Below are 72,089 nucleotides of genomic sequence, written 5' to 3'. Positions count from 1 at the left end.
AATAAATCCAATCCAGTGATACTGCTGTATATGTCCAGTGATACTTCCATATATGTCCAGTGGTACTGCCGTATAAATCAAGCGATACTGACGTATATGTCAGGGACTGCCATATATGTCCAGTGATACTGCCGTATATGTACACTGGTACTGCCGTATAAATCCAGTGGTACTGCCATATATGTCCAGTGGTACTTCCGTATAAATCCAGTGGTGCTGCCATATAATTCCAGTGATACTGCCGTATATGTCCAGTGGTACTGCCGTATATGTCCAGTGATACTGCCGTGTAATTCCAGTGGTACTGGCGTATAGGTCCAGTGATACTGCCGTATAAATCCAGTCCAGTGATACTGCCGTATATGTCCAGTGATACTGCCGTATATGTACACTGGTACTGCCGTATAAATCCAGTGGTACTGCCATATATGTCCAGTGGTACTTCCGAATAAATCCAGTGGTACTGGCATATAAATCCAGTCCAGTGATACTGCCGTATATGCCAGTGGTACTGCTGTATAATTCCAGTGATACTGCCATATAATTCCAGTGGTATTGGCATATAAATCCAGTGATACTGCCATATAAATCCAGTCCAGTGGTACTGCCGAATAAGTCCAGTGGTACTGCCGTGTAATTCCAGTGATACTGACGTTTAATTCCAGTGGTACTGGTTTATAAATCCAGTCCAGTGATACTGCCGTATATTTCCATTGATACTGCCGTATATGTTCAGTGGTACTGCCGTATAAATCCACTGAACCTGCCGTATAATTCCAAACAAGTCCATATAATTTTGTATGCAGTAAGTCCAGTCCAGTGATGCTGCCATATAAATTCAGTGGTGCTGTCCTGTGCTGTATATTATTTACTCCAAATAAAGGGGTTATTGATATTTAATCCAAATAATTTTCACAGGGTTTGCTCTGTGTGGTTTAGAGGTACGCTCTCTTGTACCGCATATTGGATAAAATAGGGAAAGATCAAGAACCACTTCCTCCTAGTGCTAAAGCTACAGCCACTAGTCATGACATACAGTAGATTATGAAATGCCATCAACATCGTCTGCCAAGGCCGATGCCCAATGTGATAGTAGAGGGCATGTAAAATCCAAAAAGACATAGTTCAGTAAAAAGACCCCAAAAAAGAAATTGAAATGGTCTGAGGAGAAACGTAAACTTGCCAATATGCCATTTACGACACGGAGTGGCAAGGAACGGCTAAGGCCCTGGCTTATGTTCATGACTAGTGGTTCAGCTTCACATGATGATGGAAGCTCTCATCCTCCCGCTAGAAAAATTATAAGAGTTAAGCTGTCAAAAGCACAGCAAAGAATTGTGCATTCTAAGATGATATTAGAAATCCCCAAGGAGAGTCCAAGTGTGTCAGCGGTTGCGATGACTGACCTTCTTAACACTGGATGTGAAGAGGTGGCTCCTTCCACCATTTGCATGCCCTCTGCAAGTGCTGGAAGTAGCACCCACAGTCCAGTTTCTGATATTCAAATTGAAGATGTCACTGTTGAAGTACACCAGGATATGGGTTTTGCTGGTGCTGAGGAGGATGTTGACGATGAGGATTCTGATGGTGATGTGGTTTGTATAAATAAGGCACCGGGGAAGATACCTGTTGTACATGGGATGAATAAGCCCATTTTGATGACTGGGCAAAATACCAAAAAAGCCACCTCTTCAGTGTGGAATTATTTCTCCACAAATCTGGACAACAGGTGTCAAGCTGTGTGTTGCCTCTGTCAATCTGTTATAAGTAGGGGTAAGGATGTTAACCACCTAGGAACATCCTCCCTTATACGTCACCTGCAGCGCATTCATCAGAAGTCAGTGTCAAGTTGTGAAACTTTGGGTAAGAGCGTAAGCAATCCCCTGACACCTAAATCCCTTCTTCTTGTACCCAAGCTCCTGCAAGCCACACCACCAACTCCCTCAACATCAACTTCCTCCTCAGTCAGGAACGTCAGTAGACTAAGGACTATATGACTGTGACAGCCCACTGGGTAGATGTATTGCGTCCCGCAGCAACAACAACAGCAGCGGTACCAGTAGCAGCATCACAAATGCCAGCTCATTCCTGGGCAGGCTTCGCTGTGTATCACTGGTTTCCGTAAGAGGCACACCGCTGACAACCTCTTATGGAAACTGAGGGACATCATCGCACAATCGCTTACCCCAATTAGACTATCCTGGGGATTTGGGATATCAGACAACGCCGCCAATATTGTGCATGCAAATTCCAAATTCCAACATGTCCCATGTTTTTCACATACAATTCATTTGGTGGTGCAGAATTTTTTTTAAAAATTACAGGGGTGTACAGGAGATGCTGTCGGTGGCCTGAAACATTGCAGGGCAATTTCGACAGCCACCGCGTGGCAAAGACTGGAGTGCCAGAAAACACTCCTGAACCTGCCCTGCCATCACCTTAAGCTAGAGGTAGTAAAGAGGTGGAATTCAACACTCTACAGTATACGCTTCAGAGGATGGAGGTGCAGCAAAAGGCCATTCAAGCTGATACATCCACCTACGATATAGGCAAAGAAGGGGGAATGCACCTGACTCAAGCACAGTGGAAAATGATTTCCATTGATAATGCCGTTTTATATGCAGGAATTAAAAGATATACCTTATGCACACTTCAAATACACTTTACCATGAAGCCGCTGCGGCCGCTAAACTTAATACACACCCTACGTACATTGTACACTGTTTGCGTACAGAGTCCCGTACAGTGTACGGACTTTTCGTACACACGCCGCGCTGACTGTACAAAGTACACACAGCGCGTATGCACCCAACGAATACACTATAAACCTTATGCAGCAATGCAGTGCGATGCTATTACACTTTAAACCTTAGCAGCGAAAGAAAGACACAACACCAGTCTGTAGTTAAACCACTGGGTTCCGACACCACAGCGTATTATTGCTGAAAGGGGTTTACAATGTAAACAATACAATACAACGGAATAATGGCTACAATCAATGGTACATATGTGAGTGGATTCGCCGCGCTACTCAGTCTGGTCCTCCGTCATCTGATAGATAACGTTGTGAGTCTTGTGTCTGACCAGGCCTGCTGCAGGCTCTCTTTATACAATTCATCCAAAACATAACACAATGGATACTGTAATCTCTTTGTCCATTGGACACAGGGATGGTCATTTACAGTACAGGAGAGGTCATAGGTCGGTTTGAATAGGTGGGCGATGTCTGTTTCAACTGCTCTTGTAGGTGGTCTCTTCTGGATTCCCGCCGCATACATAATGTACAGTAAATACAGTTTATATCTATATTCTGCTCCTGCACATAACTATCCGCAGGAACATGCGATCTTTCTCAAACCAACACCGGATTGTTACCCTTAAAATACCCTTCAGCTGGATACCAAACACCACCTTATAACCTTGTTCTGTCCCCTCCTATCCTGTAAAGGTGAATCCCTTTGTTCTGTTACCATTTAAACTGCTGTTACTTTCTGATGTGGTGCAGGGAGACTATGTGTACACTGTGCACTATTTGGATTAAATATGTTATGTGTTTTGATAGCCTTCCATGCATTCACAAACTCTACCAAAAATACTCATACCACGCGCTAATGCGCAGGACCGCGGGAGCGACCATACGCAAATTGCGGATATGGGCACGCACAGCAGAACAAGTACGCGCACGGAGGCCATCTGTGCGTAGTTTGTACGTGATGTGTGTACTGCAATATTTTTCGACTTTGACAGTCCACCCTTTGGCAGTCACCAATAACTGCCACTATCTAATCACTAAACAGAAAAATATCTATACAATATCTACAGAAGCTTTGATGTCGGGGAGAGTTGTAGGTGGGAAATGTATGACCTAGTGGGATAGTAAAAAGCATGTATGTATGAATCCATGTCTGAGGGGCATGCATCATCGTGCCGTATATGTTCTTAATAAGCTTCGAGGTATTGCGAAGTATACATTAAATCCTTCTTATCCCGTATTAAGGGTCTGTAAATGGGCCAACAAACACTACCGAGCTCTTTTCGGCTTCTTGTTCTAACAAATGGGGTGCACATTTAGTAGATGATACATGGAGGGGGAAACATATGTGAGTGCTAGTATATGTGGATATCACCTGTCGACTATGTGTGCCTTTAACTGGAGGTTGCAGAGATGAAGATAAGACACATATCTAAAATACATTCACATAAACATTTTGGGTAAGGCTGATGTCTTTTCCGGATGGATGTATCTGGGCAGAGGGGGAAACAAAAGAAAAACGGGTTAACGAAACAGGCCATGAAATTCATTTTCAATCCTTATCATATCACAGTCTCTATGGATGGGTCGTAAATTAAATCTGCTGCTGTAACAGTACCCTTGCTCCTTAGACTCATCAATTTTGTGCCGTGCTTGTGCCGCGTCAGAATTCAAACACACCTAAATATCAAACCAATAATTATGACGACTCCCAGGATATAAAGGAGAAGCTTCCCTACACTCATAATAACATTTTTAGCCCATTCTCCTAAACCTGAGAACCAATTTCGTGGGTTCAACCATGAGACCCAGCCGGTCAGTTTATTACTCACAGTCGCTAAGGTATGGTTGTGCTTCCTCTTGAACTCCCACTTCAACTGCAAGATATCATCCATCTTTTGATCGATGATCTCCGTGGGGTCATCAGTGCTGTTCGTAATATACGTACAGCACTTCACACCATATTCAGTTGCCAGAGTAACACAGTACCCACCTGTCACGGCTGTGATATAATTAAGGACCATCCTGTGCTGAATCAGTTCCTTCTTGTAAGCTTGTAACTCCCTTCCCGTATACCTGAAGGTGTCGTCATACATCTCAGTGATATTATCTATCAAGTTCGCTAGCGCATGTATACCTATAATTTATAATTCCTCTGGCAGTACGGGTGATGTCTAATGCGAGAAGGACTTGAATCCCGGTGGATTCGTGGATCAAATCAGAGGCTGCGTGCTCTTCCCTATCTATGAGGTGTCTCTTGATGATGTGTTCATAGTGAGTATGAGTATAAGGAGCCTGAGCACTGCGGTGAACGTCTTTCATCTTATCATGGGTTATGGTCATGACCTCTGGCAGTACTCTCCCAATATAACACAATCCCTCTGAGCTCGGGGCAAGCCACTTGTATGCCTTCCTCCCGCATATGATATAGGCATCATCTGGGAGAACATAGGGGACAAAATCTAACATCACCATATTGCAAATTTTCCAATTGAAGAAACCAATCCCTAGTTCACCTATCTGCTCAGTACAAGTATCTGGCTGGATGATATGGGCACAATACCCTGGTGATACTTTTCCAACCCACATGGTCTTGCTTCCACGAGTATACCTATACCGAAAATACCTCCCACTGTTGGCTATTTGGCGTACAAGTTCAGAGTCTATGGGTATCCTATCAGCTCTGTGTGAAAAGGTCATTGTCTGGTTATTCCACGTCACTTCCCAATTTCCCGGTTTTCGGTAATTGGAAATATTAAAACACAATAAGGACCTTTCTACATGATACTGGTGGAGCTTCAAACTAGGGGGCCTAGAGATATTGAATTTCTTGTCCACCGGTCTCCCACTCCGTAATTCGAGTACCTCATCTATTGCTAAAGGGTACGGTACTAATCCTGACGTGCTCTGACCTTGAGGTACCTGTGAGCACACCCAGCATTCGGTCTGGTTTAAGACCTTACCCACTAGTGAGTGGTAATCACTCAACGGATGATGGTCCATGTTGATATTAAGGTTGTACTGACATCTCTGGATGCACCCATCCTCAACTATATTCTCACAATTCCTACAAATACAATATTCATCAGACAATAACCCCTCACAGTGCCTCCGAGCTCCCTGACTACCAGGGCGCTTACTGATGCTAGCCTTTACTTGAGCGATGTGCCGCTCCTGAGATTTTACAAATTCATACTCATCATCAGAACCCATTCCAGATCCCTGCTCGACCTCTCTGGGACCCTCACCAAAACAAACTGTCTTGATCAAAACCAGAATTACTAATAGAACCCTAAACGCAGTCTCTTGTGATCGATCCATTTCGTTTAGGGAAAGGAGGAAAATAAGAAGGGGAAAAGACAGGAAAATGCAGGGGGAGGTGAAAAAAAGAATGATACTACAACCGTTCTAGATCTGTGCTCGGATGCCCTTCAACATTCCTGCCTCTCAACCTTCCCGGAACAGACACTCCAGTGATACGAGGTTCTCTACACTCTGCTCTTTGTCACGTGTTCTCTCCGGGTCAGCGACCTTCCTGTAGGGAACATAAATCTTGCATTTCAATGTGTTTAACTGTTGTGTATTATCAGTTGTGTGAAGTAAACCATCTGTGGAAAGTGAAAAGAGAAAGGAAATAATAAAAAGAAAATTTTTCAGATTTGCGTTCACCATCAGGCTGTCACGCCATCATGCATATCGGTGTCTATATACAGTCTCCCTTCACCCGTATTCCCATTCTCCACCCTTTGTGCATGACCAGGCACACTGATACTGGTGTCCCTATGCTGGTGAGATATACTGGATTTGGGCAGAACTCTGAAAGACGAGTAGGCCTGTGGTGTCTGAACTGTAACCCTGTCGGTGAACGTAAGAGATGAAGAGGAAACTTTGAAGACAAATCACATAGAGTTTAGTAACAGATAAGTTGGTAGAGGCAAAGAAGATTTTACAAAGTTTGACATCTGGATTGGGCACTACGGGGAATGATTCTCTACTCGGTCTGCTCCCCCCAAAAAAATCTATGTGTGTTATATCTCTACTGGGACTATCCCAGCCATCAATCCAGTGTCCTGTCCATTCTAAGTTCATAGGGAACCCGGTATCTTTGAGATAATTTCCTCTACCTGTGATGGACTTGTATCTAGAACAGTGAAATGCAATCTTAGTCTTCGTGGATATCCAACATAATTCGTACTTCCTGGGCGGGAGCACGCTATATGTATACCATCTCTAACAAAACTTCTGCTAAATTAATTAGAGGTCACTTCTGCTAGAGAAAGAAGCAGAAGTTTAGAGACCTCCTCCTAACCCCAGTAAGTTCTGTCAAAAGGGTAAAGTTGCATTTATTCCATTCTTCCCATTAACCAAATCTGTGTTTTCTATATGGCTCGTGACTCCTTACTATATGTCCCTTGATCCCATCTATGTGTTTAATAACGTGGCTTGTTTTCTCTGTCTAGGGGTCTATATTGGCTATGTGCTCTACTACTCTTGCAATCTCTAGCAAAATGTCCTTTATTTTTTTTTTACAAATGTAACAATTTCTCGGTCTTTTCTTACCATCAGGGTTTTGGGGTTTAGGCTGATGAGACTCTGGTGTAAGAGCCTGTATACTTTCAATCCTCAGCATCTCCTCTTTCAGTTCTTTACGCCTAGCAATATTCTTATGGTGTTCTATTGCGCACTGTCTAAGACAAGCTACTGTGACCCCTCTCCAATTAGGCAAAGATGTTTGTACCCTGTCCCTTACTGTCTTATTGAGTCCATCCATTAATACAGAAACAGCTACCTCCCTGTAATTCGCATCGTTCCCTGTATCCGATACCCCAATGTATCTATCCATTATTTGCAGGGCCCGATGGAAATATTCAGATGTCAGTTCATTTTCCCTCTGTTTTATGGAGAAAATTCTTCTCCACTTAACAGTTGTGGGGAAATACAACTATAGTTGCATGTTAGTTTGCTCTAAGTTCTCCTGATTGTGTTTTGTTAGTCATAAGACTATCCGACTCTAATCTACAATCAGTGATACATTTTTGGGTGTCAATATTAGGAGGTAGGCACGCTTTCAAAAATATCCGCCAGTGTTTGTTTGTCGTTTCATACGCATTACCCAGATCTCTGAAAAATTGCTGACATCTAGCTAAATGCTTCCGAGGGTCGGGGAATTCTGAAATGATTGATCGCAGCTCATCTCTGTGCCACGGGCGATACATTGCATTATTCCTGGTGAGGATTATTCCCTGACTATCGGTTCTCCCATTGAGGGTTACTATTTCCAAGACAGGGTGTAATACTACCATTCTGTTCCTAATCTGTTTACTGTGAGGTGTTGTTGTCTCTGTGCAATGAACTGTCTCACACTTACCGGTAGCTGTGACCTCACCAGTTCTTTCATTGGGGAATATTGCTACTGCTCTACCTGGTTGGACAGGCCCCACCTGAGTTTCCTGCAGCAAGGTGACTGCTTGGAGGAGAGCTGCGATTTGGCTGGATATATTTGTTATTAAAAAAAAAAGATATAGATTCAATATATATATTACAAAGTACAGTATACCTATAGTTACAACTCATACAGTAAGCAGTTAAAACATACAGTTACATACAATTACAGTTACAGGCCAGCGATACAATTACGATTCCCTCCAATCAGGGCTGGTTCTTGGGCGCCCCGGGCAACAATAGGGGGCGTGGCTATGTACAGGGGGCGTGGTCATTTACGCCCCCTGTACAGACTGAAATGATGTGCGGTGCGCAATGACGTCATCGCGCACCGCACAGTAAAGGATCTCTCCATGAAGGAAAACTAGACGCGTACGCGTACACGTCTAGTTTCCCTTCACAGCGGCAGCGGGGGGCAACGGGCAGCGGGGGGGGCACAGCAGCAGTGGATCTTGCCCTGGTGCGGCGCCCTCCGGATGGCGCCCTCCGGAAGGCGGCGCCCCGGGCAAAAGTCCTGCTTGCCCGTGGCAAGATCCGCTACTGCCTCCAATGCATCTTATGTCTCTCTCTCTCTGTAAATAAATACAGGAACTGATCTGCCAGCAAGTCCATCATCCTCTTGTGACCTATAACCTTGAAAAGACTTAAAAAACAGGATACATCTTGCAAAAAATAATTAGGGTTAATACATTGTTTTTACATACTACTATATTTTACGGATATACCATTGACTGTAGCCATCTTCTCCCCCGCAATATACGGTAGTGGTGGTGGTGCGGTCGCCATTATTTTCCCACTAGGTTTGGAACCTGCTGCGCGAGCTAATTCTCTTTGTATATCCCCCTCCTTTTGCCATAAATTTAAACAATCTGTATGTCTAATCCTTTGTTTTCTGGATTTAAGAAGACATATTTTACTGCCTACATTCTGCAGTGCCTCTGGTTCAAAGCTGCCCACCCTAGGGAATGGTTCCCTATCTTTGTTAGTCATACATACCCATTCATTGCAAAAAGCCTCCTTGTGTGAACCATACTTTTCACACATAATAAACCTTGCTGACCCTCTCGGTCACAAATCTGACCTTTTCGGTCCCACTTCTTCAGCCTGAACCCTGGCTACTGAACGCCCACTGCTTGTGCAATTGGATCCCATCGCGGACTTTATGCCTATAAACGCAATCCCCAATGCACACCGCAGATAAACGGTGAAAGACACCTAGCGCTTTCACTCGCTCCTTCTCCACTGAGTACCACGACTCACTCCAATAGTAAACACCGCGTACCCAGTGAGGCCCTATCGGTTTCTATTTACCGTGTTTAGGAGTAACTTACCTATTCCAGTAAATATACACCGCTGGAGATTTTCCTGAGAGAGACCAGCGAAAACTCCCTATAACCTTATACACAAATCACACTTGCGTATGCTCTATACAGCACTAATGGTACCGCAATTTTACGCAAAAGCTCGCAAAGGGGTATCTAGTTGCACTATATATATTGCACCCACAAATGTGCGGTCCAATCGCACAGCATATAGGTACTTGTTACCTATCTGCCGTACAACCACGGGGCGCTGTACAAACTGCGACCCTCAGCCCTGAGCGTAATACAAAAACCTTTTTCGCAATACAATGCTCCTCTGCAAATCACCTCACGATTTGTGTATTTCAATCTATATTAACGTGAGTCAGCCACTTCACGCCACCAAGCCTCTACTTACTCGGTGCACCACGGGACCCGACTTCCGGAGTTCAATACGTTCACTCTTACGTTCGCTCACTCAAATATACTTTATTTTTCTGTACAGAAAATTTGGATTCATTCAAGTTGGCAGCTTTACCCCCAGAGGCAATTTAAATAAAAATTATTTATACTAAATTTTGTTTTTATACTAAATTTTTTTTTTAGAAACCGGGTAGTTTTGTGCTATTGTAGCGTGGCTACTGTCCCACCTTTAAACTAAACGAACTATTGTGTAATTTGTACTTAGCGCCCGTACTCTTACGCAATTTGCGTAAACACGTGACCGTGCATGTCTCTTATGCCGCGTGTGCAGTTCCGTACTTTGTCTGAGACACGTGTACAAAACCGTACGTCCGCAATAGCACAAATCATACAACTCTATAAACGTGAGCAATAAAACTACTATTGCCCACTAAACACAACACAGTTTCTTTCTGTATAAACCTTTACAAATAGGCCAGACTGTGTTTGTGCTTTACGCTTATTTCCTTGAATATTTATTTTAGTTTTAACTATATAGCAACAAATATCTCCGGTTTCACACAGGTCTAAATGAATCTAGCAATGATCAATAATTTAAATGATATGATTCAGATTGGATAGCCATCTTGCAGAACATACATTGATATAAACACACACATAATTATAATAATTATATATATGTACCATTCACTGGTCTCCTGAGACTCATTTACCCATTCAGTGCTTCTAATTTGCATATCAACAGAGTTTCATATGCCTGTTCAAGAGGGTAGTGGGACAGGTTAATTAACATTTCAATGGCTATCCTAAACTAGCAAGCAGATTTTAACTAAATCCTAGAGGTAAAAGAAAAAAAAACTTTATTTTTTTTTATCTGTGTGTAATTCTTACATCAAGTATTTATCTCTTAACTCTCACTAGGCCCAGCTGAAACTATTTGTAATCGACTATGGCATGGGTTAAATAAATGCATTGATAACTAATAAAATGTGTTTGATGTGACAAAGGAAAGCTGCTTATTCTGAGCAGTAAAAATTAACCATTTACAAAAATGACCTTCCCAAAATGGCAGCTGCTCCTCCCCCTTCCACATCCATGAGGGTTACACAAAATGGTGGACAGGCCACGTGGTTAGTCCAAAATGGAGGACAGATCATGTGGCTTCCTTTGTCACAAAGAAATCACACATCATACAAGCACCAGAAGTTATTTTAGGCCTGAGTTAAAAAAAACTATATCAAGGCTTTGCAGCAACTTTTAAATATACTTAACAGATAAACAATCCAATCTGAATTAAACACAATATGACTTATTTGAACCTTGTTTTGCAACAATAAAAATACATTTTAGCATTTAAATATTATGAGAAACGCATTGTTCCTTGAATTTCATATCAGCAGCATACTGATAACACAACAATATATTAACGTGGACGTTATTTTCATCACCTTCTCAATGCATCCATTGGAGCCGGTCAATTACAGCCGCGTTTGTAATGTACAGTGCATCATTAAGAACGTGATATCCCGTGAGAGCCCCCAATTGATAATGCCATTTTATATGCAGGAATGAAAAGCTATACCTTATACACACCTCAAATACACTTTACCATGAAGCCGCTGCGGCCGCTAAACTTAATACACACCCTACGTACATTGTACACTGTTTGCGTACAGAGTCCCAAACAGTGTACGGACTTTGCGTACACACGCCGCGCTGACGGTACAAAGTACACACAGCGCGTACGCACCCAACGAATACACTTTAAACCTTATGCAGCAATGCAGTGCGATGCTATTACACTTTAAACCTTAGCAGGGAATGAAAGACACAACACCAGTCTGTAGTTAAACCACTGGGTTCCGACACCACAGCGTATTATTGCTGAAAGGGCTTTACAATATAAACAATACAATACAACTGAATAATGGCTACAATCAATGGTACATACGTGAGTGGATTCGCCGCGCTACCCAGTCTGGTCCTCCGTCATCTGATAGATAACGTTGTGAGTCTTGTGTCTGACCAGGCCTGCTGCAGGCTCTCTTTATACAATTCATCCAAAACATAACACAATGGATACTGTAATCTCTTTGTCCATTGGACACAGGGATGGTCATTTACAGTACAGGAGAGGTCATAGGTCGGTTTTAATAGGTGAGCGATGTCTGTTCCAACTGCTCTTGTGGGTGGTCTCTTCTGGATTTCCGCCGCATACATAATGTACAGTAAATACAGTTTATATCTATATTCTACTCCTGCACATAACTATCCGCAGGAACATGCAATCTTTCTCAAACCAACACCGGAATGTTACCCTTAAAATACCCTTCAGCTGGATACCAACGCCACCTTATAAACTTGTTCTGTCCCCTCCTATCCTGTAAAGGTGAATCCCTTTGTTCTGTTACCATTTAAACTACTGTTACTTTCTGATGTGGTGCAGGGAGACTATGTGTACATTGTGCACTATTTGGATTAAATATGTAATGTGTTTTGATAGCCTTCCATGCGTTCACAAACTCTACCGTAAATACTCATACCACGCACTAATGCGCAGGACCGCGGGAGCGACCATACGCAAATTGCGGATATCGGCACGCACAGCAGAACAAGTACGCGCACGGAGGCCATCTGTGCATAGTTTGTACATGATGTGTGTACTGCAATATTTTTCGAATTTGACACCATCTTGTGCAAGGTTCTCCAACCCTTCGAACTAGCCACACGTGAAGTGAGTTCAGACACTACCAGTTTGAGTCAGGTCATTCCTCTCATTAGGCTTTTTCAGAAGCAGCTGGAGAAATTGAAGGAGGAGCTAAGATGGAGCGATTCTACAAAGTATGTGGGACTTGTGGATGGAGCCCTTCATTCGCTTTGCAAGGATTCAAGGGTGGTCAATCTGTTTAAATAAGAGCACTACATTTGGCCACCGTGCTCGATCCTAGGTTTAAAGCCTACATTGTATCTCTCTTTCCAGCAGACACAAGTCTGCAGAGGTTCAAAGACCTGCTGGTGAGAAAATTGTCAATTCAAGTGGAACGTGACCCGTCAAGAGCTCCTCCTTAATTTTCTCCCGCAACTGGGGCTGCGAGGAAAATGATAAGATTTCCTAGCCCACCCGCTGGCAGTGATGCAGGGCAGTCAGGAGAGAGTGCTGACATCTGGTCCGGACTGAAGGACCTGCCAATGATTACTGACATGTCTACTGTCACTGCATATGATTCTGTCACCAGTGAAAGAATGGTGGAGGATTATATGAGTGACAGCATCCAAGTAGGCATGTCAGACAGTCCGTATGTATACTGGCAGAAAAAAGAGGCAATTTGTATGCCCTTGCAGAAATTGGCTTTATTTTGCATAAGTTTCCCCCCTCCAGTGTGTACTATTAAAGAGTGTTTAGTGCAGCCGGTAACCTTGTCAGCGATCATCATAGGAGGTTACTTCCACATGTTCATCAAAATGAATTATAAATTCCTCCGGGAAGACCTTTACCAGCAATTGCCTCCAGAAAGTACACAGGGACCTGTTTTGGTGGATTCCAGTGGGGACAAATTAATACTCTGTGAAGAGGAGGATGTATACACTGAAAGGGGTGAGGAATCGGAGGATGAGGTTGACATCTTGCCTCTGTAGAGCCAGTTTGCAAGGAGAGATTGATTGCTTCTTTTTTGGTGGGGGCCCAAACAAACCAGTCATTACAGCCACAGTCGTGTGGCAGACCCTGTCGCTGAAATGATTGGTTTGTTAAAGTGTGCATGTCCTGTTTATACAACATAAGGGTGAGTGAGGGACCAAGGACAGTTCCATCTTGCACCTCTTTTTCTTCTTTGCATCATGTGCTGTTTGGGGACTAGTTTTTTAAAGTGCCATCCTGTCTGACACTGCCGTACAACTCCAGGGGCACTGCCGTATAAGTCCAGGGGTACTGCCGTATAAGTCCAGTCCAGTGGTGCTGTCTTGTGCTGCATCAGTCCAGTGGTAGGGTGTTGTGCTTCCATAAGTCCAGTGGTAGTGTCCTGTGCTGCATATTATTTATTCCAAATAAAAGGTTTATATACATTACTTATATTATTATCTATATCATTTTTACAGGGTTTGCCCTGTGTGGTGTAGGGGTACGCGCTCCTGTGCCACCAATATTGTGTGTGTATTACATCTGGGCAAATTCCAGCACGTCCCATGTTGTTTGTGCCGCACACTTGTGTCACTTAGCTTAGTCATAGAGCTACCTCATTGCACCTCTTTTTCTTCTTTGCATGATGTGCTGTTTGGGGCCTAGTTTTTTTTAAGTGCCATCCTGTCTGCCATTGCAGTGCCACTCCTAGATGTGCCAGGTGTTTGTGCCGCACACTTGTGTCGCTTAGCTTAGTCATACAGCCACCTCGGTGCAACCTTTTGGCGTAAAAACAATATTGTGAGGTGTTCAGAATAGACTGGAAATGAGTGGAAATTAATGTATTTGAGGTTAATAATACCGTAGGATCAAAATTACCCCCAATTATGTGATTTTAGCTGTTTTATGTTTTTTACAAAAATCATCCAGATCCAAAACCAAAACGCGAAAGGGTGGTTTTGGCAAAACCAATCCAGATACTTAATACGAGCATGGAACCAGAACCAAAACACAAAACATGAAAAGTGCCCGCCGCACATCTCTAATTTAAATACAGTGCAGCTTGCTGCATCTTGCCCTGGTGATAGTGCCTAAGGTCATATCACTTTAAAACACCAGAAATAATTGTTATGTCAATTAATTATTTTTTAGAAGACTATTGGCTTTATTCATTATCCCTTAATTTCTACATACGTATGTGAAAATTAACATTTACAGTTCTTTGGGTCAGCTGTCTCCGCACCAGACCAATAATGTTGCTCCAGTGTTTTAGTAACCACAGCTACTGTATGCAGTGAGTTGGATATTAAAGTAACACCCTATAGGCGAGGAACTGTTATATCTCTGATATTTAACTTATTATTTCATACATAAATAACTGTTTTGTGATTACAATTATATATTTTCAATGGTTGTTCTCCAAGATGTAAGTTGAGGAAAATATATATTCATCAACCACTATGACTAAAAGGGGTAAAATTATTAAGATGGTAGTAATATTAAATACTAAACATGCCTGGCTTTACATTTAATATTTATATTTGTATATATTTAATATTATTGTCCCTTTAAATTCAAAGGTTGAAACTGCAGACAATGGTCCGTATTCAGGTTTGTTAGCAAACCAAAAAAGTTAGCAAGTGGGCAAAACCATGGGGGGTAATTCAGATTTGATCGCAGCAGCAAATTTGTTAGCAAATGGGCAAAATAATGGTGGTCATTCCGAGTTGTTCGCTCATTGCAGTTTTTCGCTATGCTGCGATTTGTTGCTAAATGCGCATGCGCAAGGCACGCAGGGCGCATGCGCTTAGTTATTTAACTAAAAACTTAGTAGATTTGCTGTGGATCCTGCGGCACTTTTCATTCGCACTGCTGATCGGTGAATGATTGACAGGAAAGGGGCGTTTCTGGGTGGTAACTGAGCGTTTTCCGCGAGTGTGCTAAAAAACGCAGGCATGTCAGGGAAAAATGCGGGAGTGTCTGGAGAAACGGGGGAGTGACTGGCCGAACGCAGGGCGTGTTTGTGACGTCAAACCAGGAACTAAACGGACTGAGGTGATCGCAGTCTAGGAGTAGGTCTGGAGCTACTCAGAAACTTCTTGAAAATATTTATTAGCGGTTCTGCTAATCTTTCGTTCGCTATTCTGCTAAGCTAAGATACACTCCCAGAGGGCGGCGGCCTAGCGTGTGCAATGCTGCTAAAAGCAGCTAGCGAGCAAACAACTCGGAATGACCACCCATGTTTCTGTGCAAAGTAAATACTGGCTGCTTTATTTTTACACTGCAGTTTAGATTTCAGTTTGAACACACCCCACCCAAATCTAACTCTCTCTGCACATGTTATATCTGCCCCCCCCTGCAGTGCACATAGGGGGTCATTCAGACCTGATCGCTCGCTAGCTATTTTTTGCAGCGCTGGGATCAGATAGTCGCCGCCTATAGGTGAGTGTATTTTTCCTTTGCAAGTGTGCCATCGCATGTGCAGCCGAGCGGTACAAAAAAGTTTTGTGCAGTTTCTGAGTTGCCCAGGACTTACTCAGCCCTTGCGATCACTTCAGCCTGTCAGGTCCTGGAATTGATGTCAGACACCCGCCCTGCAAACGCTTGGACACACCTGCATTTTTCTAAACACTCACAGAAAATGGTCAGTTGACACCCACAAACGCCCTCTTCCTTTCAATCTCCCTGCGATCGGCTGTGCGAATGGATTCTTCGTAAAATCCATCACACAGCAACGATCCGCTTTGCACCCGTATGACGTGCCTGTGCATTGCGGTGCATACGCATGCGCAATTTTGACTTGATCGCAGAGCAGCAAAAAAAATCTAGCGTGCGATCAGGTCTGAATGACCCCCATAGTTTTGCCCATTAGCTAACAAGTTTGCTGCTGCAATAAGATCTGAATTAGGCCCCATGTGCACTGCAGGTGGGGCAGCTGTAACATGTGCAGAGAGATTAGATTTGGGTGGGGTGTGTTCAAACTGAAATCTAAATTGCAATGTAAACATTAAGCAGCCAGTATTTACCCTGCACAGAAATAATCCAACCTACCCACATCTAAATCTCTCTGCACATGTTACATCTGTCCCACCTGCAGTACAACATGTTTTTGCTCAATTGCTAACTTTTTTGGTTTGCTAACAAACCTGAATAACCCCCAATGTGCAGGCTTGTGCAGATTTTATTTCAAAGTGTTCATGTTGCAAATAATTTGTTTTACTAGTCATGTGTATTTTGAAATAAGTAAATATAAGCATGTATTCTTGTGAATTATTTATAATTATTTTACAAATACCTGGTAGTTTATGATGGACATACACGGTACAGAAAAGTGGTAATGCACTTGATATGTTCATCATTTTTCCATGATTTTGTAATTCTGAGAATTTTAATCTCATGATAATCCTAAATACTGATTTCCTGTTGTGCTGTTTAGACCATGGTTCTCATTTGTCTCCATAACTGTAGTATAGACATTGTACTGCTCATTTCACTTTCACTTTCTTAATTAGCGTTTCAGGATAGTAAGGGGAATAAGGACAAGTGATTTATTCATGTGTGAGACATTTCATGTTTAATCTTTGTCTCTACAATGCTCGAGTGAGCAAACAATTTCCAATTGAAATTCAGGATTCAAACTACTTTAGAGTGCTCCTAAATTTGAAGCACATCTATCCTTTGACTTTGGCCGTTATTCGGCATGAATCAGTAATGCAATGCAATCACATTTTCTTGACTTTCAGGCCAGTTCGCATGAGCAAGGCTCATTCTGCGCATGCGTGGACCAAGAGATGCAATTGCATCGCAGTGATGTGAACACCTCTGCCTGGATTGACAGGCAGAGGCATTCGCGGGGTGGTCAGGTGTGGCAATGCGGCATTGTAGGGGCATGTTGATGGAAATATGGGTGGGTCTGGGTTGTTATTGGGGCGGCCCCTTGACGTCACATGCCAGGCTGTACAGACAGGGTGCTACCCTTATTTTGCTGGGTCTGCATTGGTTTCGTAATTGCATTGCAATCACATTGTTGGTGGCAATTAGCATGCCGGACGGCCTTGCACTGTGCTGGGCTCCACAACATTCGAGTGTTAGCAGTTGCAGTTTTTCTATAATAATTTTAGTGCACTGAATACACCTGGTTTGCAATGCCTTCAGACGTTGCTACTCCACACATTGGGGGTAATTCAGAGTTGATCGCAGCAGCAAATTTGTTAGCAGTTGGGCAAAACCATGTGCACTGCTGGGGGGCAGATATAACATTTTCAGAGAGTTAAATTTGGGTGGGTTATTTTGTTTCTGTGCAGGGTAAATACTGCCTGCTTTATTTTTACATTGCATTTTAGATTGCAGATTAAACACACCCCACCCAAATCTAACTCTCTCTGCACATGTTATATCTGCCCCCTGCAGTGCACATGGTTTTGCCCAACTGCTAACAAATTTGCTGCTGAGATCAGATCTGAATTAGGCCCTTTGTCCTTTCAAAGTCAAAGCACATAATTTCATATCAAACGCAGCCATCTTCTGGCACAAATATGTCACATAAATAGGCCCATAATATCTCAAATGTGGAATATCTCTTGGCTCATATGACATACAACAATGAATAGACCGAAGCTTGTTTAGCTTCATTATACTTGTCTACTTTCTTATACTCCTCTCTGGGAGAAGCCTGGAGAGACTCAGCAGACATCACTGGGGGAGAGGGCCTGGTTCACACATCATTAGGTCTCGTCCCCATAACAGCAAAATGCGTTGTTCAATGGTACAAGGGGAAGGGGCGGGGCTAAATGGTGCTAATTTGTGCCATTTAACTCCACCCCCTCAAAACAGAGCTGTTATTCCCAGTTTTTTTTCCCACATCCTGGCCTCTTCACTGAGAAGTCGGATTGGATGCAGGAGATCTGCCCACTTTTTGGGGGAGGGGGACATACAGGGGACTACCTGAAAAATCCTGAGCCTCCCGCAACTTCCGGCAGAGTAGGAAAGCACTGTATGAGCATTACTATCACCACAATATATGTGACTGGCTATATTACAACAGCCAGAACATTCCAGATCACATGTCAAATAATTGCAAACTAGAGGGGAAGTGTTGCTGGACTAAAGAAATACAACATACATTATAGGGGGACATGTATCAAAGCTTGCAGAGAGATAAAGTAGAAGAGAGATAGGGGCAGTTTAAGAGAGAAGAGAGCCCATTTGCATGTTCTGTGCAGGCCCCATCCTTTCTGGCAGCAGTGTTGTAGACTCTGGCAGATGGATTTGTGCCAGAGTCTACCATGCCTTGTTCCCGGGAAAATCTCTACTGCGCATACGAAAATCACTGGGAAAATAGCTGCCATGCCATTTTCTCTGTGATTTCTGTCTGCAGCGCCTTGGGACTCCTGAGGGGTAAGCAAATATATATATGGGTGCAGTGTGTGCTATGTGCACCACACACCCTGCACCCAATGGATAAAGTGCCAACCAATCAGCTCCTAAGGGTCAGTTTACAGGATGTGTTTGAAAAATGAAATATAGGCAATGTGATACTTTGTCTCTCCTGAAGCTTTGATACATATGCCCCTTATTTTTTTATTGAAATGAGGGGCTATGTAGGGAAGAGTGATCACACCAAGGTAACATTTGACATGAGTCTTAAGTGTTTTGTAAGAAAGACACACAAATATTTATATGTTAAGAGCAGAAGGATGACTTTTATGAGTGACATAATTCTATTATGCCATTGATTGAGCAAGGCACATTCAATTAAAGGTCTTGGTCCGTAGATATGCACATTTGCAGAAAAATATTGGTGCTGTAATTGGTTGCTTAGTTTGCTTTGTTTCAAAGCTATGTGGCAGAATGTCAGCCTGCCATTTACAATGCATCAGCATAGTGTTCTGGAAAATGTGACAGCGGTGAACTCTCCCTGTGCACCTGCTGGATGACCTGGAACATGTGACGTGCTGGGTGGTCTAGAAACTGTGACAGTTATTTGCAGCCACCCACAAAGCAGGGATTTTTCTAAATTTGATCACAGCAGCAAATTTGTTAGCAGTTGGGCAAAACCATATGCACTGCAGTTGTGGCAGATATAACATTATATGATTTCTAATTCTAGAAAGACAGATAAGATACCATTAAAACAAACCGTCAAGGGAAACACTAAGCTAAAATGTATGCTTGCGAATGCAAGAAGCCTATCGGGTAAAATGGGAGAATTGGAATGTCTTGTATCAAAATTCCAATACGATATTATAGGTATTACAGAAACATGGTGGGACGACTCTCACAACTGGGTTGAGCTTTTGGAGGGTTATTCTCTTTTTAGGAGGGATAGGGCTATCAAAAGGGGAGGAGGGATATGTCGCTTCGTTAAACCATCTCTTAAACCATGCATAATAGATACTATCTACAAAGGGATTGGAGATAACGTGGAGTCACTATGGGTTGAGATCACAAGTGAGGGCACTGAAGCAAAGAAACTAGTCATTGGCATGTGTTACAAGCAACCGGATATCAGCATACATGAGGAGGAACAACTCTTACAGCAAATAAAAATAGCAGTAGGAATGGGCAGGGCCGAAACTAGGACTAACGGCACCCGGGGCAAGACAGAAATTTAGCCCCCACAAAAATAAATAAAAATAAAAATAAAATAAATAATAATAATAATAATAATAATAATAATAATAATAATAATAATAATAAATTATATATATATATATATATATATATATTTATATATATATATATATATATATATATAATAAAATAAAATAGAAAAAAAAAATAAGTAAGAAACAAACAACTAAACACAAAACAGATATCCCTCAGACCAGCAGACCCCCGTAATACACACATGGTATGTATATATATATATCTATATACACACATACACACATACATGTGTATATATGTACACAGCCACATACACACGCACATATATATATATATATATATATATATATATATATATACGAAGAAACAATGGCGGCACTCTGGAGACTTGGTTTAACGTGGTGAAAAAGTAGTGCTGTTTATTTCAACGTTTCGGGGTGCAAGCCCCCGTCTTCAGGAAACACATACAGTGACATAGTGATGAAAACAACTTTAAATAACTTACCCGGCGCGCGTCCAGCCGTCCGCTCCACGCCGCCGCTCGGCTTCCGGGTTCCACAGATCGGGTGTATATTTAGATCCCAGTATACAGAATTGTCCTTGATCATAGCTATGGCTACTTTTAAATGTGTGAGGTTCACTATTTGCATTTTATCTTCATATGTAAGTTTAGCACTTTAATGTTTTAATGTTTTAGAGTAAGGCATTGGTCAGGGCCTACTCTATCCTATTTTTATTGATTTTTATAGTCACATGATTCACCTGTCTTTTGTGCTTTATGTTTTTATTTTTCTGCATGTCAGGCAGCGCTCACCATGGCAACATCCCCCCGCCCCCGCATGACGGCCCTGGGGCTCTGCGTCACCCGAGTCATGTCAGGTGACCGGAAGTGTGGAACCCGGAAGCCGAGCGGCGGCGTGGAGAGCGGACGGCTGGACGCGCGCCGGGTAAGTTATTTAAAGTTGTTTTCATCACTATGTCACTGTATGTGTTTCCTGAAGACGGGGGCTTGCACCCCGAAACGTTGAAATAAACAGCACTACTTTTTCACCACGTTAAACCAAGTCTCCAGAGTGCCGCCATTGTTTCTTCGTATATACCAGCAGACTGCACAGCCTGCCAAGGAGGGCACCGGAGCAGGAGCTTTTGCTTGATGAGCCTCAAAAGAGGGGGAGTGCCAGATGTATTTGCAAGTATATATATATATATATATATAAAATTTGTAGCTGTCACAGTGGTGAAGATGAGCAGTCTCAGCATTATAGATTAGGGCAATATACTGTATATAAGCTTAAGTAAACTAGTTTAAATGAGCTGCAGGGGTTAACACCAGTCACAGTGAGTATGTGTGTGTGTGTGTGTGTGTGTGTTTTACCTCCGATCCTCTCACCGTCCTGCTTCCATCCATCACTGTGCTGTCAGCGGGCTGAAACGCTGAATGCAATGCTGTGCGGGGCCAGAGAATGGTCAGCAGCATGACCACATTCATAGCTAGGGCAGGCCGGCGGCTGGTATACTTTTTCGGCTTGCCGCTGAGGAAGGGAAACTAGATGTTACCCTGACTCCCTAGCTCCAGCAGCGGCGGCCATCTTTCTGCAGGGTGCAATGCCTCATGGGATTTGTAGTCTCTATGCTACTGCATAAAGTGTAAGCAGTAGCACACATGACTACAAATCCCATTTTTCTTCACTAGATTCTCTGCTGTGTCAGACGCAGCTGATCCCAGCGCCCTATCCAATCCCGCGCCCGGGTCACATGCCCCCCTAGCCCCTCCCTAGTTTCGGCTCTGGAATGGGGGACATCCTAGTGTTAGGAGACTTTTACTATCCTGATATAAACTGTAGGAACGATTCGTGTTTAAAAACTAGGAGCAACAGGTTTTTAAATACATTGAAGGATCAATTCCTGACTCAATTAGTCGAGGACCCAACTAGAGGTAAATCTATTCTGGACCTAGTTATTACCAATAATGTGGACATTATATCAAACATTAAAGTTGGGGAGACCTTGGGAAACAGCGATCACTATATGATCACTTTGGACATCAGTTTCAAGAAAAATAGCTATAAGGGAGCAACCAAAACATTCAACTTTAGAAAAGCTAACTTCAATATGCTGAGACGTGCACTAAACGGCATTGACTGGGAAGAGTTGTTTCATGGCAAGGACACTTCGGAAATGTGGGATGCTTTAAAAGGGTTGCTTGAAAGCAATATTCACAAATTCATTCCAATGAGCAGTAAACGCAGGAGTATTAAGCACAAACCAATGTGGCTTAATAAGGAGGTCAAAGAAGCAATGGCTAATAAGAGGCGTGCTTTTAAAACATTTAAATCTAATGGAGGGGAGGAGTCATTCCGGTTTTACAAGGAATGCAATAAAAGATGTAAAAAAGTAAGAAGAGCTGCTAAAATTGCAAACGAAGAGCAAATCGCTATAGAGAGTAAAACCAATCCTAAAAAGTTTTATAAATATATAAACAGCAAAAGGTTGAAGAAGGAGAACGTGGGCCCATTAGAAGATGAATTGGGATCATTGACAAACGATGACAAATTGAAAGCGGAAATATTGAACAATTTTTTTCCCCCATCAGTATTCACCAGGGAGGATGCACAGGTGACAGTAGTGCTTAACAACAGTGAAGGTAATGACTCTTGGCTAAGATACCTGTTTAAGTGAGGAAGTAGTCCTGGAGAGGCTAAGCAAGATAAAGATTAATAAATCACCAGGCCCAGACGGTTTTCATCCTAGGGTTATTATGGAGCTTAGGACACAGCTAGCAAAACCCCTATACCTGATTTTCAATAGTTCGATTAGATCAGGCATGGCACCAAAGGATTGGCGCATAGCTGAGGTAGTGCCTTTATTTAAAAAGGGAACTAAAAATAATCCTGGAAACTATAGACTAGTTAGTTTAACCTCTATAGTGGTAAAATATTAGAAGGCATTTTGAGGGATAGCATAAAGGAGCACCTACAGGCATCTAAGTTTATTACTAAAAGTCAGCATGGGTTTGTAAGGAACTTATCATGTCAAACCAACTTAATTAGCTTCTACGAGGAAGTGAGCAAGAATCTTGATCATGGAAAAGCAGTGGACGTGGTTTACTTAGATTTTGCAAAAGCTTTCGATACAGTGCCACATAGGAGACTGGTACACAAATTAAGGGAACATGGCCTAGGAAATACTATTTGTACATGGATAGGTAATTGGCTGGATAACAGGGTACAACGAGTAGTGGTCAATGGGATGTTCTCCAGCTGGGCACCAGTAGTCAGCGGAATACCACTAGGGTCCGTTCTTGGCCCACTGCTGTTCATTATATTTATCAGTGATCTAGGAATAGGCCTGGAAAGCACAGTGTCAATCTTTGCAGACGACACTAAACTGTGTAAGGTAATTAACTCAGAAACCGATGTGGAGTCTCTACAGAATTACTTAGTGAAACTGGAATTCTGCGCATCTAAATGGAAAATGAGGTTCAATATAGAAAAATGCAAAGTTATGCATTTTGGGACAAAAAACACACTTGCATCCTACACTCTAGATAGATAAAATCTAGGGGTAACTTTCGTGGAAAAAGATTTGGGGGATCTCATAGACCATAGGCTTAGTAACAGTACACAATGCCAAACTGCAGCAAAGAAGGCAAGTAAAGTGCTTGCGTGCATTAAACGGGGCATTGAGACCAGTGATGAGGATGTAATTCTGCCGTTGTACAAATCATTGGTACGCCCACACCTGGAATATTGCGTTCAGTTCTGGGCCCCATATTACAAAAAGGATATCGGGGAACTATAAAGAGTTCAAAGATGAGCTACTAAATTGATTAAAGGGTTAGAGACACTGGAATATGAGGAGAGGCTTACTAAATTAAACATGTATTCACTAGAAAAGAGAAGACTAAGAGGCAACATTATTAATATCTTCAAATATGTAAAGGGTCATTACAAGGAGTTAGCAGCGGATTTGTTTATTAAAAGAACTCTATATAAGACGCGTGGGCACTCACTGAGGCTAGAAGAGAGAAAATTCCGTACACAGCGTAGGAAAGGGTTCTTCTCCGTAAGGGCAATAATGATTTGGAACTCACTGCCGGAGAAGGTAGTAATGGTAGACTCTGTAATTGCATTTAAAAATGGATTGGACAAATTTCTAACAGGAAAACGTATCAAGGGCTTTAGCATTTAGCATAATGACATTAATATTCTGGGAGTGGTTGGAATCATTGCCGTAAATCGGTACTAAACCATTACTTCAGCATGCACAGTATAATATGAACAGATTAACGCAGAATACAGGTTGAACCCGATGGGCATTTTGGCTCTTTTCAACCTCACTGACTATGTAACTATGTATGTAGCTATGTACAGGGGACTACCTGAAAAATCCTGAGCCTCCTGCAACTTCCGGCAGAGTAGGAAAGTACTGTATGAGCATTACTATCACCACAAAATATGTGACTGGCTATATTATAACAGCCAGAACATTCCAGATCACATGTCAAATAATTGCAAACTAGAGGGGAAGTGTTGCTGAACTAAAGAAATACAACATACATTATAGGGGGACATGTATCAAAGCTTGCAGAGAGATAAAGTAGAAGAGAGATAGGGGCAGTTTAAGAGAGAAGAGAGCCCATTTGCATGCTCTGTGCAGGCCCCATCCTTTCTGGCAGCAGTGTTGTAGACTCTGGCAGATGGCTTTGTGCCAGAGTCTACCATGCCTTGTTCCTGGGAAAATCTCTACTGCGCATACGCAAATCACTGGGAAAAAAGCTGCCATGCCATTTTCTCTGTGATTTCTGTCTGCAGCGCCTTGGGACTCCTGAGGGGTAAGCAAATATATATATGGGTGCAGTGTGTGCTATGTGCACCACACACCCTGCACCCAATGGATAAAGTGCCAACCAATCAGCTCCTAAGGGTCAGTTTACAGGATGTGTTTGAAAAATGAAATATAGACGATGTGATACTTTGTCTCTCCTGAAGCTTTGATACATATGCCCCTTATTTTTTTATTGAAATGAGGGGCTATGTAGGGAAGAGTGATCACACCAAGGTAACATTTGACATGAGTCTCAATTAAGTGTTTTGTAAGAAAGACACACAAATATTTATATGTTAAGAGCAGAAGGATGACTTTTATGAGTGACATAATTCTATTATGCCATTGATTGAGCAAGGCACATTCAATTAAAGGTTTTGGTCCGTAGATATGCACATTAGCAGAAAAATATTGGTGCTGTAATTGGTTGCTTAGTTTGCTTTGTTTCAAAGCTATGTGGCAGAATGTCAGCCTGCCATTTACAATGCATCAGCATAGTGTTCTGGAAAATGTGACAGCGGTGAACTCTCCCTGTGCACCTGCTGGATGACCTGGAACATGTGACCTGCTGGGTGGTCTAGAAACTGTGACAGTTATTTGTAGCCACCCACAAAGCAGGGATTTTTCTAAATTCGACTCCTAAGGGAGTAAAAAGTCAAAATGTTCCGCCAAGCAAACCTTTACCCACTTGGAACCAGGCACCTCAGCCAGTAAACCGTAGAAGAGCTATGTTTAATTAGTTCAGAGAAATAATAAAGCTTGCAATCGGAAAGTACTCTTAAATATATTTTTACAAATATTAATTATGTAAATAAAGTAAATAAATACAGTTTCATTTATAAACTTACCTACTTTTCCAGTCTCCTCTCCGGGAGAAGTCTGTGGCAAGGAGCGAGCTAAATGACTTAATTCCAGTCATTTAGCACCACGTCCTTCCAGTGGCCCCGCAATAGCCGCTAATTATTACACTATCTTACTCGCTTCACTTGGAAACGTGCAGGATGCGGGAGAGCCGCCTACTCTTCCAGGGCTGCAGGAGACAACCCCAAAAATCGAGAGCCTCCTGCAGCTTCCGGGAGGGTAGGCAAGTATTAGTTAGATACTATAGTATATGAATAAATAAACAGCAACCAATGTACAGTAGCTGTACAGTATGTGAAAGTACTGGAAGTACATGTAAAAAGGGGAGTGAAGGATGCATCTGTGGTAAAATACATAAAAAGGATATAAGATTAGCAAATTGCTGCAGTATGCGATGAAGGGTTATTAGTAATACAGAGCAGAATAGTAAATTACTACAGGAAGATTTACTAAAGCGTCTAGAACAGACAAGTGGAGGTGTCACCCATATAATTCTCTAGGATGTAATAGTGAAATGGGGTGTCGTACGGTATGCCGGCACTCGGGCATACCGACAGCGTGGCGAGCGCAAAGGAGCCCCTTGCGGGCTCACTGCGCTCGCCACGCTGCGGGCACGGTGGCTCGCTACGCGCGCCACACTATTTTATTCTCCCTCCAGGGGGGTCGTGGACCCCCACGAGGGAGAATAGTTGTCGGTATGCCGGGTGTCGGGATTCCGGCGCCGGTATACTGTGCGCCGGGATCCCGACATTCGGCATACAGAAGACCACCCAGTGAAATGATGGCTTGAATCTGGTTGCTATGAGCAACATCTCCACTTTTCATATTTAGAAGCTTTAGTAAATCTACAGTACCATAGACTTTAAATAGCAAACTATGGTGTATGAAATGCTCACCTTGTTGGACTTACAGTATGTAATTGTTCTACTCTACTAGCTATCTTACTACAGTATGTACATGACTTGCCTACAGTCATGGCTGTATACAAGTACTGTATTTCTATACACTGTAGTGTTGTGTCTTGCGGTAGAACTGGTGAGTAGCTATACTTTTGACTAGCAAAATAATTAAGTCAAGATACCAGTATATCACAAGTACAGTGTAGTTTTATTACATGTGCACACTTCTTGCAGCTGTAGTTTGGGCAGGTGGCATAACTTATATTGTGTCATTATATTATTTTTGTGCTATGGTTAATATTTCTTTAGAAATTAACATCAATTAACAATGTACATTTACCTAACTTAATCATAAAGCGAAATCCTATTGATTATTCTGTTATCTTGTTTCACATAGCAGAAATAAAGAAGAGGGACATTTAAAAAGGGAGAAAATCAATATTTAACTAATTAAATTAAATAATGACTGGGGAATAGAGAAAGATATAGATTTCACTGGAAGTTCAGCAGCATATCAAGTCAACACAGCTTTGTGCAACAGAAGCAAATGTATGTATTGGGGACCCTCAAAGTTGATCCATTTTCAAAAACGTTTTTTTTAGAGTCATGTAACATTTTATGTTTATTAACATGCTGTACAATTGTGTAATCTGCACATCTTGAAATGTGGCATTGCAATGAGCAAAGGATAGTACCATGTATTCAAAAAGTACAACATTATAGTCTCCCTGCTGTCTCTCTGCTATCTCTGTTTGGATGTCCCAGCACTTTCTTAAACTTAACATGTCTAAGACTGAGCTGATCATCTTCCCTCCCTCCCGCATAACCTCACCTTCCACAATCTCATTATCTATTGATGGCACTACTATCACCTCTAGCCCCCAAGAGTGCTGTCTTGGAGTAATCCTTGACTTCTCCCTCTCCTTCAAACCACACATTCAGCACCTCTCACAAACCTGCCATTTTCATTTCAAAAATATTTCCAGGATCGTACCCTTCCTGACCCAGTATGCTACTAAGACCCCTATCCACTCACTGGTGATCTCCAGACTGGACTAATGTAATCTCCTCCTGACAAATACCTATCTCCACTCCAATCTATCCTCAATGCTGCTGCTCGGAATATTTTCCTCACCAAACGCACTATGTCCAACTCTCCTCTCTTACAAGACCTTCACTGGCTCCCGTTTCCTTTCAGAATCAATTTCAAGCTTCTCACACTCACTTACAAAGCCCTCACCCACTCCTCTCCCATTTACATCTCTGACCTTATCTCCCTTTACACTCACACCCGGCCTCTTCGCTCTGCTAATGTACACTGACTCTCCTGCCTACCGATTACTTCCTCCCACTCCTACCTCCAAGATTTTTCACATGCTGCTCCATTTCTCTGCAATTCCCTACCTCTCCCCTCAGTTCCTCCACCTCTCTACAAAACTTCAAACGGGCTCTCAAAACCCACTTCTTCACCAAACCCAGCCAAATCTCATCCTAACCCTCTGTTCCACACTCTCTATGTACCCCATCTGTGTCACCCCTGTCGCCCTGTACTTGTCCTATATCGTCTTCAACTGTAAGTTGCTGTTTTCCTGTTTTGATTATTTGTTTATGTACTCTGTAATTGGGCCATGCGGAACCCTTGTGGTGCCATATAAATAAAGGATAATAATAATACATAATAGTGTGACATAAACAAGATCGTACTGCAGTTTCATCAGTCTTCATGCTCATTGGTACCACCGAATGAGTAGGCACGAGAGACCATCTTGTAATATCAAAAGGAGGAGATGATATTAAGGTTGAAGTCTTATCTAACAACACAAACACTAAACAAATACTTAACATCTTTTCCTATTTTGTCCTACCAGTATTAAAGGACAAAATAGCCATTTCAATAGTAATAGAAAGAACAGAAAAAAGGTAGAGAAAGATTGGGAAAGGGAAGAAATATAAAAGGGGTAAGGTAAAGGGAGATAAGTCATGCACGCCCACTGCCTATTTAGTGTAGGTAATTGAGGGGTTTGTAAGTGCATTCTGGTTTTATACCAAAGTGATGATTTAAAACAATGTTGTATTTGCATTTTAAGATCAATGTTCAAAGTGTCAATAAAGTACCAAATAAAAAAAAGGTTCTGTTTTCTTTGTCTTATGAAGAGAAGATTCAACCCAATCCATTTAAAAAACATAAAATAGTTTCTCTTTAACATAGTCAATGCAGGGGGGGGTTATGATCAATCCACTGTTGGAGAATTTATTTTTTAGCTACATCCGAAACAATCAATAGTAATTTTCTGCAACCCGTAGAAACTCTAAAATTTCTTAATAACACTACAGTCCCATACAGTGGTGGATTTCCTTTTAGACACGTGAGGCACGTGCCTAGGGATGACATGTGCTAGGGGTCGTCACAACATACTCTCCTACATGAGAGCCCTGCTAGGCCGCTGGTGAGATGAGGCCAGATGATTTATTTCTAGTTTTTTGTCATTACGACTTATGTTTTTATTTTGCAACTGATGGAGGGGTGGCAATGGGAAGTAAATTGTGGTGCAGGAGGTGGTGGACATAAGGTAGGGACTGCCTTGGTGGTCTGGAGACATCGGGGCCAGCCCAAACATGAAGGGTGCAAAGGGGGCAGTGAAGTAATAAGGGGCAACTAATAATGTTGTGCCTAGGGGCAGCCTGTTAGTTTTAGGTCCTACCCGTGAGGTTGGGTTTAGGCTGCGCGGGGGGCATCCTGTTGGCCGGTAAATCATACTGATTCTGTGCTGCCCTAACTGTCCACTGGATTCAAATGACAGCAACACTAATTAATGCCAGCCAACCAGCCATTTGTCTGCTGGATCTTGAAAATATGCTGGATATATGTATTTTTCTTTGTGTGGGGGTGCACTCACCTTTGTGACTCACCTTTGTGCACCACCTTTTCATGGGCAGCAATACTTCCCTCACAGGATGGGTGATCAAGTTTAGAAGGAGGAGTTGGACACCCATAATTCTGGTTGTTTTCAGCACCAGCGCAGACCTACTTTACAGTTTGTGTTTGTTAGTTTGGATGAGCATGGCAGGGCTTTGCTGTATTATAGCCATCCATTTTTCTTTAATATATTATCTCCTTAAGTTAAATAAGTTTAAATGAATAAATAATGCCCATTATTTCGATCGACTTCACTGTGTCAGCATCTTTTTTTTTAGTATGCGTTATTTTATTCTGTACATACTATATGACTGATACACGGGGACACCCCTTGGCCGATATGAGTTTAAAGTTTTAAACTGAATTTAATCACAGTTTGTGACATGTCTGTATTTTAATATGATATAACTCCAATGGCACAGTACATGCATGGCAGAGCATGCTTACTTAATGTCCTGTATGGTATTACAGCCCATAGTAGTGCACCCAAGATATCACAAATGAAGCTGTACAGTATCATATTACCATGCCTATTTCCTTCTACATGCAATATACCTTAAGATGGACCCCATGCATATTATATGTAATGCTTTTGATGTTTCCATAAAATGTTACACCGCTTCTTCCAGAATGTCATGACAGCATGTTTCCTCACCATGCTTTTGAGTAATGGTGTTCCTATTCTTGCTTTAGTCCACCAAGCATGCTGAATAGCAGAGGTGCCCCAAGCATAATATATATATAAAAGTTATTTCCGTATGTTATACTGCAGATATGTCCCAAACGGGATACAGTCAATGTACTAGCTGTCGGGATTTGGCATTCAGGAGACCAGTGCCGGAATCCCGACAGCCGTCATTTTACCAACAAACGTAATCCCGACACCTGCCCAGTATTCCCACTCGGTTAGTTGATCCATGCCACCAACAAAGTGGAAATAGAACCTGTGGTGAGCGCAGCGAGCCACCAGCCCGATGCATGGCTTTATCTATATCCAAGGCTAGAGACCCCTAAATAGACCCCTAAATTCCATAACATACAAACATAGACACACTAGTGTTCATATTTGTCAGAACACAACCTACTGAAATGTTTTTGGAGTGTGGGAAAAAACCTGAGCAACAGAGAAAAAAACCAACACAAATACAGGAGAACATGCAATAAGATAAGCCATGACCAGGAAAGGAACTCCTGATCTCAGCAGTGAGTGATAACCACTACACCACTGTGCTGCCCATATAGGGGTATGGGTATGGGTCGTTGGGTCGACCCAACTTAGGTCGACAGTCATTAGGTCGACCACTGAAGGTTGACATTGCCATTAGGTCGACATGGGCGTTAGGTCGACAGGTCAAAAGGTTGACATGAGGTTTTTGACTGGTTTTGGTGTTGTTTTCTCCGTAAAGTGACGGGGAACCCATGTTAGTGCACCGTGTCCCCTCGCATGGCTCGCTTCGCTCGCAATGCTTTGGCCAAGGTTACCATTCCAATCGTAGTCCACTTGGATCGTTATGTATGAAAAAATCCAAAGTATAGGAATTTTTTTAAAAAAAACTCATGTCGACCTTTTGCCCTGTTGACCTAATGTTCATGTCAACCTAATGGCATTGTCAACTTTCAGTGGTTGACCTAATGAGAGCCGACCTAAGTTGTGTCGACCTAACAACTGTAACCCCCATATAGATATATACACATAAAAAATGTATACATTACATCTTGATATTTTTCAATTCTCAATGTTAACTGCAGTGAACAAAAAACAGCTAAGCAAAAGAACAAAAACGGAAAGTTAAAATGTCAAAATTTTTTGTAATTTCAGCCAAGGTTCAGTTAAATGATAATGTTTCCACAGTGTTCATTTGGCACCAGCCTTAAGGTGACAGTGGAATAATCCATCTGTGAAGCTGAGCATAAAATTTGTGTGCTATACAAATGCTGTTACATACAGTTCATACTTTAAAATCATGTTACATACTATATAGCAGGGGTGGCCAACCAGTCAGAGACAAAGAGACAAAAAATCTTGTTAGGTACGTCAAAGAGCCGACATCAAGCCGAAGGCGGTGCAAAAATGGGGTGTGGCCTTGTGCCTGCTAGGCCACACCCATGGTATAAAATACAATGAAAATGCCAGATCCACATAAAATACATTTTAAAGCCAGATCCAACATAAAATACACTGAAAAAGACACTTCCACATAAAATAATTAACAAATCCAGATCCATATAACATATATTGAAACAGCCATATTCACATAATTCACTTCAGCTCCTCCATGTGTCACTCCAGTCAGCACCCTCCTCTGTCACTCCTGCCAGCCCATGTGTGAATGTGTCACTCCTGCTAGCACCCTCCTGTGTCACTCCAGCCAGCTTCCCTATGTGTCACTCCAGCCAGCTCCCCTATGTGTCACTCCTTCCAGCACCCTCCTGTGTCACTCCTGCCAGCACCCTCCTTTATCCCTCCAGTCAGCTCCCCCATTATGTCTCTCCTGCCAGGATCCTTCTGTGTCACTCCAACCAGCTCCCCCTTGTGTCACTCCAGCCCACCCTCATATGTTACTACAGGCCAGTATCTGGCTCCCTCAATTTTCAGTCGCCATAGTGCTGCTGTGTGTCTGGCTGGAGTGCACTGGTTTCCAGGATCTGTTGTGGTCAGGTGACTTTGAATGTTGGGAGCCACATTTGAATAAAAAAAGAGCTGCATGCGGCTCCAGAGCCACGCGTTGGCCACGGCTGCTATATAGCTAAAAAAAATACTATGCAATATAATACCATATCTTATACTGCAACAACTGTAATCCATGCGCTCATTGGGCCTAATTCAGAGTTGATCGCAGCAGCAAATTTGTTAGCAGTTGGGCAAAACCATGGGGGACATTCTGACCCGTTCGCACGTAGCGGTTCTTCGCTGTGGTGCGAACTGGTCGTAAATACGCATGTGCGGCGGACACATTGTGCACGCGCGTCGTTGCCTGGCGACGATTGTCACCGGGCAATGCCATCGCCAGCGAAAAATGTGATCGCAACGGCGATCGCAAGAAGACGGACAGTCGGGAGTCATTCAGGGGCAGATACTCACCGTTTTCCAGGCGTGGTGTGTCCAACGCAGGCGTGTCGAGGCGTTTGGAGGGCAGATGTCTGACGTCAGGCCCGGGACCTACATCACTGGATCCCTCGCACTGGGTGAGTAACTTCGCCCTGGTCTTGTTTTACTTGAAACTTTTTTAGCATAGCAGGGCTGCACAAGCGTTCGCAGCCCTGCTATGCTAAAATACACTCCCCCATAGGCGGCGTCAGGTTGATCGCATGAGCAGCAAAAAGTTGCTACGTGTGATCAACTCGGAATGACCCCCCATGTGCACTACAGGGGGACAGATATAACATGTGCAGAGAGAGTTAGATTTGGGTGTGGTGTGTTCAATCTGCAATCTAATTTGCAGTGTAAAAATAAAGCAGCCAGTATTTACCCTGCACAGAAACAAAATAGCCCACCCAAATCTAACTCTCTCTGCACATGTTATATCTGCCCCCCCTGCAGTGCACATGGGGGGGTCATTCCGAGTTGTTCGCCTGCTAGCTGATTTTAGCAGCATTGCACACGCTAAGCCGCCGCCCTCTGGGAGTGTATCTTAGCAGAATTACGAACGAAAGATTAGCAGAATTGCAAATAGAAAATTCTTAGCAGTTTCTGAGTAGCTTGAGACTTACTCCTACACTGAGATCAGCTCAGCCCTTTTCGTTCCTGGTTTGACATCACAAACACGCCCTACGTTCGGCCAGCCACTCCCCCGTTTCTCCAGACACTCCCGCGTTTTTCCCTGACATGCCTGCGTTTTTTAGCAAACGCCGGGAAAACTCTGAGTTGCTGCCCAGAAACGCCCCTTTCCTGTCAATCATTGACCGAACACCAGTGCGACTGAAAAGCGTTGCAGACGCTACAGCAAAACAGCTAAGTTTATAGTAAAATAACTAGGCGCATGCGTTCTGCGTACCATGCGCATGCGCAGTTAGCGACTAATCGCAGTATAACAAAAATCGGCAACGAGCGAACAACTCAGAATGACCCCCATGGTTTTGCCCAACTGCTAACAAATTTGCTGCTGCGATCAACTCTGTATTACGCCCATTGTCTCCTACATTGATTATTGCAATAGTCTCCTTAATGCCCTTTCCAAAACTAAACTCTAACCACTACAATCCATTTTGAATGCAGCTGCGAGGCTGATCTTCCTCTGCAAGCATTCATCGCCTGCTGATGCGCTCTGTCAGTCCCTCCATTGGTTACCTGTATTCTACCAGATTTAATATAAAATGCTTTTTACGTACACATAAGGCTATTAACCAAAATGCACTAATATACTTCTATTAACTTATCTCAAAATCTCTCCATACCTGACGTCTCCAGTCTGCACAAGATCTACATCTCTAATCCACAGCCATTATTCGCTCCCATTCACGATTGCAGGACTTTCTTCGGGCTGCACCCACTCTTTGGAATGCACTCCCACGCACAATAAGACTCCCCTCTAGTCTCCAAACCTTCAAGTGCTCCCTGAAAACTCACCTCTTCAGACAAGCTTATCAGATTCCAGTATCGCCCATATGATATAACCTTCACAAGCTATCCTACCCAATTACATCCGCAGTCTACAAATAATAACCTTACATATTTTGTCTTTATTCATTGTCACATCCTCCTGACCCCAAAGCGACATTGCTGTGTGACTACAGAATATCATACAACCGATAGATATTAAGCTTGAGAGCAGGGCCTTCCTGCCTGTATGTCTGTCTGTTATTAGCCAGTTTTGTAGTATTGCTGCTGCTCCAATTGCTAAATAAGAAACTGTTAATAATTAAATAAATAAATAAATACACACAGCACCAGATCCCAGCGATGCTACAATGTCCTCACCCCTGCACCAGGGGTTGGCAAAATATGAACAATTTGTTCAGACCTGCCGCCTTATGCAGTACACTCCTCTCAGCTGCCTCGGAACTCTAGAACTTCAGTCTTCTAGGCATCAAATCTGCCGGCCACCTTGGAGCAGAATCAGGATTGCACATGATCATGTTGATGTACCAGCAGCAGTGTCTTATGGCTGTGCGGGGGGATGTGGGGGAGTGATCACACTGCCGCCTCTGGATTTGACTCTGGCTGAGGGGCATGATAGCGCCCCCATAAATCGCGCTCAGCGCCGCTGAAAATACTTTTACATTCATTTGTATAAGGGTGTGGCCGTGCCTTCTGCGATTTGGCCACTCCTTGAAAATGTACCTGGCCCAGCCACAGCTCTCTACACCCGTGCCTGAGAGAAGGACCTGCGGGCATGCCATTTCACCTACCCTGAACCACAAGGGGAGCGGTCATAGCATACTGTTGGCATGCTCTAGTAAGGAGAAACGTGTTCAATTTTACCTCTCTGTCTGGGCTCCAGCAGCAAAGATAATTGGGATGGGTTGGGGCGTGGGAGGAATTCTGATGTGCATATTTGGATTATCAGGAGCATATGGAAGAGAGTGTACATAAGGGGCATTCAGAGAAGTGTGATGGCTTATAAGGAGCATGTCCATCCATTTGGTCCACCAATTTTATTCATAGATATTGTAAATACAAAATATTGTAACTGTAGTCCTCGACTTACCAAAACACATTAGGCGGCACTAAACCTGAAAAAATTGCCCATCCCTTCTATACACTCTACACAATGTTCTTTCAAAACTTGTCCCAGCTAGCTAACACACTGAGAACAGTTGCGTTCAACTTGTCAAAATAGTTAACTATCACTTAGAACTGTGCACTTCAACTTTAGTGCTGTATTCCTATGAGAGAGAGGTTCTGCTGATGCATCCTTTACAATCATGCTGATGCAGATGCACTCAGACGATTGCTTATAGACAGTCTTATGCAAAAACAATTGCTTTTATCCCCTGCATTTTACACAGATCCCTCTAAGGCTTTTAATTCATCTTTTAGTGTAAACAGCTCACTGAGTCACAGAATACTATATGTCAATCAAAGTCACCTTTGTAAGTGTGATACCGTAAACACCAGTATCCCAATAGAACACTCACACTTAGTTGCATTATATTATAAATTATACAGTAGCTTTGCATTAACCAAACATGAAGAAAACAATTATGTGATGTTAGATACTGAGGGAATTAATAAGATGTTTGGAGATCAGGTTCAAGTTCATTTAAGGGGGAGAAAATAGGACTTCATAGGGGATCCGGTCAAGATCCTGGCAGTTGAAAAACTGACGCCAGGATACCGACACTACTCGAAATGCTGACACCGTCATCCCGAATAGGATCATCTGCCCAGTGGCGGAATCCAGAGCGCCAGGGTCCGAACGACCAAGTGCTGGGACTCTGGTAAGGTAAGCCATGGGGAGGTTAGGTTTAGGCTGCAGGGGGGGGGGGGTTCTGGGGGGGAGAGAGTTAGAGTTAGGTTGCGGCCAGGGGGTGTTAGGTTTAGGCTGCAGGGAGGGGGAGGTTAGGGTCAGGACCCCCCCCCATTCCTAAAGGGTTAGAGTTAGGCTGCATGGGTGAGGGTTAGGTTTAGGCTGCAGGAAGTGGAGGGTTAGGTTCAGGCAACAACACGGAGGATTAGGGTTAGGCTGCTGGTGTGAGGGTTAGGTTTAGGCTGCAGGAAGTGGGGGGTTAGGTTCAGGCAACAACATGAAGGATTAATAGCAAATAGGTGTATTTGTAACACATAAATTCTTGGGTAATTAGGGTAGGGATCCTGGATTTAAAAGTGAGGCTTAATATCTATATGAAAAACAGCCTTTACAAAACAACTGCTTGTCTCAAAATGTAGAACACAAAGTATCTCCTGCATTAGTCCGGGAAAAATACCATAAATAGCACTACTAATGAGTTAAAGCTTCCACTGCATATTACAGGAACATACGGAACCTGCTGGAATATGTGGGATATATGCAAGAAATACTATACTGTAGAGAAATCATTTGTAGGTTAATTCCATAACCAAACTAATTCCTTATAGTTGCAGATTGTTACATGCACAAAAGCACAGTTCCAGTATGGCCGCTACAAGATTCTTTGGCACCCTAGGCAAGACTTTAGTCTATGATATTCTCTGACATTGCTGCATTCCATGACTTTCAGCTGATCTCCACTTCACCAACCAAAGTCTCAGTCCAGACAGCCAGTTACCCTGCAGCCAATCACAGCCCAGCAAGGAAGTATAGCTACAGCATTCTGAGCCTGTGCAACTAGTCACATAATTAGTGTGACTAGTGAACCTGCTTCAGCTCTTACATGTGGCACTATTAGGCCCAGCCTAACCTCAGCTGGTAACCAGTCCGGTCCAATTTATCCTCAGCCAGTAACCAGTCTGGTCCAGCTTGTCTTCAGCCAGTAACCAATCCGGTCCAGCTTATACTTCAGCCGGTAAGCAGTCCAGTACAGCCTATGCTTCAGCTGGTGGCTAGTCCAGTCCAGCTGTATTCCTCAGCTGGTAGCCAGTCCGGTCCAGCAGTATTTCTTCAGCAGGTAGCCAGTCTGGTTCAGGTGTATTCCTCAGCCGGTAGCCAGTCCAGTCCAGCAGGATCTATTCAGCCAGTAGCCAGTCCGGTCCAGCTAAAGCTTTTTTAGCTGGTAACCAGTCTGGTACATTACCACTGCGTGGTTCATAACCTTGAATTCATATCAAAGGCAGATCTCACTGCTACCCAAATCCCATGCAAAGAGCTATGTTCAGTCTCCTCGACTCCAGCTTTAAGCCTCAGACCATGGACATCGGTCATCACCTGACTCAGGTAACCTTGTGCACAAAACCGTGACAGCAGGGTGTGACATGCACCTAGGCCCCTGGGCCCAGAGGGACCCATACTGCACACCCTGCACCTATATAATTATACTTACCCTTCCGGAATCCTGCAGCGGCCAGCACTGGTGACAGAAATCACTGGGAGAATAGCATGGCAATCATTTTCCTGGCTATTCATAGATGTACCATAGATATGTCCCTGGGAATAAGGCGCAGGCACGAAGCCAGAGTCTACAGTGCTTTAGCCACTGACAGAGAGGAGTGGTTTCACAAGGAGCCTGCACATGGGCCTCCTCCTCTCCTAATCAGCCCCTGCCCTCAAATGAAAATTTCTAGGTGGCATCTTAGACGTTTAAAAACCGCCACCTGTATTAATTTCAACAAAAATGCCTTTCTCAGAGACATCCTTAATTTCATGATGGGCAGACTGATGGGTGCCCCCCAGATAACAGTGCCCTAGGCAGCTGCCTAATGGTAGAGCCGGGCCTGAGCTCCAGCAGAATTTTCTTGGTTTTTGCATGAGAAACAGAATTTTCTGTCTGTCCTCTACATACTATTAAGAAGAACAATATTCACTGTTTTGTAACTAAGATATCTTTTTAATACTGAAACTACAGTACCCCTTTTGCCACCTTCTTTTAAGTGTGAAGGTACCTACAGTACATACAAATTTTAATGCAATTATATTAAAAGTTATATTTTATCTGATTTTATCTATCAATATAATGATAGCGTCCAAAAATTGTCTCTCTCTTTCTCTTTTTGTGTTTGCTTGAAACAATTGACTCTCTTGTGCACCGCTAACATCTTTGATGATGGAATTGGAAATTAAATGACACATTGTTGGTTTTTCTACAGATTTTTATCAATTACTTAACCTTCAAATAGCCTGTGCAGAACCCCCCAACCCCTTATTTTGTGCTGTCCTTGCTCACAAGCCCTCTTGGCAGCCCCCTTGAACTGAAGAGTCCTGTTTTGTACAGTATAATAGCAGCAGCAACAGAATGAGGCACATCAAAGTGTGTATATTGTGAGCTACAGCTCTACTGTTGTGTCTTATATACTGAAAGAAAGGGGAGCAGAAGGTGTTTTAAGGAAGTATCATTTGCAGCCTGCACCCCAAATAAAGATTCCTTATTGTCACAATTAGTGGCAATAAGGAATCTTTACTCTCCCAGATGTACTGTACCATATGTGAGTTACCAGGACAGGGGCTCCAATAGGAGCCCATCCTGGCCACCCCTGCCGCCACTTTTTGACACAGATCCCTTGTGCACTACTGAGCATGAACATTTCTTTGTCCATCCACCGCTGGAAGAGGATGTGCCCATGAGCATCTTGCTGTACCAAAGACTGTTACTGTGGAGACACTATAAACCCCACTGTGTTACCAACCCTTTTATGTATAAAGGCCACTGCTATCATATACAGGTGTGCGCTACTCCATTTATGCACACCACTAACATTAACCCTATAATCTCCTCACTGTATCTGTTTCCTACTGTTGTATGTGCATACCCGCATTAACCCTATGTTACCCTGTATCCTGCTATTCGCTGGTTGAAAAAAATTAAGCCTGGTTAAGTTATCTGCTGTATGGACTGACCTCTATCATACACCACTGACACCTATCAATGCCATAGGTTCTACAAATATGCATCAGTACTACTGGACACAGGGTGCCATTCCAGACAACCTACTAGCCGGTAGTCACAATGTCTGTGATGTGCTTGGTACATTTCAGCAATGCAGATGGAGCAGATCATTCACCAGATGACACAGGACTAAGGGGTCTATTTACTAAGTCTTGGATGGAGATAAAGGGGTATATGCAATTGCGGTCGAATTGCCGCGAAAGTCGAAAAACTGGGCATTTTCGACAAAAAAAAACATGTCGAATTGGATTCGACAATGCAATACAGTACTTTTCGTCAAAATACCTGCCGTTTCAGATTCGACTTTTTGCAAATCGACATTTTAAAAATTCGACATGTCTGCAATGGTCAAAATGCGCCTTTTCGACAAAAGTATATTCAATTGAAGATTGTCGATTCGACAACAGTGCTTTTCGACAGCAATTTCGTCAATTTCATTGCGCCTCACTTTGCTGGCGGGTTCTAATAAAAAAATTTTTCAAAATGTTTTTTTTTTTTTTTTTTGCTTTTTGGATTGCTAATAGCATATCTATTTATATTTGAAGGGATTATCTACTTGGTTTGTCTTTTTTTGACTCACAAGTATTATTTAATTGATTTTTTAAAAGAATATTTTTTTCTTCACTCTGCTGAGGAAAATGTACCCAAGATTCCACAGTTTTACCCAGGATACACTTCTGCAAAGCCCCTCCTCTATCCTCACTCCCGGGTTTGAGACTTCAGGGAGACGAGCAGCCATTACAGTCAGCTCTCTTGTGGAATCGTTTTTTTAGGACAATCCCCCCTGCGTTTTAACACATTTATCCTATTTCTGTACTGACTACAATAATGGAGCCTTTTTCTTACCATATTGTGATGTTCATGCTGGCTGCAAGCATGGAGGAAGAAAGGGCTGCTGAACATCAGGATCAAGGTCAGCAAATGTCTGCATTGGGTGAGTCAGTATTGCATGTTTCATTTCCACGCCCACGCCAGGATCGCACTAGGCGTGAACTGGAGGATCTCAGCGAGTTCGAGGTGATTCAAAATGATCGCTTATCGACTCGCGACATATATTCGCTGTACGCTCTGTTGGAGGCCGACCTGGAACCTCAGGCACGGACCAATCGCGCAGTCAGCGGTTTCCAGAAACTGCTGGCTACGTTACATTTTTTGGCGTCAGGCACATTCCAGCCTACTTTGTCTCAAACATGCGGTTTTTCACAGTCGACACTGTCCCGCTGTATAACCCTGGTCATTAGGGCTTTCCGCAAATTGACGATCCAGTTCATCACATTTCCAGATACGGACAGCGGATTTCGTGAGATCAAATTAGGCTTTTTTACCAAATAAAATTTTCCCAATGTTCTGGGCGCGATTGACTGTACCCACGTGCAGATCAGACCGCTACGGAATTCGGAAGAATGTTTTCGGAACCAAAAACATTTCCATTCCATGAATATACAGGCGGTCTGTGATGTCAACATGAAATTTTTGAATATTTTTGTGGGATTTCCTGGATCGTCTCACGACTCCTTCATCCTAAATCAGTCATCGCTGTTTGACAATTTCGAAACAGGAAACATGCCGGGTGGCTGGCTGTTAGGTATTTATTTTAATTGTTTTTATTTTATTTTATTTTTTATTTTTATTTTTTATATTACCCTCCATTTTTTTCATTTCCATAGGCGATGCCGGTTATCCCAACAAATCGTGGCTCTTGACCCCATTGTCTAATCCTGTTGGTAGAGCAGAAAAACGTTACCAAGAGACACACAAAGCATCGAGGCAAGTAATTGAGCGTGCCTTCGGTGTACTTAAAAGCCGGTTTAGATGTTTAGACACTTCCGGTGGTGCTCTTTTGTACTCACCGGCGAAGGTTTGCGGCATGGTAAATGCATGTTGTATTTTACACAACATATGTGTCGCAAACCGTTTTCCACTGCCTGTGAGTATACTTGTAACATTTGTATTATCGTGTAAACTGAGATTGTAATATTCTAAAAAAAATCTTTATTTATGTATTTCAGAGTTTTACGTCCTGTTGACGCACCTTCCCAGGCCTGTTTTCAAAGTTTCGTCCTGTTGACGACCTGTTACCCCCTGTTTTTTCCTGTTGTTGGGTTGCCGCAAATATTGGACCCGTTTATCCAACTCTACCATGGGCAACCTACAATGTGATGTGGACCTGAACCTCCGCCATGTAGCAGACAACCCCCCTCAGGTGAGATGTATTGCCCAAAACTCCCTCTTGTCCAAGTCACCCCGGCATGTCCAAAGTGCAGCCCTCCGTCATTTGCAAAACTGCACATCCAATCATGCCCTGATACACCAATGCTTACACTGTGTCTGGGAATGTTTGGATGTGTTGCAATTGGGACAAAGGCCGCTGTAACCTACTTGTGTCAAAGTGTTGCTTGTACCTTGTCTTTTCCATAGAAGGGTGACACTATTACGAATAGCTGGAACCTTCTACTATTCTCTTCTACAGGTCTTGCGGAGTATCCTTCCCAAGTGGCGTGGATGTGTAGAGACACGACAGTTCCCCTGATGTACCATGGGCGACCTACTTGTGACGTGGACCTGAACCTCCGCCATGTAGCAGACAACCCCCCTCAGGTGAAATGTATTGCCCAAAACTCCCTCCTGTCCAAGTCACCCCGGCATGTCCAAAGTGCAGCCCTCCGTCATTTGCAAAACTGCACATCCAATCATGCCCTGATACACCAATGCTTACACTGTGTCTGGGAATGTTTGGATGTGTAGTTACTCAAGTGCCGGAGGGTTGCATTTGGGACAAAGGCCGCTGTAACCTGCTTGTGTCAAAGTGTTGCTTGTACCTTGTCTTTTCCATAGAAGGGTGACACTATTACGAATTGCTGAAACCTCATACTATTCTCTTCCACAGGTCTTGCGGAGTATCCTTCCCAAGTGGCGTGGATGTGAAGAGACACGACAGTTCCCCTGATGTACCATGGCATGGGCGACCTACTTGGGATGTGGACCTGAACCTCCGCCATGTAGCAGACAACCCCCCTCAGGTGAGATGTATTGCCCAAAACTCCCTCTTGTCCAAGTAACCCCGGCATGTCTAAGGTGCATCCCTCCGGCATTTGCAAAACTGCACATCCAATCATGCCCTGATACACCAATGCTTACACTGTGTCTGGGAATGTTTGGATGTGTAGTTACTCAAGTGCCGGAGGGTTGCATTTGGGACAAAGGCCGCTGTAACCTGCTTGTGTCAAAGTGTTGCTTGTACCTTGTCTTTTCCATAGAAGGGTGACACTATTACCAATAGCTGGAACCTCATACTATTCTCTTCCACAGGTCTTGCGGAGTATCCTTCCCAAGTTGTTTGAATCATCATGGATGAAAAGGGACACAACCGTTCCCCTGCTGTACCATGGGCGACCTAACACAATACCACTGCATCTCATATATTACATTTTATTTACTAATAATTTAAAGAAAAACACACAAAACTTCTCATTTTAAAACTTTATTGAAGAAATATAATTGTATTTTATTTTGGAATAAAAAATAAAATGTAATAAAACAAAAAAAGTAGTGTTTGTTCTTCTTTACATTCTTTTCATGTGTAGATATCTGTGGGAAAAAAATCCATATTAAGTAAAGACACTAATGATGTCATGTTCATTCCTTTCCCAAGAACATTTGTGGAACCACACAATCCAGCATGACCCATTGCTGGGCTGTGTGGTTCCACAAGGGCAGGCGTTCCAAAGTGGCAGAGTGGTGTAAGTGGTCAGCACTTTGACACGCCTGCACTTGTGGAACCACACAGCCCAGCATGACCCATTGCTGGGCTGTGTGGTTCCACAAGGGCAGGCGTTCCAAAGTGGCAGAGTGGTGTCAGTGGTCAGCACTTTGACACGCCTGCACTTGTGGAACCACACAGCCCAGCATGACCCATTGCTGGGCTGTGTGGTTCCACAAGGGCAGGCGATCCAAAGTTTCTTGAATATATACATTGAAACATGGCTTTACTCACCTTGGTACGCACAACACGAACTACGCCGTCCACTTCAATTTTCCACCCAATCCTATGAAGAAGCCAAAAATAAACACTAGTGAATAGTAAATTCACACAACAGTGAAAGCCTATTTTACACCAATACAAAAAGGAGTTTGTTTTTAAAAAAAAAAGTGGTATCAGAATAGCTGTTTGGCCCATCATACATGTAGCCACAAGGAGCTTTCATCAGTTACCACACGCGCCCGCATACATGCCCACGCATGTATGCCTAGACATAAAGCTCCTTGGTAGTATCCGGTCGAGAGTGGGGGAGCCCAACACAAACATAACATTGGTGGTCATACCGAGTTGTTCGCTCGGTAATTTTCTTCGCATCGCAGCGATTTTCCGCTAATTGCGCATGCGCAATGTTCGCACTGCGACTGCCCCAAGTAAATTTGCTATGCAGTTAGGAATTTTACTCACGGCATTACGAGTGTTTTTTCTTCGTTCTGGTGATCGTAATGTGATTGACAGGAAGTGGGTGTTTCTGGGCGGAAACTGGCCGTTTTATGGGTGTGTGTGAAAAAATGCTGCCGTTTCTGGGAAAAACGCGGGAGTGTCTGAAGAAACGGGGGAGTGTCTGGGCGAACGCTGGGTGTGTTTGTGACGTCAAACCAGGAACGAAACTGACTGAACTGATCGCAGTTGCCGAGTAAGTCTGGAGCTACTCAGAAACTGCTAAGAAGTGTCTATTCGCAACTCTGATAATCTTTCATTCGCAATTTTACTATGCTAAGATTCACTCCCAGTAGGCGGCGGCTTAGCGCGTGCAAAGCTGCTAAAAGCAGCTTGCGAGCGAACAACTCGGAATGAGGGCCATTATTAAGAAAAAAAAAAAACTAATGGGAGGGGGAGAAAGGGAAACATGAAAAACATAAGAGTAAATAATAAAACAACACGACCGGGCTTATGGTGGTTGTCCGTCTGGATCCTCTTCTTCCTCCTGATGGAGCGTCGATGCCTTGGGCGGCTGTGGAGTGCGTTGACTTGGCCTCGGTGGCCGTGCGGGTGTAGATGATACGGCCGGTGTTGGTGGTGGAGGCATCTGGTGGGTGTGGTACATCCCTGTATATCCTTGGTACAGCTGTGACTGTCCATACCAGGATGGTGGTGGAGGAAGGGAAGGAGGCGTCCGTGTGGCTTGTGATGGCGGAAGTGGTGGTTCACCAGCGTGTTGATGAGCTGGCTCTGGGAGCTTATCATACATCATCTGCAGTGTGGTTGCGATGATCTGTTGGCTGGATGCCGAATGTCGTTGGCTCTCCGACATGTTGGTCAACGCTGTGTGCCAGGCATGATGTGTTATCCCCCAGCCGGTTGATGGATGTGGCCAGAACGTGAAGGATGTCCATAGTCTCCCTGTGATCTTCGCGTCTGGTCTTTTGCGTTTCTGCCGTGCTGTCGGCATGAGCCTTTTGCATTTCAACCAGACCGTTTGCCATCTTCTCCATTATCTTCTCAATGGCGTCCAGTCTGGTTTCAACGACATTCATGTAGGCATCCTGGCAGGCAGTCATCTCTGCTGCCAGGGTGTGTACCCTCTGAACATTTGAGGGATCCTGCCCTTCCTGTACGTCTGCCACCAATTGCATTTGTGCAGCTGAAAAGAAAATTAGAAATTAGTATACACATTCATACATTTGTTTGAAGGCTCACAATTCGATATTTACTCACACAGGGATGTAGAAACAGCGGGCTGCTGCACTTCCACCTCGTCGTCCGACGAATCCTGTAGGAGATCCGGCCTGAAGAAGGAACCAATCCCCGACGCAAGTCCGCTGCTGGTCCGTGGCACCTCTGTTTGCAAAAGAAAAAAAAATTAAAGTTAATAAACTATACAAAAATGGCGCCCCCCCCTCCCCCAAAAAATAAATAAAAACCTTCTCCATCCGGTGGTGCCGCTGCTCCAGGAGCTTCACTTGTCCTCAATTCTGGAGACTTTTCAAGGGTCTGGCTGGATACTTCTGCACGGCTGTCTTCAAACCCAAGAAAAGTCTCGTCCGTTAACCCTGTAGACTCAAACAGTTCGGGTGATGGGTCCACAAGGGTAGTGTCTTGTTGAGGCTCTTCGGTCACAGTCCCAGAGCTCCTGGAGAGATGACGAGCTGGTGATGTCCTGCGTGCAGGAGATGTACTTTGGCGCCCAGCTGGTGGTGTGGTTGCCGACGGTGTCTGGCGCACAGGTGACGTTCTGTGCGCGGATGTCTGGCGCGCAGGTGATGGTCTGCGCGCTGACAATGTCTGGCGCGTAGGTGACTTTCTGCGCGCTGACGATGTGTGGCGCGCAGGTGATGATCTGCGCGCTGCTAATGCTTGCTGCGGAGGTGATGGACCACGCGCTGGCGATGTCCTGCGCGCAGGTGATGTCCTCTGGGCAGGCGTGTCTGGGGAAAAAGAACAAACACATTAGCAAATAAAAAAAAGAAAAAGATTAGTGCAGCTCATCTGAATGTATTCTTACCATCAGGCCTCCTTTTGGACTGCTTGTCTCCCGCCGTCTTCTGTCTTCTAGGCGGTTCTTCCTCCTCGGGAAAGCCAGCAGGACGGCTAGAGTCCACACCTCCGCGAACTCCTTGGACAATGACAGGGTTCATGCGCCTTTTAATAACTTCCTCCCAGGGTAGCCACTTCAGATTGAGAGCCGGACCACCTCCCAAAGCTGTCTCGTGTCGGCGCTGAATCCCCATCATCTTCTTGGTCTGTCTGCGGCAATCACTGTACTGCTTCATGCAGTTTCTGGTGCTCCGGCGGTTTCCAGATACTGCAGTGACTTGTCTCGCGATGGCATCCCAGATGTTTCGCTTGGTCTTAGCTGCTGTGCTCTGTGCCCTTGGTCCATATAGAATGTCATAGGACCTGTCGACGCCATCCACTAGGGCACAGTTTTCCGCCTCAGTGTATCTGGGTCCACTTCTTCTGTCCTGCGTCTTCACCAGAGGCTTCCTCCTCCGACTGCTCCTCTGTCTGGCTTCTTGCCTTTAGGGATAAAAACACACAAACATGCATTTAATAAGATCGGTATGTACCTGTGAGTGTCAGTATCCCTGGCAGTGTGCAGAGATACCTGTAGGTGTGCATGGCAGTGCGCAAACTAGGGTGTGTCAAGTTGGATGCTATTGTGTCTGCAGGTGTCAGTATTTACCTTTCTAGGCCTTTTCTTTTTCTTTTGCTTCTCCCTTTGGTCCCTTGACGACCGCGGCTGGTCACTGGATGCCTGTTCGGTCGTATCCTCCTCCTGGGTCGGCTCCCACTCCTCATTGCTGAGCAGGGAAAGTTCTTCTGAGGGGTGGGGGGAAGGGGGGGATCGGGGCCGCTTGTCCCTAGACATCTCTGTTGTAAAAAGAAAAAAAATATTTTTACCAATTTAACACACATTACATAATTACATGCAACCACGCGTCATGCTGCTGGGACCCCAGTGCTCAAGCAGGACCAAACAACAACAAAAAAATGGAAATTTTTTTAAAAAACACAGCCAAACAAGCCAAACCCCCCGTACAAGCATCCCTGCACATGCTGGTGGTCAACCAGTGCTACAAAAGGAGCAAAAAACATGTTTTGGAAACAAACTACACAACATGTCGGCCACATGGCAGATACCTACACGGTCAAAGTCAGCCCAAACAAGCCAAAAAGTACCTCCAGCATGTGCAGGCATGCACCAGTGCTAAAATATGAGCAAAAAAACATGTTTTCGGAACAAACGACATCACATGTCGACCACATGTTGGATACCGACACACTCTAAAATCACCCCAAACAAGCCAAAAAGCATCCCTGCACATGCTGGAGGTCAACCAGTGCTAAAGTAGGAGCAAAAAACATGTTTTGGAAACAAACTACACAACATGTCGGCCACATGGCACATACCGACACGTTCAAAGTCAGCCCAAACAAGCCAAAAAGTACCTCCAGCATATGCAGGCATGCACCAGTGCTAAAATATGAGCAAAAAAACATGTTTTGGGAACAAACGACATCACATGTCGACCACATGTTGGATACCGATACACTCTAAAATCACCCCAAACAAGCCAAAAAGCATCCCTGCACATGCTGGAGGTCAACCAGTGCTAAAGTAGGAGCAAAAAACATGTTTTGGAAACAAACTACACAACATGTCGGCCACATGGCAGATACCTACACGGTCAAAGTCAGCCCAAACAAGCCAAAAAGTACCTCCAACATGTGCAGGCATGCACCAGTGCTAAAATATGAGCAGAAAAACATGTTTTGGGAACAAACAACATCACATGTCGACCACATGTCGGATACCGAAACACTCTAAAATCACCCCAAACAAGCCAAAAAGCATTCCTGCACATGCTGGAGGTACACCAATGCAAAAGCATGACCCAAAAAACACTTTATGAAAAAAAAAAAAAACACGTGAAAAACTACCCCCAAACAAGCAACTCCCAAAAAAACATGCAGCAATACAAGCAGGAGCTATATACATACCTGCACACATATACATACCCCAAACACCCCAAAGCAATGCCACATGTACACCTCATGGCAGCCCCCCCCACTACACAAACACATACATGCAACGCCAGACCACATGTGGTACTTACCTACAAATGTAGAAATCGTTCCAAAAACGACTCTCCTCCGGGGTAACAGGTATCCTCCTGTCCGTCCTGGATTAAAGCCTGCTGGGTGTCCAAACAATACCACAGCAAACAATACCAATTTGCTAGCTCTGCAGCACCTCCACTCCACTCTGCAGGTTCACAAAATGGCTGCTGAGCACGCAGCAAACAAGCCCTATAAAGGGCTCCAAATGGCGGGAAGTCGAATTCAGGACGCCCACTACTCGACGATTGGTCCGTTATTCGACAAGGGGAGTGTCGAATGCGTTTTGTATTGCATATGTCGAATTCATGGTCCCGGGCGGAGGGTTTCGGCTGTCGAGTACAGGGGTCTATGTACTAAACCATGGAGAGAGATAAAGTGAACAGAGATAAAGTACCAGCCAACCAACTCCTGTCATTTTTCAAACCAAGCCTGTAACATGGCCACTAGGATCTGATTGGCTGATATTTTATCTCTGCCCACTTTATCTCTCTCCAAGTTATCTAAAGTGTGATCTGGCGCTAAGTCCAAGGGCTCATCATCCGTAAGCAGCGGGTAGCTCTATGCTTTCTGACAATATGGTGTGTCACGGAACATTTGTCACACAATGGGCATATGTAGATAGAATTACAACAGGAAAACACTGTTTGTGAAATGTATAGGACAGGGAGGGCATGTAAAAGCCCAGATTACTATATTTGGGATGCAGTCAATATACTGGCTGATGGGATCTCAGTGTTCAGTAGACCGACGCCAGAATCCCGACAGCCGGTGAAATACCGGCACAAGGAATCTTGGCACATGCAAGGTATTCACACTCAGTTGGTGGGTCAGGTATGGGTCGTTGGGTCGACAGTCATTAGGTCGACCTCTGGTCGACATGGGCATTAGGTCGACATGCACTAGGTCAACATGGGCATTATGTCGACATGTACTAGGTTGACAGGTGAAAAGGTCGACCTGAGTTTTTGGACTTTTTTTGGTGTTGTTTTCTTCATAAAGTGACGGAGAACCCCAATTAGTGCACAATGTCCCCTCGCATGGCTCGCTTCGCTTGCCATGCTTCGGGCAAGGTAACTCGCTCCTCTACCGTTGTGCTCAGCACAGGTTACCGTTCCCAATTGTGGTCCACGTGGATCGTCAAGTATGAAAAAGTAAAAAAAATAATTAAAAAATGTGAAAAACTCATGTCAACCTTTTGACCTGTCAACCTAGTACATGTCGACCTAAAGCCTATGTCGACCTAGTGCATGTCGATCTAATGCCCATGTCGACCTTCAGTGGTCGACCTAATGACTGTCAACCTAACAACCGTATCCCGGTGTGTCCATGCCACCAACCAAGAGGGAATATGAGAACCTGGGACTCGTTGCCTCACTGCTGGGATTCCGGCAGATGGGATGTCGCTCTCGGTATAGTGACAGCCCGCATCCCATCTGCCGGGATATCATGTGTATCCCATATATTGGTAAGGTGACATAATAAAAATCAGCTAAAGAGGCAAATATGAGTTGTATTTCTAACAGTAGAAAAAAGAAATTAGAATGCTTTGAAAAATTTCTTATTAATAAGAAGTTCTATATTCCGTCTAAATCGCTGTAATTAAAAAAAAAAGAAAAAAGTCTGGAGATATTGCAGAAAAAAAATATGTTTTGTGGACACTTACTCAGACATGCCAGAACTTGCCAGTCTGTGTTTTCATCCCTATGATTTATTATACAGTATAATAGTCATAAAGCAGTTTGAGAAAAGACAGAGCATGCGTGTAAGCCAAAAAGCTTTCTTTCCTGTTCAAAGTGAGGAGGTTGAACGTTTTAAACTGAGGAGATACATCATTATGGAGTGTCTGGGCATGATTCAGGATGGTATCCTGGCTACAATTCATATTCAGTGTGTGATCCTTTCACTCGTTGAATATTGCTTTTGCTCTGTGTCATGATACAACATATCACGCAATTTTTCCTTGCTGGTTTATTGATAACAATTAGAGCCAGTGGACCTGAGCAGTGACATGCGGTGGGGTGAGACTGGTGAGGCAGAGCCTTTCCTGTCATACTAATGTTTGCATCAAGTTTGGACTGTATAAACTACATGAAAAAACAAAGAATATCTTTAAAATATATTCTTTGTATTATTCTAATCATTTTTATAGTCAAAACTCTGGAATAAAAAGTTTATGGCAGGTAAGACAGTGTCTCCCCTGCCTATCTTTTCCTCACATCTCTGATCAAAACTCACCAGATTCCCAGCAGTATATACTGCTGTACCTGTGTATAATGCCCACATGCACCCTTTGGCTCATATACTGTATTGTGTGTAAATCTGGCTCTGGTACTAGCCAGCGCCTCCTGAGACATTTACCCAGTGTCGGACTGTAGCATGAAGGGCCCACGGGGGAATGCATTGATAGGGGCCCCTACTTACGGGTGGGGCCAGCCTACAAAAGGGATGTGGCCAGCCTCCATAGAGGCTTGAAATACACAATAGACGTGCAGTGTAATGAAACATATCTATTATGTATAATACAAGTGCACAGTCTGGAACCAGATACCCAGAGGAAGGAGTGGGGCCCCAGGCAGTGGGCCCCACCACTGGTTTCCCCTGTACCCCTGTGGGCCAGTCCAAACTTGCATTTACCTCACCACATCTGGCTTCTAAAGCACACAGGCTCACCTCACGTCAGCATCTGCCTCTTCACATAGATTTCTCCCCTTACTATTCCTGACTCCTCCTACTGTTTTCCTCCTAATTATTCTATCATATATTCCTTAAATAGGGTCATGCTTACGGCAGAACTCCTGAACTTTGACGTGAAAATCCTACTAACTTAAGGCAGTACATTTATGGGGTGGTCTTCTGTATACCGGCGGTCGGGCTCCCGGCGCTCAGTATACCGGCGCCGGGAGCCCGACCGCCGGCATACCGACACTTATTTTCCCTCGTGGGGGTCCACGACCCCCATAGAGGGAGAATAAAATAGTGTGGCGTGCGTAGCGCGCCACCGTGCCCGTAGCGTGGCGAGCGCAGCGAGCCCGCAAGGGGCTCATTTGCGCTCACCACACTGTCGGTCAGCCGGCGGTCGGGCTCCCGGCGCCGGTATGCTGGGCGCCGGGAGCCCGACCGCCGGCCAGCCGTAGTGAACCCCATTTATGTACAGTATCATACTAAAAAAATAATCAATAATAGTATACAGTATAATAAATAGCAACACATTCAAAGTAGATTGCTGCAAGGAAAATAATTCATATATGTGTCCTCAGTTTATCAAATTTCTGATATGCTGAGAAGTAGCACTTTTTGTCACATTATAACTAGAGATGAGCGGGTTCGGTTTCTCTGAAACCGAACCCGCACGAACTTCATGTTTTTTTCACGGGTCCGAGCAGACTCGGATCCTCCCGCCTTGCTCGGTTAACCCGAGCGCGCCCGAACGTCATCATGACGCTGTCGGATTCTCGCGAGACTCGGATTCTATATAAGGAGCCGCGCGTCGCCGCCATTTTCACACGTGCATTGAGATTGATAGGGAGAGGACGTGGCTGGCGTCCTCTCCATTAGAAATTAGATTAGAAGAGAGAGAGAGATTGTGCAGAGTCAGACAGAGTTTACCACAGTGACCAGTGCAGTTGTTGTTAGTTAACTTTTATTTATTTTAATATATATCCGTTCTCTGCTATATCCGTTCTCTGCCTGAAAAAAAACGATACACAGCAGCAGCCAGTCACACAGTGTGACTCAGTCTGTGTGCACTCAGCTCAGCCCAGTGTGCTGCACATCAATGTATAAAAGGCAAAGCTTATAATAATTGTGGGGGAGACTGGGGAGCACTGCAGGTTGTTATAGCAGGAGCCCCCAGGAGTACATAATATTATATTAATTTAAAATTAAACAGTGCACACTTTTGCTGCAGGAGTGCCACTGCCAGTGTGACTAGTGGTGACCAGTGCCTGACCACCAGTATAGTAGTATATTCATTGTTGTATGTATTGTATACTATCTCTTTATCAACCAGTCTATATTAGCAGCAGACACAGTACAGTGCGGTAGTTCACGGCTGTGGCTACCTCTGTGTCGGCAGTCGGAACTCGGCAGGCAGTCCGTCCATCCATAATTGTATTACAATATATACCACCTAACCGTGGTATTTTTTTTTCTTTCTTTATACCGTCATAGTGTCATACTAGTTGTTACGAGTATACTACTATCTCTTTATCAACCAGTGTACAGTGCGGTAGTTCACGGCTGTGGCTACCTCTGTGTCGGCAGTCGGCAGGCAGTCCGTCCATCCATAATTGTATTATTATTATAATATATACCACCTAACCGTGGTTTTTTTTCCATTCTTTATACCGTCGTCATAGTGTCATACTAGTTGTTACGAGTATACTACTATCTCTTTATCAACCAGTGTACAGTGCGGTAGTTCACGGCTGTGGCTACCTCTGTGTCGGCAGTCGGCAGGCAGTCCGTCCATCCATAATTGTATTATTATTATAATATATACCACCTAACCGTGGTTTTTTTTCCATTCTTTATACCGTCGTCATAGTGTCATACTAGTTGTTACGAGTATACTACTATCTCTTTATCAACCAGTGTACAGTGCGGTAGTTCACGGCTGTGGCTACCTCTGTGTCGGCAGTCGGCAGGCAGTCCGTCCATCCATAATTGTATTATTATTATAATATATACCACCTAACCGTGGTTTTTTTTCCATTCTTTATACCGTCGTCATAGTGTCATACTAGTTGTTACGAGTATACTACTATCTCTTTATCAACCAGTGTACAGTGCGGTAGTTCACGGCTGTGGCTACCTCTGTGTCGGCAGTCGGCAGGCAGTCCGTCCATCCATAATTGTATTATTATTATAATATATACCACCTAACCGTGGTTTTTTTTCCATTCTTTATACCGTCGTCATAGTGTCATACTAGTTGTTACGAGTATACTACTATCTCTTTATCAACCAGTGTACAGTGCGGTAGTTCACGGCTGTGGCTACCTCTGTGTCGGCAGTCGGCAGGCAGTCCGTCCATCCATAATTGTATTATTATTATAATATATACCACCTAACCGTGGTTTTTTTTCCATTCTTTATACCGTCGTCATAGTGTCATACTAGTTGTTACGAGTATACTACTATCTCTTTATCAACCAGTGTACAGTGCGGTAGTTCACGGCTGTGGCTACCTCTGTGTCGGCAGTCGGCAGGCAGTCCGTCCATCCATAATTGTATTATTATTATAATATATACCACCTAACCGTGGTTTTTTTTCCATTCTTTATACCGTCGTCATAGTGTCATACTAGTTGTTACGAGTATACTACTATCTCTTTATCAACCAGTGTACAGTGCGGTAGTTCACGGCTGTGGCTACCTCTGTGTCGGCAGTCGGCAGGCAGTCCGTCCATCCATAATTGTATTATTATTATAATATATACCACCTAACCGTGGTTTTTTTTCCATTCTTTATACCGTCGTCATAGTGTCATACTAGTTGTTACGAGTATACTACTATCTCTTTATCAACCAGTGTACAGTGCGGTAGTTCACGGCTGTGGCTACCTCTGTGTCGGCAGTCGGCAGGCAGTCCGTCCATCCATAATTGTATTATTATTATAATATATACCACCTAACCGTGGTTTTTTTATACCACCTAACCGTGGCAGTCCGTCCATAATTGTATACTAGTAAACTATCCAATCCATCCATCTCCATTGTTTACCTGAGGTGCCTTTTAGTTCTGCCTATAAAATATGGAGAACAAAAAAGTTGAGGTTCCAAAATTAGGGAAAGATCAAGATCCACTTCCACCTCGTGCTGAAGCTGCTGCCACTAGTCATGGCCGAGACGATGAAATGCCAGCAACGTCGTCTGCCAAGGCCGATGCCCAATGTCATAGTACAGAGCATGTCAAATCCAAAACACCAAATATCAGAAAAAAAAGGACTCCAAAACCTAAAATAAAATTGTCGGAGGAGAAGCGTAAACTTGCCAATATGCCATTTACCACACGGAGTGGCAAGGAACGGCTGAGGCCCTGGCCTATGTTCATGGCTAGTGGTTCAGCTTCACATGAGGATGGAAGCACTCAGCCTCTCGCTAGAAAACTGAAAAGACTCAAGCTGGCAAAAGCACCGCAAAGAACTGTGCGTTCTTTGAAATCCCAAATCCACAAGGAGAGTCCAATTGTGTCGTTTGCGATGCCTGACCTTCCCAACACTGGACGTGAAGAGCATGCGCCTTCCACTATTTGCATGCCCCCTGCAAGTGCTGGAAGGAGCACCCGCAGTCCAGTTCCTGATAGTCAGATTGAAGATGTCAGTGTTGAAGTACACCAGGATGAGGAGGATATGGGTGTTGCTGGCGCTGGGGAGGAAATTGACCAGGAGGATTCTGATGGTGAGGTGGTTTGTTTAAGTCAGGCACCCGGGGAGACACCTGTTGTCCGTGGGAGGAATATGGCCGTTGACATGCCAGGTGAAAATACCAAAAAAATCAGCTCTTCGGTGTGGAGGTATTTCACCAGAAATGCGGACAACAGGTGTCAAGCCGTGTGTTCCCTTTGTCAAGCTGTAATAAGTAGGGGTAAGGACGTTAACCACCTCGGAACATCCTCCCTTATACGTCACCTGCAGCGCATTCATAATAAGTCAGTGACAAGTTCAAAAACTTTGGGTGACAGCGGAAGCAGTCCACTGACCAGTAAATCCCTTCCTCTTGTAACCAAGCTCACGCAAACCACCCCACCAACTCCCTCAGTGTCAATTTCCTCCTTCCCCAGGAATGCCAATAGTCCTGCAGGCCATGTCACTGGCAAGTCTGACGAGTCCTTTCCTGCCTGGGATTCCTCCGATGCATCCTTGCGTGTAACGCCTACTGCTGCTGGCGCTGCTGTTGTTGCCGCTGGGAGTCGATGGTCATCCCAGAGGGGAAGTCGTAAGCCCACTTGTACTACTTCCAGTAAGCAATTGACTGTTCAACAGTCCTTTGCGAGGAAGATGAAATATCACAGCAGTCATCCTACTGCAAAGCGGATAACTGAGTCCTTGACAACTATGTTGGTGTTAGACGTGCGTCCGGTATCCGCCGTTAGTTCACAGGGAACTAGACAATTTATTGAGGCAGTGTGCCCCCGTTACCAAATACCATCTAGGTTCCACTTCTCTAGGCAGGCGATACCGAGAATGTACACGGACGTCAGAAAAAGACTCACCAGTGTCCTAAAAAATGCAGTTGTACCCAATGTCCACTTAACCACGGACATGTGGACAAGTGGAGCAGGGCAGGGTCAGGACTATATGACTGTGACAGCCCACTGGGTAGATGTATGGACTCCCGCCGCAAGAACAGCAGCGGCGGCACCAGTAGCAGCATCTCGCAAACGCCAACTCTTTCCTAGGCAGGCTACGCTTTGTATCACCGCTTTCCAGAATACGCACACAGCTGAAAACCTCTTACGGCAACTGAGGAAGATCATCGCGGAATGGCTTACCCCAATTGGACTCTCCTGTGGATTTGTGGCATCGGACAACGCCAGCAATATTGTGTGTGCATTAAATATGGGCAAATTCCAGCACGTCCCATGTTTTGCACATACCTTGAATTTGGTGGTGCAGAATTTTTTAAAAAACGACAGGGGCGTGCAAGAGATGCTGTCGGTGGCCAGAAAAATTGCGGGACACTTTCGGCGTACAGGCACCACGTACAGAAGACTGGAGCACCACCAAAAACTACTGAACCTGCCCTGCCATCATCTGAAGCAAGAAGTGGTAACGAGGTGGAATTCAACCCTCTATATGCTTCAGAGGTTGGAGGAGCAGCAAAAGGCCATTCAAGCCTATACAATTGAGCACGATATAGGAGATGGAATGCACCTGTCTCAAGTGCAGTGGAGAATGATTTCAACGTTGTGCAAGGTTCTGATGCCCTTTGAACTTGCCACACGTGAAGTCAGTTCAGACACTGCCAGCCTGAGTCAGGTCATTCCCCTCATCAGGCTTTTGCAGAAGAAGCTGGAGGCATTGAAGAAGGAGCTAACACGGAGCGATTCCGCTAGGCATGTGGGACTTGTGGATGCAGCCCTTAATTCGCTTAACAAGGATTCACGGGTGGTCAATCTGTTGAAATCAGAGCACTACATTTTGGCCACCGTGCTCGATCCTAGATTTAAAGCCTACCTTGGATCTCTCTTTCCGGCAGACACAGGTCTGCTGGGGTTGAAAGACCTGCTGGTGACAAAATTGTCAAGTCAAGCGGAACGCGACCTGTCAACATCTCCTCCTTCACATTCTCCCGCAACTGGGGGTGCGAGGAAAAGGCTCAGAATTCCGAGCCCACCCGCTGGCGGTGATGCAGGGCAGTCTGGAGCGACTGCTGATGCTGACATCTGGTCCGGACTGAAGGACCTGACAACGATTACGGACATGTCGTCTACTGTCACTGCATATGATTCTCTCAACATTGATAGAATGGTGGAGGATTATATGAGTGACCGCATCCAAGTAGGCACGTCACACAGTCCGTACTTATACTGGCAGGAAAAAGAGGCAATTTGGAGGCCCTTGCACAAACTGGCTTTATTCTACCTAAGTTGCCCTCCCACAAGTGTGTACTCCGAAAGAGTGTTTAGTGCCGCCGCTCACCTTGTCAGCAATCGGCGTACGAGGTTACATCCAGAAAATGTGGAGAAGATGATGTTCATTAAAATGAATTATAATCAATTCCTCCGCGGAGACATTGACCAGCAGCAATTGCCTCCACAAAGTACACAGGGAGCTGAGATGGTGGATTCCAGTGGGGACGAATTGATAATCTGTGAGGAGGGGGATGTACACGGTGATATATCGGAGGGTGAAGATGAGGTGGACATCTTGCCTCTGTAGAGCCAGTTTGTGCAAGGAGAGATTAATTGCTTCTTTTTTGGGGGGGGTCCAAACCAACCCGTCATATCAGTCACAGTCGTGTGGCAGACCCTGTCACTGAAATGATGGGTTGGTTAAAGTGTGCATGTCCTGTTTTGTTTATACAACATAAGGGTGGGTGGGAGGGCCCAAGGATAATTCCATCTTGCACCTCTTTTTTCTTTTCTTTTTCTTTGCATCATGTGCTGATTGGGGAGGGTTTTTTGGAAGGGACATCCTGCGTGACACTGCAGTGCCACTCCTAGATGGGCCCGGTGTTTGTGTCGGCCACTAGGGTCGCTAATCTTACTCACACAGCTACCTCATTGCGCCTCTTTTTTTCTTTGCGTCATGTGCTGTTTGGGGAGGGTTTTTTGGAAGGGACATCCTGCGTGACACTGCAGTGCCACTCCTAGATGTGCCCGGTGTTTGTGTCGGCCACTAGGGTCGCTAATCTTACTCACACAGTCAGCTACCTCATTGCGCCTCTTTTTTTCTTTGCGTCATGTGCTGTTTGGGGAGGGTTTTTTGGAAGGGCCATCCTGCGTGACACTGCAGTGCCACTCCTAGATGGGCCCGGTGTTTGTGTCGGCCACTAGGGTCGCTAATCTTACTCACACAGCTACCTCATTGCGCCTCTTTTTTTCTTTGCGTCATGTGCTGTTTGGGGAGGGTTTTTTGGAAGGGCCATCCTGCGTGACACTGCAGTGCCACTCCTAGATGGGCCCGGTGTTTGTGTCGGCCACTAGGGTCGCTTATCTTACTCACACAGCGACCTCGGTGCAAATTTTAGGACTAAAAATAATATTGTGAGGTGTGATGTGTTCAGAATAGGCTGAAAATGAGTGTAAATTATGTTTTTTGAGGTTAATAATACTTTGGGATCAAAATTACCCCCAAATTCTATGATTTAAGCTGTTTTTTAGGGTTTTTTGAAAAAAACACCCGAATCCAAAACACACCCGAATCCGACAAAAATAATTCGGTGAGGTTTTGCCAAAACGCGTTCGAACCCAAAACACGGCCGCGGAACCGAACCCAAAACCAAAACACAAAACCCGAAAAATTTCAGGCGCTCATCTCTAATTATAACATCATACAGCAAAAGTAGATTGAAATGCGATGTTTCCACAAAAGCAATATATTGCAGTGTCATAGTATCCAAAACAATGGTTTATAACGTTTCATCTGCACCAGCAAATATCTCAATTCTGAAAAAAACATAATCACATGTTGGCATGAGTTATTGCATACATTAGAACTAAACTGTTCACCCAAAAAGATATACTGTATATGTGGGAAGTGTTCATAGAAACTACAGACCCATTAAAGAGAGGGGTATACCACCTTTATGTTTCTCTTAAGTTAGGCTAACCATATTATCCCTTTAACCTGGGACACTCATGAATTACCATGAAAAACACAGGTTCTGTGGCTGGCTGACTACAAGACTGCATTTCACCTGGTTTTAAGCAGCCACAGAACCTGTGTAATTCATGAGTGTCCCAGGTTAAAGGGATAATATGGTCATCCTACTTAATTACACTCAGTATGTCCTTAATGCTGAGCATGGCCTAATAGTGGTTCACCACATATAGGTTATAAAATGAAGATATCAAGATTAGTGCAACAAACTGCTACTACTGCCCTCCTGTGTGCTCAAGGCAGTGAACAGGTGGGTGAGTACATAGATTGCTGAGCACTTGATATGAAAAAGATAGTCAAAGTGGATTTGCTGTCAAGAAATTTGTAAAAGGGTGCCACTGAGTGCCACTGCAGCACTATGAACCTAAGGTTCCCAATGAGAGTCCACTAGAGAAAAAAGGGAGCAATAGTAATAGTAATCATGTGGCTAAAATAGAATTAATACAATTCCAGGAGTTGTCCCCGGTAGTCCAATTCATGAACCGAGTAGAATCACCTCGTGAACAGAATTAGCTGCAAAGTATCCCCTTTACCTAGTACGGTCACGGGCCCTGCAAAAGAACAAAGGATAGAATACAAGTGATGTCACTTGGATGACATCACGAGCACGAGCAACTTCCTTCGAATAGCAGCAACTTTGGGGCACCTGTTACATAATATGACTCAGCAGCAGCAGTTATACTGTGTGACTTAGGGAAGGATCACAGCTCATTGCGACATGTCTAAATAGGACTTATCCCGGGAAACGCTTGTTGTGCCCCTGCCAGGGACTGTTTCCTGTCTGCACGCGCTGGCTCTCTCTTCCCTGACTGGTTACAGATGACTTGTTACTCAGGAGCTCAGACCACCGGGTACAACCAGCAGCAACCACCAGAGCTGCTCCGGACACTAGACCTGACAACTGACGTCCTGCCCCCTGGTAACCCACCTGCATGCGATCACCTGAGAGACAGCACCAGCAGAATTTTGCAACTCAATTGGAGCTCATGGACTGGCTCTGAATGAAGAGTCCCCACTGCGGCCTCTGCTGATCGGCTGCCAGTGCGCAAGCTCTGATTGGTTTGCGGCCTGTACCAGATTTGAAATGAGAGTGGCGCTTTTTGTCAGACAGACAATAGGTTGACTCTAGATGGTCAACAGTCAATAGGTTGACAGACTCAAATGGTTAAAAGGGGGGCCTGGACTGCAAACCCTAATACTAAAGATTTCAAGAGGTGCTATCATGCTGAGGCTTCTGATACTATGCTGGGGGAAGAGAGATGCAGATGCACACTCCTAGCACTAAGAACACTGATAGTAAAAATAATTTAAATAAACTCTCACAATTAAAATGGAGTATAATTGAAGTTCTTAGCACACATTTGCGCAAATATGCGGGCCCATGTACCGCGGCCAGGTGACTTCATCACATGGGTCCCTAACATTCCTAATAGTATCACATTATATAAATTTATACAGGACTCACCTCTAAATAGTGCCATTTCAATGTGTGATCTGAAATGCAGGAACCTAGCTAATTAAAACACCTGAGGGTAAATGGGAGGAGTGCCAATCCAGAGGAAGGAAGCCTTGCCTTCCAGTGTACAATATATACACAAATATAGAGGAAAAAAGGGGGGCCTGGACTGCACACCCTAATACTAAAGATTTCAAGAGGTGCTATCATGCTGAGGCTTCTAATACTATGCTGGAGGAAGAGAGATGCCGCTGTACATGGGCCCGCATATTTGCGCAAATGTGTGCTAAGAACTTCAATTATACTCCATTTGAATTGTGAGTTTATTGAAATTATTTTTTACTATCAGTGTTCTTAGTGCTAGGAGTGTGCATCTGCATCTCTCTTCCCCCAGCATAGTATTAGAAGCCTCAGCATGATAGCACCTCTTGATATCTTTAGTAATAGGATGTGCAATCCAGGTTCCCCCCTCTTTTCCTCTATATTTGTGTATATATTGTACACTGGAAGGCAAGGCTTCCTTCCTCTGGATTGGCACTCCTCCCATTTACCCTCAGGTGTTTTAATTAGCTGGGTTCCTGCATTTCAGAACACACATTGAAATGGCACTATTTAGAGATAAGTCCTGTATAAATTTATATAATGTGATACTATTAGGAATGTTAGGGACCCATGTGATGAAGTCACCTGGCCGCGGTACATGGACCCGCATATTTGCGCAAATGTGTGCTAAGAACTTCAATTATACTCCATTTTAATTGTGAGAGTTTATTTAAATTATTTTTACTATCAGTGTTCTTAGTGCTAGGAGTGTGCATCTGCATCTCTCTTCCTCCAGCAGACTCAAATGGTTGACAGTTAAATGGTTGACATGGACTTAGGTCAACAAAGTCATAAGGTCAACAGGGTCAAAAGGCCGACATGCAAATGATTAACACAAAAAAAGGAAGCTGCATGTTTTTTCATGATTTTTCGGGTTAGAGTTAGGGTTAGGGGTTAGGATTAGAGTTAGCATTAGGCACTTGGAGGAGGGTTTGTGTTAGGCAGTGGAAGGGGATGGTTAGGATTAGGCACTAGAGGCAGCGTTAGGTTTAGGGTTTGATTAAGGTTTAAAATAGCAACAAAACTTGTGTTGAACTTTTCTTTTGACTAATTGCATGTTGACCTTTTGACCCTGTTGGCCTTTTGAATGTCACCCTAAGTACATGTTGACCATTTAACTGTTGACCTTTTCACCCTGTCAACATATGACCCTGTCGACCTACTAACTGTCGACATCTGGTGTGGACCTATTTACTAAATATACACTATCAATCTTGTAATCCACGCCTGCCCAGAATGTGTACCATTAAGCATATTATTACTATAGCAATAAAATTATCCACATTTTTTTGGTACAATAATTTTTAATTTGAGTAATTATTCAGATATGGACTGGAAAATGTACAAACTTACACAAGAGTTCATTTATTTTATCACATCCCAATACTGTCTTCTTTCAGTTAAACTCAGAATTTTAATTAAAGCCATATTCACAGATTATTGACTGCTGAATGCCCATATCTCATTAGGAGTATGTTATTGATTTATAAAATCAATATTTTGTGTAAAACAAAATATGTAAGGGATAGATTTGAAGTTAGCTGTGTTCTTCATTCTGTACTTCCGTTACAGTATTGTGGATACTTCATTTCAGTTTCAATAGACTTTTTGATTTGGTATTTCTTAAATATACAGTATGTGGCTTTTGATCCAACAGAGTTTGTGTATTTATAAAAAAAAAATCTTGCAATAATCATAACATGGTATTGGTTTTCTGTAAATGAAGGTATTTTTGTGTTAATCACACTAAAAGGATAAATGAACAATGGACTAATGTCTGGTCAATGCCTTTTACATAAGCTGCTCTTGTATTCTATGTAACTACAGTCTTATTGCTATAGTGCACATAGCTATAATTGACCCGCTTTATTTTTCTATTCACAAAACATTCACAATCCAGTCCCCTTGCATTGTGTGTAACCTTCTTTCACTTTGTTGGATTTTTGAGGGTCAATTCAAAAGCATTACATTTTTCCACAACATTAATTCTAACATTTTATCTATTCTAATAAATCTTAGTGATGTACAACTACGGTAACTGTATGGTTGTTTGACTTTCTAATTTTGCTGTTGCCATCACTAGATAAAATATTGTGCGAGATATCAATGATATGAAATATAGTAAACAATGTAATAGGATTCATTATTAAAGCTCTGTAGAGGAGTTGGGGAAAGAAAGAAAATAATTACAAGTGATAGGAGAAAAAGAACAAAAATTAATACATTGCAGTTTAATTAAAGGAAAAATTAAGGCAAAATCTTGTTTTTGTGAATTTCAACAAGTGCAAAGTCATACAGTAGATGACTTCTGTTCTCAAACAGGCATCCAGATAGTGTATAAAAGTTATGTGTGTGTCCCTTCAGGCATCAGCAGTCAAATCTGGGATATATCAAAAACCACTTACATTACCAGTGATCCGAGCAACATTTTCAACACTGAATGCAAATTTAGAGCTCTGTAATGCAGGAATATGAGCTAAGGACATAAGGCCTCATCATGTATGCTGCCTTCTGTATAGACTCTCGGCAGGTTTCAGCATTTACAAAGGATTCCAAATGCACTTTTATGCTGGGTGTGCATGGAAAGCATGTACTGTATTACAGCCAATGGTATGACTGGTTTTGCATTCATTTTTTCTGCCATTAAATAGCAGTGCTTCACTATATCATAATGACACGGACCATTATCAATAATAAATGTATACAGTATTTAGGCAAAGGGCTTTGTTTACCAAGCAGCAGGTTTTAAACGCCACCAATTTTCATTGGTTTTTCCCACAGGATTTAAATAAATAATAATAAATCCAATAACAATATTGCAATAATATTAAATGCTATGGTTTTAATTGCAGTAAGCATTACATTACAACAGATCTTATTAGTACCACTTAACATACTATATTAATAATTAAAATTACTTGGCTACTTGGCTGATGCGCATGTGTTTAAGTAGCTAAAAGGTCACACACCACCACAAGAATGTACTGTTTTATGGGTGTGTTGTGAGAGTGTTGCAGGCATGTTGCCAGGCCCGCCATCAGGGGGGTGCTACGGGCACAGATGTCCCGGGCCCGGCCTCTCTGACAGGAGGAGAGGGCCCGGGCCGCTCATGCCACCATCCGCGATGCTCTGCCTACTTATCATTACAGAATTCTCGCACTGTCAAAGGAGGGGGAGAGGACACTGCAAGCTTCTATTGTAAACGTCCCTCCCAAAATGGCCGCCGCCTCAGAGTAGACAGTTATTAAAAATAGTAGAGGAGGCTCCTCTAGTATCTTTAATAACTGTCTCCTCTGAGGCGGCGGCCATTTTGGCAGAGACTTTTCAATAGAAGCTTGCAGCATCCTCTCCCCTCTCCTGTGACAGTGCCAGATCTCGATCACGAAAAGGGGGCGGAGATACACAAAATGGAGGGGATGGAGCTACACGGGACCAGGCTGCTACAGCTCCGGGAAGGTGCAAAAAATCCAATCGCACCAGCGATCGCAAGAAGATTGACAGAAAGAGGGCGTTTGTGTGTGCCAACTGACCGTTTTCAAGGAGTATCTGGAAAAATGCAGGAGGGACCCGTGTTTTGTGGGAGGATTCGTGACGTCGGCTCCGGCCCCGATCATCGCAGTGGCTGAGTAAGTCCTGGGCTGTATAGAGACTGCACAAACTTCTATTTGTGCAGCTCTCCGACACATGCGATCGCACACCTGCACAGCGAATTCCCCCTCCCCCTTTAGGTGGCGACTACCTGATCACAGGGATGCAAAAAACGCACCCTAGCAATCAGGTCCGAATTACCCCCTTACTCATTCACATTGGAGGCCATACTCTGACGGATAATCTGCACCTAGCATGAGGCAGGTGCAAGTTTCGATTGTGCACCTGAGGGTAGCATTTAATAACACACCAAGGTCCAAAAGGGACTTACAGAAACAACCTCACCAAGGAGGAATGGCAAGCTTTGAAGAAGATGAGTGATTATAAGGACATTGTCATCAGATCCTCTGATAAAGGGAGAGGGGCAGTGGTCATTTTACAAATATGTGTGCGGAAATATATAAACAACTATCCATGGATTCCGTGTACCAGCTATTACCCAAAGGTCCCACAGATTTGAACAAGTTAGAATTGGATTCTTTGTTGGATAGAGCATGTCGTACAGGGATCATTGACATAGATACTTGTACGTTTCTTTTTTTTGCAATTCATTTTTATTGTGTCAACATTTCACTAAAAACATACATTCTCAGACTTTTCTATGAGTACAATGTCTAATTGCCATAATCAATAAAGCAGATGCTCTTTAAACATAGAAATAATGAAAACTCAAAGAGTAGAGTAAGTCTCCAACCAGTAAAGGAAGGAAAGAAATAGTTCAGAACAGAAAGAAGGGGTGAAAGGAAGAAAGGGATTGGGGAAGGGATCTTCCAGGTTTCATAATATGGAATATCCATTTATTCTGATCCTGTACACCCTACCAAAGATTCACAAAAGCCACGTGAGTGCTCTTTAGTAATATCTCTACATATCTTGATTACTTTTTGCAACTTTGTGTACAAGCTGATGAAACCTATCTCAAGGATACAACAGACCTGCTTTTACAACTGTCTAACCTTGGAACACTACCACCCAATACATGGTTATGCACATTGGACATAATCAGCTTGTATACTAATATCCCTCATAAAGGGGGTATAGCAGCTATTAAATCCTTGATCACAGAAAATATTTTGTAAACAGGTCCTGATCCATCATTTTTTTCTCCAACTTCTAGAACTGGTTTTGGAGCTAAATTACTTTTTCTTTAATGGACAACATTATGTTCAAATATCTGGCTGCACGATGGGTTCTCCTGTAGCATCGACGTACGCCAATGCTTATATGGCACAGCTAGAGAAGGACTTCTTCATTACACGGGATGTCCAAGAGAAAGTGATTTTTTTATACCAAGTACATAGATGATGTGCTACTTCTATGGAAGGGTAATTTTGATTAATTTAATTTTCTCATGGAAGACATCAATGCCTGTGACACTCCGATTAAATTTACATTCAATCTCAGTCTGGAAGAGATCTCGTATCTTGACATTACTATCAAGACTGTGGAGCAAAGAATCATCATGAAATTATTTACAAAACAGATCGGAATACCCTTTTAAGAGCTGACAGTTTCCACCCTAAAGCGACGATCAATAGTTATTTACCTTTCTCACAGATGTTACGACTTACGAGTGCAACAAATGACCAGTAACAAGGAAGATCTGGAGACCAGTATGGATACAATGGTCTATAAATTTAAGGATAGGGGCTACAACGATAAGGTATTGCACAGAGCACGCGCAAACGTTGACTCTATTCCCAGAGACAAAACATTACAACATAAAAACAAGATTCCTCAACGAGATGTACTGCATCGGGTACAGAGGTACAACACAGCACAGAATGCCATTCGTAACACGACCAGCTCTCTGGCCTATTGTACAAAATAATTAAGATCTTGCCAATATGAGGAAATCTAGAATTATGTCCTGCTATAAGAGACGCAAGAGCATCAGGGACTGGACCATCCAGATACGGACATTACAAACAAATCATATACTGTATGTAAGAGGAATGTCTACTAAAAGAAATGGCTGTTACCAGTACCCAAACTGTACTATGTGCAAACATATGATCATGGGCAGGTACTTTTATCATCCACATAATGGCCACAGATATGATATCCGACATCCTCTGTCCTTTTCCAGTACATTTGTCATTTACCTTATCAAATGCCCCTGTGGACTCTGTTATGTCGGCAAAAACCATCCGATGCTTCAAAGAGCGTATGGACCTACATAGGTAACAATTAGAGCAGCTCTCAATGGAAAGAAAACAGACTAACTTGTTGTGAGACATTATGCAGAGTTGAGACATAATATCTTGAGCTTTAAACATATTATCATAGACCATATCGCAGATGATGGGAGGCGCGGTGACAGACATAAGAGATTACTACAACTTGAATCCAAATGGATACATACATTGGACACTGTGAGACATAGGTCTCAATGAACAATTAAATCTGAGTATTTTCCTTTGATTATTGTTGTCTCTATAGGTCTAGTTAACATTTACATTCCTATAGATAATCGATAATATAGCTGATTACATCATGCAGTATATGGCTTTTTAGTGGTGGTCCCTTTGTAATTAGTTCTTTGTTAAAGATAAAGGGCCTAATTCAGACCTGATCGCTAGGCTGCGTTATCGTACAGCGGGCGATCAGGTCTGAACTGCGCATGCGTATGCACCGCAATGCACAGGCGCGTTGCACGGGTACAAAGCGGATCACCGCTCAGTGATGGGTTTGTGCTAAGGATCCATTCACACGGGCGTTTGCAAGGAGATTGACATGAAGAAGCCGTTTGTGGGTGTCAACTGACCATTTTCTGGGAGTGTTTGAAAAAAAATGCAGGCGTGTCAAAGCGTTTGCAGGGCAGGTGTGTGACATCAATCCCGGTCCTGAACAGGCTGAAGCAATCGCAGCGGCTGAGTAAGTCCTGGGCTACTTACACAGATAAAATACACTCTCCCTGTAGGTGGTGACTATCTGATCGCAGCAGTGCAAAAATCGCCTGCTAGCTATCAGGTCTGAATTAGGCCCAATGTGCCTATATTTCTTTGTATAGCCATTTGATCTAATTATCCATATACATGATTTATAATACAGCATAATATGCTATTTATTTGGCTTTTATATTCGGATCATGTTGCTACTATGGGTACTTACCTGTATACTGAGGGTAATTCCAAGTTGATCACAGCAGGAAATTTTTTAGCAGTTGGGCAAAACCATGTGCACTGCAGGGGGGGCAGATTTAACATTTGCAGAGAGTTAGATTTGGATGGGTTATTTTGTTTCTGTGCAGGGTAAAAAATACTGGCTGCTTTATTTTTACACTGCAATTTAGATTGCAGATTGAACACACCACACCCAAATCTAACTCTCACTGCACATGTTATATCTGCCTCCCCTGCAGTGCACATGGTTTTGCCCAACTGCTAACAAAAATCCTGCTGCGATCAACTCAGAATTACCCCCATTGATTGGTATTTTGCACAGGATGTTTTTTATATTTATATGTTGGTGCTGTTTTTTGATATCTTACACTGTCTTATTTTGTCCCTGCAGCCGATGCCGTGTCTCCATGGCAACCCCGACGCCAACACTTGAAGTGGCGTCTTTCCAGAACTTCCGTTCTTGATGGCGGGGGAGCTTGGCGGGCCGGTGACAGATGGCAGGACCTCTATGGGTACTTAAGGTGAATATACACTGTATGTATTTAATATTTATATGTATATGCTGCCTGACAATGGGGAATAAAGTACCCGAAACTTTGCAATACAGATGCTGCTGTGATTTTTATTCTGAACACAAATCCACTGAGTGCCATTTATTTGCTTATATATTACCCATATGGTTTCTGGCACTTTGGCAGAACGCATGTGCCGAATGGGAGTGCCAACCTTATATAAATATATAGATATATACTGTGTATATACACTGCTCAAAAAAGGGAACACTAAAATAACACATCCTAGATCTCAATGAATGAAATATTCTTATTAAATACTTTGTTCTTTACATAGTTGAATGTGCTGACAACAAAATCACACAAAAATTATCAATGGAAATCAAATTTATTAACCCATGGAGGTCTGGATTTGGAGTCACACTCAAAATTAAAGTGGAAAAACACACTACATGCTGATCCAACTTTGATGTAATGTCCTTAAAACAAGTAAAAATGAGGCTCAGTAGTGTGTGTGGCCTCCACGTGCCTGTATGACCTCCCTACAATGCCTGGGCATGCTCCTGATGAGGTGGCAGATGGTCTCCTGAGGGATCTCCTCCCAGACCTGGACTAAAGCATCCGCCAACTCCTGGACAGTCTGTGGTGCAACGTGGCGTTGGTGGATGGAGCGAGACATGATGTCCCAGATGTGCTCAATTGGATTCAGATCTGGGGAACGGGCGGGCCAGTCCATAGCATCAATGCCTTCATCTTGCAGGAACTGTTGACACACTCCAGCCACATGAGGTCTAGCATTGTCTTGCATTATGAGGAACCCAGGGCCAACCGCACCAGCATATGGTCTCACAAGGGGTCTGAGGATCTCATCTCGGTACCTAATGGCAGTCAGGCTACCTCTGGTGAGCACATGGAGGGCTGTGCGGCCCCCCAAAGAAATGCCACCCCACACCATTACTGACCCACTGCCAAACCGGTCATGCTGGAGGATGTTGCAGGCAGCAGATTGTTCTCCTTGGCGTCTCCAGACTCTGTCACGTCTGTCACATGTGCTCAGTGAGAACCTGCTTTCATCTGTGAAGAGCACAGGGCGCCAGTGGCGAATTTGCCAATCTTTGTGTTCTCTGGCAAATGCCAAACGTCCTGCATGGTGTTGGGCTGTAAGCACAACCCCCACCTGTGGACGTCGGGCCCTCATACCACCCTCATGGAGTCTGTTTCTGTTCGTTTGAGTAGACACATGCACATTTGTGGCTTGCTGGAGGTCATTTTGCAGGGCTCTGGCAGTGCTCCTCCTGTTCCCCCTTGCACAAAGGTGGAGGTAGCGGTCCTACTGTTGGGTTGTTGCCCTCCTACAGCCTCCTCCAAGTCTCCTGATGTACTGGCCTGTCTCCTGGTAGCGCCTCCTTGCTCTGGACACTACGCTGACAAACACAGCAAACCTTCTTGCCACAGCTCGCATTGATGTGCCATCCTGGATGAGCTGCACTACCTTAGCCACTTGTGTGGGTTGTAGACTTGATCGTATGCTACCACTAGAGTGAAAGCACCGCCAGCTTTCAAAAGTGACCAAAACATCAGCCAGAAAGCATAGGAGCTGAGAAGTGGTCTGTGGTCACCACCTGCAGAACAACTCCTTTATTGGGGGTGTCTTGCTAATTGCCTATAATTTCCACCTGTTTATACCATTTGTCAATCAGTGTTGCTTCCTAAGTGGACAGTTTGATTTCACAGAAGTGTGATTGACTTGGAGTTACATTGTGTTGTTTAAGTGTTCCCTTTATTTTTTTGAGCAGTGTGTGTGTGTGTATATATATATATATATATATAACACACACACACACACACACACACACACACACACACACACACACACACACACAATATATGTCTATAAACATACAGGCACTCTATATACATGATGGTTAACTTACTGTCATGTCACACGACTAGTGTGACAAAGCATGAGATCGAAAGGATTGCAAATTCTGCTACCTAGCAGAATTTGCAATCCTTACTGAATCAGGTCCATAGGGCCTACAGTAATTCATGTTTGTACTAAATGGCCGATGTTCACACTACAGAGCAATTATCGACAGACTGCACATGAGCTGCGATTGCAATACACTTGCACCAAGGTACCACTGCAATCCTGCTCGCAATGATTGACAGAAAGTGACTGTAGGAAGGTGTTAACGGGGAGTGTTTGCAAGAATGTCATGGCTATTTTCAGGGCATGTAATCTGCTGTCAGCTGCAAGCTCGTACATGCAAAAACATGGGCCCTCATTCCGAGTTGATCGGTCGCAAGGCGAATTTAGCAGAGTTACACACGCTAAGCCGCCGCCTACTGGGAGTGTATCTTAGCATCTTAAAATTGCGACCGATGTATTCGCAATATTGCGATCACAAACTACTTAGCAGTTTTAGAGTAGCTCCAGACTTACTCTGCCTGTGCGATCAGTTCAGTGCTTGTCGTTCCTGGTTTGACGTCACAAACACACCCAGCGTTCGCCCAACCACTCCCCCGTTTCTCCGGCCACTCCTGCGTTTTTTCCGGAAACGGTAGCGTTTTCAGCCACACGCCCATAAAACGCAGTGTTTCCGCCCAGTAACACCCATTTCCTGTCAATCACATTACGTTCGCTGGAGCGATGAGAAATCCGTGAGTAAAAATACTTTCTTCATAGCAAAGATACTTGGCGCAGTCGCAGTGCGAATATTGCGTATGCGCACTAAGCGGAATTTCACTGCGATGCGATGAAAAATACCGAGCGAACGACTCGGAATGAGGGCCATGGTACCTGCATTGCTGCTGCTTTGTCCATTCCACGTAGCCATAGGCCAACCCTTAGACTCGATGTTCCTCATTTTTGCGTATAGGCTGTAAATGTGTACACAGGGGGTAATTCTGAGTTGATCGCAGCAGGAATTTTGTTAGCAATTGGGCAAAACCATGTGCATTGCAGGGGAGGTAGATATAACATGTGCAGAGAGAGTTAGATTTGGGTGGGTTATTTTGTTTCTGTGCAGGGTAAATACTGGCTGCTTTATTTTTACGATGCAATTTAGATTGCAGATTGAACACACCCCACCCAAATCTAACTCTCTCTGCACATGTTATATCTGCCTCCCCTGCAGTGCGCATGGTTTTGCCCAATTGCTAACAAAATTCCTGCCGCGATCAACTCAGAATTACCCCCACAATTGCAAATTAGTTGCAATGGTTCCAGTGGGCGTCTCTTTTAATTTCTGTAGCCTAGAAAATTGCAACTGCAATTGCATCTGCATACAAACATGAATTACTGTAGGTCCATAGTCTTTACCAAAGAGCAAGGAGTTTGCACTGTACATTTAAGAGCAACATGATTGGACTGGAGAAACATTAAACATCACATACTTAACCATATTAGAGTTGTAATGCACCACTCAGACAAATCAATAAGGATATTATCACAGACATGATTTTTAGATCATCTAAATTACTTGGGGGGGAAAAATCATTAAATTCCTCAAAGTTGTTTAACTGTTTAATTCCCAAAGCTAATTGGAGCATGTAACAATTCCTAACTGGAGGTTTGTGTACAAGGGATTAAAACAAAAGAAGTTGGGATTCATTTTGTTTTCATTAGTACTGCACAATGTTCTGTCTGAAAGGATATATTAGGGAATATGTATTTGTTATATTGGATTTTATCAAATATTTGAAGTGTAATTGTTGTACTGTGGTTTGGATCTAATAGTGTATTCTCTTCGCACAGTGGTTCTCAAACTCGGTCCTCAGGACCCCACACAGTGCATGTTTTGCAGGTAACTCAGCAAGTGCACAGGTGTATTAATTACTCACTGACACATTTTAAAAGGTCCACAGCTGGAGCAAATTATTTCACTTGTGATTCTGTGAGGAGATCTGCAAAAATGCACTGTGTGGGGTCCTGAGGACCGAGTTTGAGAAACTGTGTCTTAGCAATATTATATGACTTGAATATGAATATACTCTGGTTTATACTGTATGTTCTAATTTTTATTAAAATTGTACCGATTTTTAATAACATTGTTTATGTAATTGTATGGTTATAACTGCTAGCCACTTTTTAGCATTAATATTAATATCTGTAGAAATAGTATATAGTATAATTTGGGATTTTAGTATATATTTGTTCAGCTAAGGGCCTAATTCAGCATGGATCGCTATTGATAGTAAAAGTGCAATTTTTTTTCAAAATTCAATTGCAAAGAATCGCACAGGTAGCTGCTGCCCAGAAATGGAAAATGACGCCCACTGCAGTGCTTGCTATGCATCGCAATCCATACGCAAAATCAGGAACATCGAAGGGGTAAATTCAATCTGCGCCAAGCCAGAGCATCCACAAGTCTGCACATGCTGTTGCATGCAAATGATCGCAGATGATGTAAGAGACCCACACGCCAAAATGGGGGCTAAACATAGGCTTCATTGTCAAGAAGGCGCAAAAGCAATATTTCACAGAAACTGCTGATTATCTTCTATACGGCTATTGTGGAGTCTGTTTTATGCTCTTCAATCACAGTCTGGTATGGCGCTGCCAATGAGTGTGACAGACAAAGGCTACAGAGGGTGTTGAGGACTACAGAAAAGATCGTTGGAGCCGTTCTCCCTCTGTCCAAGACCTCTATCTGTCCAGAGTCAAGAAGCGTGCAGGGAAAATCATGGCAGACAAGCTGCACCCTGGTCACGTCCTGTTTGAAACACTTCCATCAGGCAGGCGTTATAGGTCCATTCTCGCCAAGTTGACCAGAACCAAAAAAAGCTTCTTTCCGCTAGCTGTCCACCTACTAAATTGTGCCTAATAAGTTACTGTAGGCGCAATCGCAATGAACTGCTATGTAATTGTAAACAGTGTATTATACAAGTGTATGTTATGTGTGTATGTGTTATGTATTTATGTTATGCCTTTTCTTTTTTATGTTGTTATTTGGCGATGCATTGTAAACTGCAAACAATTCCTAGTATACGCGAGTGTACGTGGCCTGTGTCGCTTCCTTGAGTGATACTGTATGTTTGATTTTTTTTTTCCCCTCTAGATAGTTTAATACAAGCGCCAAGCTGTAAAATAACAAATGTTTCAAATATTACTGTGGCATTAGTTAGCCTCTTGTTAAACCAGTAGGGCTCTCATCATACTACATTATTAAGCTTGTGCTTTTACTCTTTCACCAAAAAGTGGGACT

This window comes from Pseudophryne corroboree, chromosome 6 (assembly GCF_028390025.1).
Source record: "Pseudophryne corroboree isolate aPseCor3 chromosome 6, aPseCor3.hap2, whole genome shotgun sequence".
Classification (NCBI taxonomy): domain Eukaryota; kingdom Metazoa; phylum Chordata; class Amphibia; order Anura; family Myobatrachidae; genus Pseudophryne; species Pseudophryne corroboree.
This window is presented reverse-complemented; position numbering follows the sequence as displayed.